This window comes from Nicotiana sylvestris, chromosome 3, assembly GCF_000393655.2.
Source record: "Nicotiana sylvestris chromosome 3, ASM39365v2, whole genome shotgun sequence".
In the NCBI taxonomy this organism is placed as follows: domain Eukaryota; kingdom Viridiplantae; phylum Streptophyta; class Magnoliopsida; order Solanales; family Solanaceae; genus Nicotiana; species Nicotiana sylvestris.
Window position 1 is genome coordinate 99730341 of NC_091059.1, and position 72089 is coordinate 99802429.

At 38.1% G+C, this 72089-nt stretch overlaps 4 protein-coding genes and 1 long non-coding RNA gene across 6 annotated transcripts; 3 read left to right on the forward strand and 2 right to left on the reverse strand.

Moving 5' to 3' along the window:
* The first annotated feature begins 5978 nt into the window (after positions 1 to 5978).
* On the forward strand, positions 5979 to 6758 carry LOC138887740 (uncharacterized). Its single transcript, XM_070169520.1, has 2 exons — positions 5979 to 6044; positions 6138 to 6758. The coding sequence occupies exons 1-2, from the start codon at positions 5979 to 5981 to the stop codon at positions 6756 to 6758; spliced, it is 687 nt and encodes a 228-aa protein (XP_070025621.1).
* A 9026-nt stretch (positions 6759 to 15784) lies between these two features.
* LOC104220039 (peptide-N4-(N-acetyl-beta-glucosaminyl)asparagine amidase A-like) lies at positions 15785 to 17994 on the forward strand. The gene has a single exon (XM_009770837.2). It carries the CDS (start codon positions 16045 to 16047, stop codon positions 17782 to 17784), a length of 1740 nt encoding a protein of 579 aa, XP_009769139.1. The 5' UTR covers positions 15785 to 16044; the 3' UTR covers positions 17785 to 17994.
* Positions 17995 to 18223: 229 nt separating this feature from the next.
* On the reverse strand, positions 18224 to 22436 carry LOC104220040 (probable methyltransferase PMT23). Its single transcript, XM_009770838.2, has 8 exons — positions 21737 to 22436; positions 21109 to 21258; positions 20041 to 20311; positions 19854 to 19964; positions 19486 to 19660; positions 19153 to 19392; positions 18875 to 19069; positions 18224 to 18735 (listed from the first exon to the last, which is right to left on the reverse strand). The coding sequence occupies exons 1-8, from the start codon at positions 22286 to 22288 to the stop codon at positions 18534 to 18536; spliced, it is 1896 nt and encodes a 631-aa protein (XP_009769140.1). The 5' UTR covers positions 22289 to 22436; the 3' UTR covers positions 18224 to 18533.
* A 374-nt stretch (positions 22437 to 22810) lies between these two features.
* On the forward strand, positions 22811 to 30903 carry LOC104220036 (uncharacterized). The gene is made up of 2 exons (XR_011406120.1): positions 22811 to 23147; positions 30637 to 30903. It is a non-coding gene; the product is annotated as an uncharacterized lncRNA (long non-coding RNA).
* LOC104220038 (eukaryotic translation initiation factor 2 subunit alpha homolog) lies at positions 24390 to 35456 on the reverse strand. 2 transcript variants are annotated; one of them, XM_009770836.2, is made up of 7 exons: positions 34977 to 35455; positions 31968 to 32024; positions 31790 to 31876; positions 31562 to 31708; positions 31325 to 31429; positions 25357 to 25455; positions 24390 to 24802 (listed from the first exon to the last, which is right to left on the reverse strand). In XM_009770836.2, exons 1-7 carry the CDS (start codon positions 35358 to 35360, stop codon positions 24647 to 24649), a joined length of 1035 nt encoding a protein of 344 aa, XP_009769138.1. In that variant the 5' UTR covers positions 35361 to 35455; the 3' UTR covers positions 24390 to 24646. The 2 variants fall into 2 exon arrangements, with proteins under 2 accessions (XP_009769138.1, XP_070027005.1); XM_070170904.1 differs by lacking the exon at positions 24390 to 24802 and adding an exon at positions 29454 to 29515 and having other exon boundaries at positions 25354 to 25455; positions 34977 to 35456.
* Positions 35457 to 72089: the final 36633 nt, after the last annotated feature.

The window sequence follows — 72089 nt, forward strand, 5'->3', positions numbered from 1 at the left end:
TCTGGCCAATCAAATGCGGCAATATCATACTTCAATTTGATTTGTCGGAAAGAGTTTGTTCTTATCACAACTCCTCCCTTCCATAACTAAATAGGGGTCTTCATAACTCAGAAAAGACATTAGAAGTTATAACAATAAGCAAGAGAGAGCTCGTGGATCAAACGCTGCAGATTTCTCTAAAAGCTACAAGAATTCAAGTGTTCTAAGGATTAAAAGATCAAGACAAAGATTCAAGAACAAGCTGCAAGCCCTTGGATTAAAAATACGTCAATATCAAGATCAGGCCTCAAGCACTTGGATTAAAATAAAATAAAATTCAAAATCAAGCTCAAAAGCTCTTTTATTTACTGTGGAAAAGTAGAATCAAAGGATTCATAGATATTGTAACACTCAAATATTCGAAATAAAATACTATGATTGTTGCGATATTTTTCGGTTTTGATTTTATTTTCTCGATGCAAATTTATTGTCTACAAATTCTGGCATGCCCAGTGGGACAATGTCTACCTCTTATCTCAACTTTTCAATCACCAAAGTCCAAGATCATTGAAATGGATTCAAAGAAAATCAACTCCTGTTCAACTTCCACCAAGGCTGCTAACTCCAGGTTCTACGCTGATGTGGAAAGCATCCTCGATGTTACCTTTGGAAGCTTCGGACCAGTTACGAGGAGCAAAGCAAGCTCTTTAGGACAACAAGCACCCCAAGTGTTGTCCGCATCAACCCCTGTTTTCAGATCTTCGTCCCCAAAAGGAGCAAGATCTTCCACAAACGCATCTGAAGGAGGAAGCGATGTTGCTGAAAAGATCAAGAAAACTCTTGCTCTACTTGACCTCTCCGGATCCAAGCACTTTGTTGTGAAGGAAAATGATGAAGCTTCAAGTGATGGATCCTCCCCACTTACACCATATAGCGTGAGCCAATCAATGATCAATCTGTGTGAAAATCCATGCTACTTTTCGTCGTCCACGACAATCATGCAAGCCATGGTGACAAACGCTTCATCTATGGAGGAGCAGTTAGCAAACTTGACGGAAGCAATCGCTGGCTTGACCAAATACATGAAAAATCAAGAGGCTAGAATTGACAAGCTAACAGACAGGGTGGGAATCTTGATGGAAGAAGAATCCTCCCATGCACCCGGCAAGCTCTCAGAAGTTCTAGAGAGTGACTCTCCTCCAAGACAAGTAACATCTACTAAGGCTATCCCTGTGTTATCTGAATGGATGATTCCAATCGATCAACTGAAGAGTTCATTGAAGGAACCATTAAGAACAAATATGAAGTTGTTGCCAAATCTTCCCTTACATATGCAAAGTCATACACTGTAAGGGTCGATATGTTGAAGATGCATGCTGGCTATCAACCTCCAAAGCTTCAACAGTTTGATAGTAAAGGTAACCCAAAGCAACATGTTGCGGACTTCGTGGAGACGTGCAACAATGCTGGGACTTATGGAGATTACCTCATCAAGTAGTTTGTCTGCTCGCTAAAAGGAAATGCTTTTGACTGGTACACGGACCTCGAGGCTGGATCTATCGATAGCTAGGATCAACTAGAGCAAGAGTTCCTCAATCGCTTTTATAGTACGAGATGTACTGTGAGTATGATAGAACTTACAAATACTTGTCAACGAAAGGGGGAACCAATTATCAACTTTATCAATCATTGGAGGAATGCAAGCCTCACTGCAAAGACAGGCTTAGTGAAGCTTCAGGCATAGAGATGTGCATCCAAGGCATGCATTGGGGATTGCGCTACATCTTGCAAGGTATCAAGCCTGGCACATTTGAAGAACTTGCAACTCGTGCCCATGATATGGAATTGAGCATGGCCTCCGCTGGAAATAAAAGGATGCCCATCTATGAACCTCACAAAGCGAATGACAAGCAAGAAGTCAGGAAGTGGGGAAGGTTTGTACCGAAGGCTGAAAGCAAAGAAGCTATGAATGTCAACACGTTACCTATGAAGCTCACGACGAAGGTGAGAAAGAAGCAGAGTATGAAATCCACTTCTTTTCAAGATAAGCCAAGTGAAAAGTTGACTCTAAAAGAAATGTAGGAGAAAGAGTACCCATTCATGTATTATGATGTGCTGGCCATTTTCGAAGAACTCCTCGAGTTAAATCACATTGATCTTTCGGAGATGAAGCGACCAAATTAAGTTGGAAAAACAAATGACCCAAATTACTACAAATATCACCGACTTGTAAGCCACCCTCTGAGAAGTGCTTTGTCTTCAAGGACAAAGTCATGGACTTGGCTCACGAAAAGAAGACTGTGATTGAAGATGAGAAAGCAAGCGCAAACCAAGTCTCTATCACCTTTGGCGCATTCAGTCCGGATGAATTATGTGGTTTTAAAGAAAGTAAAGATGAAGAATTACTGGAGAGCGACAAAGCTGAAGTCAATCAACCTGATGATGATGAAGGTTGGACATTGGTGACTTGTCGTAGGCGCCACAAAAGGAGCCCACGAAAAGAACCAATAGAACAACCAACAAGGAAAATGATGGTGAAAAGACCAAGGAGATGGAATCCATTTAAATATTTTAAGAAAGCAAAAGTGGAGGTGCACCATCCTCAAAAGCCACGACATCCAGTGACCTTGGAGGAGTTCTTTCCAAGTTGGTTCCGCACGAAGATTTCCCATGAGGGTATTGAGGCCTCTTGTTACAATGCTGATAAAGGGGAAGAAAAGAGTGATGTCCTACCATTGGCACCATCTTTGGAAAAGCTCATCGAGTCCACTCCTCAAGAAGTTAATGTTTGTGGGGAAAAAATCACGTTCATAAATGACGATCTTCTGCTAGGTGACACTCTTCATAACCGCCCATTGTACCTGATTGGCTATATGCATGATGAAAAGGTAAATCGAATTTTGGTTGATGGAGGACCTCAGTGAACATTTTGCCAATTCGCATTGTGAAAGAACTTGGTATTCCCATGAACAAACTCTCAGACAGTCATGTGATGATCCAAGGATTCAACCAAGGGGGCCAAAGAGCCATAGGCACGATCAGGCTGGAAATCACCATTGAAGATATGCAATCAAGTGCATGGCTACATGTGATCGATGCAAAGACTTCATACAACGTCTTTCTTGGAAGGCCTTGGATACATGAGAACAAAGTGGTTCCATCTACCTACCATCAATGTTTGAAATACTATGAGGGTGAAGTCGAGAAGAAGATAGTTGCTGATGATGAGCCATTCACCGAGGCTGACTCACACTTCGCTGATGCAAAGTTCTACTTGAAAAACCGCATTGTGAAGGGGATAAAAGTTGATGGTGGCATGAAAAGCAAGAATGACGAGCCCATAGCTAAAAGAGCTGAGGTGACTATTGGTAAAGCCAAAGCTGTTACTGAGAAGGTACACGCCAACGTGAATAAATCTCATAAAGGGCGTATTGCATCTTATGGCAAGAAAGTAAGTCATGTGCTCCAATATGTCCCTAAAAGGAAGAAAGACGAGGGCAAATCATCTAATCTCCTAACCACGCTAAAGGAGTTAACTCTTCCGGTAAAATGAATTGAGGCAGTAAAGTTGTCCTCGAAGCCGCTTGCAGGGTTTGTAGCCCAAAATCATTGGCAGAATGTGTCACTCCCTACAAAGCGAACAGATGAAGGTTTTGATCCTAACACTTACAAGCTATTTGCAAAAGCTGGATACAGTCCTAATGAGCTGTCAAAGTTGGGGAAGCTCCAATCAGAAGCTGCAACGAGGAAACCATGTGAAGGTTTGGGATACAAGTAACCATCACCAGTGCGCATCTCAATAAGAAGGGCGAGCAACAATTATATCACTATAGAAGATGAATCGGCCGCTTCTAACAAGTCTTCTATCTTTGATCGACTTGGAAAATCACCTGCGAGGACCTCCGTGTTTGAAATATTGGGTCCATTAAATAAGGGGAACAAGTTCCGAAGAAATTATCAAAGCATAAGAACACCTGCTTCACCCAAAATTCAGGAGATCTCTAAGGATTTCCAAAGTTTGGTTCCTTCTAGAATGAGGCTACAAGCAAAACTTGTGGTTTCATGTGAAGAAGTACTGAAGGTAAAGCCATATACTGTGGTCTACACTAAGGAACGTGACGAGGATGAAGAAAGTGTGGGTTCTTCGTATCATGTTACTGTACAAATCAAGATGGCGTTCTATATTCAATAGAGGATAATGCGGAATTGGAGGATATTTCACCGTGTTATCACATATCCTTCAACGATAGGGACCCTCAAGAAGATGAAAATGTGAAGGATGCTCCACCTGAACTTGAAGAAGGAGTGAAAACGACAGTGATGCCTTAAAAGAAGTTAACCTTGGTACCGATGAAGAACCAAGACCCACCTACCTAAGTGATTTACTAGAAGCTGATAAAGAGAGCACTTATATTCAGTTACTCAAGGAGTTCAGGGATGTCTTTTCTTGGAGTTACAAAGAGATGCCTAGCTTGGACCCGAAAGTAGCAGTCCATCACCTTGCAGTCAAAAATGGTGCTCGCCCTATTAAACAAGCTCAAAGTCACTTTAGGCCGGACTTGGTTCCCTTGATTAAAACCAAAGTTAACAAACTCATCGAAGCTGGCTTTATTCGTAAAGTTAAATACCCAACATGGGTTTCAAGTATTGTCCTTGTAAGGAAGAAGAATGGCCATATTCGAGTGTGCGTTGACTTTAGAGATCTCAACAATGCATGTTTGAAAGATGAATTTCTGCTTCCTATTCTAGAGCTGATGATCGATGCTACTACTGGTTATGAGGCAATGTCTTTCATGGACGGTTCGTCGGGCTATAACCAAATACTTATGGCACCAAAAGATAAAGAGCTTACTGCATTTCGTACCCCAAAGGGTATTTATTGCTACAAGGTAATGCCTTTTGGCTTGAAGAACGCTGGTGTTACTTACTAAAGGGCTATGCAGAATATTTTCGACGATCTTCTCCACAAGAATGTCGAATGTTATGTTGACGACTTGGTGGTAAAATCAAGAGAGAAGGTGATCACTTGAAGGACTTGAGGATGGTATTTGAATTGCTCCGAAGGTACCAACTTAGGATGAATCCATTGAAATGTGCCTTTGGAGTTACTTCTGGAAAGTTCCTTGGTTTCATTGTCCAACATCGAGGGATTGAAATTGATCAAGCCAAAGTGGATGCCATTTTGAAAATGCCTGAGCCTCGGGATATCTATGAACTGAAAAGTCTGCAAGAAAAATTAGCGTACCTTAGGAGATTCATCTCGAACCTAGCTAGGAGGTGTCAACCATTCAGTCACCTTATGAAGAAAGGTGTCCCTTTCAAATGGGACCAAGCATGCAGTAATGCCTTTGAGAGCATTAAATCCTACTTGATGAAGCCTCCAGTTTTAGCAGCCCCTATACCTGGAAAGCCGTTGATACCATACGTTTCAGCACAAGAAAGGTTTGTTGGAGTGTTGTTAGCCCAAGAAAATGGTGAAGGGAAAGAAAACTCCCTTTACTACTTGAGTAGGATGATGACACCAAATGAACTGAATTATTCGCCAATTGAAAAGTTATGTTTGGCGCTAGTCTTCTCAATCCAAAAGTTGAAGCACTAATTTCAAGCTCATATCGTTCGTTTGGTTTCTAGAGCAAATCTCATCAAGTTCGTGATGTCAAAACCTGTCCTTAGTGATCCACTAGCAAGGTGGTACCTCCAGTTTCAACAATTTGAAATCGTGTACATCCCTCAAAAGGCTAAAAAGGACAAGCATTAGCGGACTTCTTGGTAGATCACCCTATACCTGATGATTGGGAGCTAACCGACGAACTACCTGATGAGGACGCCATGGTCATCGAAGTTCAGCCTCTATGGAAGATGTACTTTGATGGTGCTGCACATCGCGGAGGAGCTGGTGCTAGTGTAGTATTTGTCACTTCTCAAGGTGAAGTTCTGTCATACTCTTTTACGTTGACGTAACTCTGCTCTAACAACGTTGTTGAGTATCAAGCACTAAAATGGTTGTTGAAATGAAGCGGTTGCAATTGCAAGTCTTTGGTGACTCTCAGTTAGTGGTCAATCAGGTTTTAGGTAAACGAGGTCAAGAAGCCTGAACTACGCCCATATCATGATTACGCTAAAAAGTTATGAGGTGGCTCAGTGGTGTGTCTATTCAGTATGTGCTAAGGAAAGAAAATAAGAAGGTGGATGCTTTATCTTCCCTGGCTTCATCTTTAACCCTGCCCGATCAAGCGCAAGTTACTATCTGCCAAAAATGGGTAGTACCGCTTCCAAATGAGGCTGAAGGAAAAGAAAATGAACTTAAGCATCTTGTAGTTGTTTCTGAAGTTGAGAAAGAGGAATGGAGACAACCCATTATCGACTACTTGTGCTATGGGATACTTCCAGAAAATCCGCGGAGAAGAACTGAAATCCGTCGACGTGAACCTTGCTTCTTTTACTATAAAGATACCCTATACAGAAGATCATTCGAGGGAGTACTCTTGCGATGCTTAGGGGAAGATGAAGCACTCCAAGCTTTGCAAGAAGCACATTCTGGGATATGTGGGTCACACCAGTCTGGACCAAAGCTCCACTTCCATATAAAAAGGATTGGATACTATTGGCCAATGATGGTAAAAGATTGCTTGGACTGTGCTCGAAGATGCAAGGCTTGTCAACTCCATGAAAATTTTAATCATCAACCTCCTGAAGTGTTGCACCCGGATGTTGCATCCTGGCCGTTTGATTCTTGGGGATTGGATGTTGTTGGACCACTGCCAAAAGTCCTCTGGTGAGCACCTATACATCTTGGCTACAATTGGCTACTTCTCAAATGGGCTGAAGCTGTTGCTCTTAAGGAGGTAAAGAAGGAAAATGTTGCAAGTTTCATCCGAGTAAACATCATCTATCGCTTTGGCATTCCTCGTTACATAATAACGGATAATGGAAAGCCATTCGATAATAGGTTGATGAACAAGATTTGTGATCTCTTTGGCTTCAAGCAACGTAATTCTTCGATGTACAATGCTGCCGCCAATGGTCTAGCTGAGGCATTCAACAAAACTCTATGCAACTTGTTAAAGAAAGTCATCTCCAAATCCAAACGAGATTGGAATGACCGTATAGAAGAAGATCTATGGGCATATAGGATGACTCACCGCACGCTAACACATGCGACTCCTTATTCACTCGTTTATGGAGTCGAAGTCGTCTTGCCACTTGAGCGCCAAATACCTTCGTTACGACTGGCTATTCAAGAAGGGATCACTAATGAAGAAAATGCTCGACTTCAATTAGCAGAGTTGGAGGCTCTTGATGAGAAGAGGTTGGAAGCTAAACAGAGTCTTGAATGTTATCAAGCTCGATTGTCTCGCGCCTTCGATAAAAGAGTTCTCCTGAGATCCTTTCAAGTAGGAGATCAAGTCCTTGTCGTGCGAAGACCCATAATTACTTCCCATAAACCTGTAGGGAAGTTCACTTCAAAATGGGATGGGTCATATGTCGTACAAGAAGCTTACTCAAGTGGGCCTTACAAGTTGGTTGATGCAGATGGCATGAGAATCGGCCATATCAATGGCAAGTTTTTAAAGAAGTATTATCCTTGAAGTTGCTACGCTCCTTGACGCATGAGCCTAAACTGCATGTTGCTACACTCCTGACCTGCATGAGTCTAATTTGTATGGGCTAACCAAAAAAATAAGAGTCTGCTAGGTTGAAAACTTCGAAAGAGGCGACCTAGGCAAAAGTTAGGACATGAAAAAAATCACTCAGTCTGAACTACGGTATGACTTGATCCTCTTCACCGAGGTACGTAGGAAGCTTAGAGTTCCATTCTAAGTTCAGTCACATAAGTTCAAAAGATACATATTGCCCCAATTGTTGTTCGAATGAAGTATGAAGGAATGTAAGATCAAGCTGAAATGCCATCCTCCTATTGAACTTTGATCTCATTTGATTTAAAGGGGGTAACCCTCCATGATTCGTCAAACCTTCAAGTTTTTTAGTCTCCAAGTTTGCCCTCTGCCTTAAAAAAATGGGAAGAGAAGAGAGGCGTCAAAGGGAAACACAAGGATAAGGAAAAGATTGCTTGGTACAATGTTTCAAATTCAATGTGACTTGAACCCAAGATATTTGTGAGAATATAGCTCTTAAATTTCAATTGATGGCAAGTAAGACATCTTCCAATCTCAGGCTCCCATACCAAGATACTAAAGTTTTGGTGAAGTCGCGCAAATTGAAATCGTCAGCGTGCCAAATATAAAATTAATTTTAAAATATTATCTGGAACGATTCTGAAGTTGTTTGATTGCGAATTTTGGATATCTTCTAGTTCTTGAAGTCTAGTTTCAAAAAATCAAACGGTTTGTAATTTCAACGTTCCCACACCAAGATATGAATTTTTTGGTGAGACTGCACAAATCTAGAATTGATAGCGTGGTGCAATATAAAGTTGAATTCAAAATATTATCTAGGATGATTCTGAAGTTTTTTGATTGAAAATTTTAGATATGTTGTATATCTTGAAGTATAGTTTTCAAGAAATCAAACGGTTTGTAATTTCGTCGTTCCTACACCAAGATATGAATTTTTTGGTGAGACTGCGCAAATCTGGAATTGATAGTGTGGTGCAATATAAAGTTGATTTCAAAATATTATCTGGGACGATTCTGAAGTTGTTTGATTGTGAATTTGGGATATGTTCTAGATCTTGAAGTCTAATTTTCAAGAAATCAAACGGTTCGTAATTTCGACGTGCCTACACCAAGATATGAACTTTTTGGTGAGACCGTGCAAATCTGGAATTGACAACATGGTGCAATATAAAGTTGGTTTCAAAATATTGTTTCAAAGAAAGACAACTTTTGTTACGTAAACGTCAACGCATCATGCTAAGCAAGCAACTACTGATTAAAAAAAGAAGGGGAAACATCAATAAAAACGTGCAATGTAAAGTAAAACAGGTGGAGTTTTCAGTTTCAAGGATAGTCGCTAGTTAACTAAATGCAAGGGAAAAAAAGAGGCAAATAAAATACTCTATATAGGCTAATCTAAACACAACTTGCAATTGACTAAGTCCTTAAGGGTGGCCTCTAAGTGTTGTTTCTTCATCTCCACATCGGCCAAGTCATCAGCAGTTGCCAAGGAAACATCAGAACATCTACGATACTCCTCTTCAGTAGATGAGACTTTAGATTCAATCTCTTCAACCTCTTTCTTGGCAATAACTCGAAGAGCTCTTAACTGTTTCACCTTCTCCTTGGCCTCATTGAGAGACTGACTGGTGGCAGACAATTTCTTGACCTTCTCCCCTTTCTTTCAAGACAAGATCAAGATGTTCCTTGGCGTTTAAAAATGATTCGGATTTTTCAACATCTACAACCTTGCCAGAAAGAGCTGATCGTGCCTGCTCATATGAAGTGGAAAGCTCGAACAAAGACGTCAATAGGTCTTTTAGAGGGGAAATATCCACACCATATCCGTCCATCTCCTTGAGAATCACTTGGATTGCGAATTGAAGAGAAGAAGCATTGTATGTGGTAGCATCCTCGAGTTTGGCCTAAATTTTAGCCCAGACATTCAAAATGTAATCCTTGCGAAGAATCAAGACAATCTTTCTTCCATCAAAGATAGACATTACTGGTGCTGATTGTTGATGAAAATTAGGCCCCGATTTTGCTCCAATACTAGGAATGGAAGTCGCCTCTAGGTCTGGTTTAGGTATTGGAAGTGATTTCCTCGAATTTGGCTACGCCATGGATTCACTACTACCTTGCGGCTTGCTCTAGTGTGACGCTATTGAAATAGAACACCATTTGGCTGCATGAAAAAGAATATATGGTTAGTAAAATTACTTGGATATTATAAGATAATATGAAAGTTTTAATCGTTACCTATTTGGTAGTCGTCAAAGTCCTTGAAGCACTGCTGATACTGTCAGTAATCTCGACTACACCCAAATTAGCATCTCCCTGTTTGTTTGAATATGGCTTCACCCGCTTAAAGTTTTGATCTCCATGAATACTATCACTCTCGTTTTGGGGTGGCGTTTGTTGGAGATAGGGACAACGGTGCCCAATAGAGAGGAACCCCCATGGACTTGGTGAGCCTGAGAAGGTCCCTTCTTTTTACAAACGTCTTTATATGGAGGTCCCTTGACGTCTCATGGTGCAACCACTTTGGATTTTAAAGTAGGAGGCTTGCCCTCCCTGTTATGCTCTTGAGGCGTGATCTCTGAAGGCGTAGCAGTAACTGGCCCAATGGTATTCACCAAAGATTGCAAGTGGTTTTCAAGGAAGTTTCCATGCACTCTTTCCTACCAAGACTTATAATCGGACGAGACATACTTCTTCATCTTGGGCATAATAGGGGGAAATGTGGCCTTTGACCTACTTTTAGACAAAACACAAATTCGTAAAAGTTCCAATCCTTTGTTTAAAGAGCACTCACGAAAATCTTGATCTAAGAAACCAGGTATGTCTTGATAAAAACCAAATTGACGACTAAAGCGATGAGGGCTATAAGGCTCCACGATGAAGGTCGACCCATTTCTCAAAGGAAGGTAATTCGAGCGAATACTCATAAAATAATTTGACTCGGACTCTTCCTCGTTGCCATCATCACGATAATAATACGGTTGAGAATTACTTGGCATTGTGGAAGTCCATATGGCACTTTCTCCTCCATGAATATGTTTTCTCGCGTCTTCATTCCCAAATTATCTCGATGTTCCCTCACCTGAATATATGGCCATCATAGGAGTATCTGGCCTGTTTGTTAGAGAAAAATGAGTCTTGAAGTAACAGGCCAACCAACCATACACATAATGAATTGGGAAGTGAACTCTAGAAGGATCGAGTGGTGAGCCATTTGAGATTGTGTTTAATCCCCTGTAAATGCTAGCTAAGACTGGAACATCGAGGTTAATTCTTTGCCCACACGCAAGAAGGCCTGCAATTTTGAAAGTCTCAAGCCGAATAAAGTCGCCTTCTTTTGTAGGGAGTGCAAAGACACATAACCAGCATGATAAAAAGTCAGCCAGGTATACTTTGTCTTTCTTGTCACTTCCAACACCAAGTTTAACAAATATTGCATCTTCAACTTCCGACCAATTGACCATTTTACCTATGGATCCAATAGGGTTGTGTGTTGATCTGGGACGAGCTGACTTCTTTTCTTTTGTCGTTGGAGGTTGTTTATACTTCACAACTTTTTTGCTCCAAAACTCTATCCATCTTCTCACAGGGACATTATGATTTTTAGTGTTTCCCTCTCGGAGTTGGTGATATGCATCAAACAATTGCTGACAGGCTTGTGGAAGGAACATTTTATCCTTGTCGTAAGCACCTGTAAATTCTCGAGTATTTGGAATAACCTCTTCATAAGGAGACCCAATTAAAGGCAGACCCCCAATAGTGCACAAGTCCCAAAGGGATATGGATTACTCTCCAACTGAGGGAAGCAACGTATTTGTAAGAGGACACCAAGCCTCACAAAAGGCTTGCATGATACTTATAGAATGATCATAAGTAAATAATGAGGCATAGACAACATCGTAAATATTGGTGGCTCGCAATGCTCGATGGTTTCTACTAAGGATATCTTCGGTCCACTCCCAATAGCCGGGAATATAATGAAATTTGCCATCAAAAGTTAAGGAATCACTCCAGTATACTTCTCCTTTGAGGATTCGTCGTCCTAAGCATGAGAGGGAACTTGTCACATTCTTAACTTTGTGATTATGGGAACAAAGAGTCCATGTCTTGAATTTACATTTGGTGTTCTCAAAGGTCCAATCTACCAAACGAAAGGGATTTTGCAAGGATGGCCACGAAGCTGCATATAAGCCAGTTAGTGGTGTGGCAACTAGTAATCCGGTCTCCGTTTTACTATCCTTGTGCTCTGAAATTACAAGATACTTGGACGTGGAGGAAGAGGATGTTGAATCTCTGAAGTAAACCATGTTCAAGCTGCATAAAAAAAATTGTTAGCACCTAAGTTAAAAGGGAAGAATAGCAATCACAATCTTGAAAGAGAGCATGGATAAAAGAAGAAAAAAATTCGCTTCAGACATTAAAAAGAAAAAGGATGTCTGTATCGGACTATTTTTAAAGGTTTTCGTTGCGAACTTTTAAAGGTGTTCGCCTCGAACTTTTAAAGGCATTCGAATTTTTAAAGGTTTTTCGTTGCGAACTTTTAAAGGTGTTCGCCTCAAACTTTTAAAGGCATTCGGATTTTTAAGGTTTTCGTTCCAAACTTTTAAAAGGCGTATATTTCGAACTTTTAAAGGTGCTTGTGAAGGTGCTCGTGACGAACTTAAAGAGTCCCCATTGCCGACTTTTAAAGATTTCTGCCACGAATTTTTAAGAGTCTTCATTGCGTGCTTTTAAGTCTTCAGCGTGAATTTTTAGAGATCTTGACCACGAGCTTTTAAGGATCTTTACGCGAAATTTTATGGGTCTTCGCCCCAAATTTTAAGGATCTTTACGCGAACTTTTATGGGTCTTCGCCACAAATTTTTAAGGTCTTCATAGGTAAAGTAAAAAAAAAGCACAAGAAAAGAAAAAGAAGAAAAAATTACCTTCGCATCAATGCCTTCAAATCGTCAAAAGTAGACTCAAAGCAATTTGCAAACGTTAAAATTGGTATTAAAATTGGTACTAATGCAATGAAGAGTATAAGGTATTTATAGATGTCAAAAGGCGACTATAGGAAAATAAATACCGATGTGGGATGGCCGTAATCGAACTCAAAAAGGATTCAGATTGCAAGAATTATTCTCCAATTTGGAAAAGGTCACTGTGAGGCGGTGATTTACCTATTCCATGCCAAGCAAAAGCTACCAAAGCTATTAGACTTCCAGTAGGATTCTACTATATTGATCCGAGGTGCGCATAACTCATGTAAAAAGTAGGCGCATATAACTCAAAGTGTGATTGGTTTAACTTGGCATGCAATATCAATTGGAAAGAAAGTGATCGATTAAAGGACACACATGTCCACTTCATTGGGCAAATGGAACTATTTTGTTGTATCCATAAATTAAAATGCTATTTTAAAAACAATATTTGATGAATTACATGGTCCAGTAGTGGTGCTTTGAGATAATTCAAGTGTATAAAAGTTGATGCTTCTTATCTAAGCTATCGCCCAAAGAAATATGTCTGAATTAATCCGTGCATCAAGACCAGAATTTCGACGAGCCTACACCTCAGCAAATTTTGAAGTAGGGGTATTCGTACGCATATAAATTTTATTGAAATTAAATTCATAAATTAATTTGAATTATATTTTAAATTCAAGATATATTAGTTCAAACAAATTTATTAGGCTAATATAATTGGATTAGTTATATAAGTCCAATATATATGGATTAAATAAATAAGTCTTAAGCCAATGGGCTAGCCCATTTAATTGGGCTAAAGTGATGAGCCCACTTCATTAAGCCCAAGATATCATCTTTCTAGAGGCCCAGTTTGGTGCCACGTGTCAAATGACGTGGCGCGTCAAGTCAAACGGAAGAGCCAATAGTACCATGCCACGTGTCAAAATAACAAGGCATGCCAAGTCACACGAAAAGGCTAATGAAATCGCGCCACATGTGCAAGTGACATGTTCTGGCCAATCAAATGTGGTCATGTCACACTTCAATTTGGTTGGTTAGAAAGAGTTTGTTCTTATCACAACTCCTCCCTTCCACAACTATAAATAGTGGTTTTCATAAGGGGCATTTGCATCTATACCCGCTTTTTGTGTCACGTTTTAACTTGTGCGCGGTTTGCAAAAAAAATTGCAAGCATACCCGCTTTTTCGCATAACTTCAGCATACGGGGCTGAAGTAGCAAAGGCAATCACGCAAAACTTCAGCATTCTAGTAGTCGGGCCTGAAGTTCAGCTCTAGAGCTGAAGTTTTTGTTTTTGTAACTGGCGAACTTCAGCTCTAGAGCTGAAGTTTTTGTTTTGTAACTGACGAACTTCTGCTCTAGAGCTGAAGCACCACAATTAGCAGTGATTTTTTAAGAAAAATAGTATACATCTTCTCAGCTCAAACACGAATAAACATACAAAAACTCCAAAATTTTACAGCTCATCCTACTAGTAACTTAAACTTTTTTCTAAGACTAATTTGCTGTAAATTTGGAGCAAAAGTACCAACTGTCGAACTGTTCAATTAAAAAAAATTACCTTATAACTAAAGTATCGTTGCTTCTGGAGATAAATACCAGTTTGTTTTAGGGGTGTGCATTCGAATCGGTTTATCGATAAATCGAATCTATTATTTGTTATCGGTTTATCGATTTCGATTTATCGATTTATCGATTTCGATTTCGATTTCAAAATTTTCCTTATCGATTTCGATTTTGTCCTCTTCGATTATCGGTTTATCGATAAACCGATAAGCTACAGTAAATTTTTTTTAATTTTTTTTAATTTTTTTTTACTCTTATTCTATAATACCCTTTCCTTTACCCTAAGTCCCTAACCCTATTATTTCCTCTACCACATTTAAGGAATGATCATATTTAAAGCTCAAGGGAATGAAGTTCAAATTAATGGAAAACAGAATTAGCCGTGATGATGTATTTTGATTTTTTGTTTGTTTATACCGTTGGAGTGTTGGTGGCATACATTTGATCCCTTACTTTAGTTTCGTTGCATGTGCTTGTTGACACAATTTTTATGTTATAAACGGTGCTCTTCTTATTTTAGCTTCCTTTTGTCCATATTAGTTAGGTGTGTTTGTAGCGATATACTTTCCGTGGAATCCCGTAAATTTTTTTATTGGTGTAATCGATAACCGAATCGATAAGCCCCAAAAATCGATAAATCGAAATCGAAAAAATCGAAACCTTATTGAAACGATAACGATAAGCATATGTACAAATCGATAATCGATAAGTAATTATCGATAAGGGTCAAAATCGAATCGATAAATCGAATGCACACCCCTAAGTTTGTTTTGTAACTTGAAGAAGAAAACGAAGGAGGAGAAAGGGGGCTGAAGTTATATAAAAAGTTGATACAAGTTAAAAGTTTTTTAAAAAAGGGTATAGGTTAAATGGGGGCCACCAAATAGGGCGCCCCGTGCAATTTTTACTCTTCGTAACTCAGAAAAGACACCAGAAGTTATAACAAGAAGCAAGAGAGGGCTCGTAGATCAAACGCTGCAGATTTCTCTAAAAGCTACAAGCATTCAAGTGTTCTAAGTATTAAAAGATCAAGACGAAGATTCAAGAACAAGCTGCAAACCCTTGGATTAAAAATACGTCAAGATCAAGATCAGGCCTCAAGCACTTGGATTAAAATAAAATAAAATTCAAAATCAAGCTCAAAAGCTCTTTTATTTATTGTGGAAAAATAGAATCAGAGGATTCATAGAGATTGTAACACTCAAATATTCGAAATAAAATACTACGATTGTTGCAATATTTTTCGGTCTTGATTTTATTTTCTCGACGCAAATTTATTGTCTACAGTACTTTTAAGCAGTAATTAGTGTTTGGTCAAGTTTTAAAAATTGCTTCTCAAAAGTGCTTTTGGAGAGAAAGTATTTTTTTCAGATTCTCCAAAACTGATTTTGATTCTCTTCAAAAGCACTTTTTTCTTCCAAAAGCTTGGCCAAACACCTCAATTTTTTTAAAAATTATTTTTAACCCAAAAAAAACTTGGTTAAACAAGCTGTAACTATCATCTTGTTTTCGTTTTTATTTTTTATTCGGATAAATTGAATTTGTGCCGCGTAAAATTTATTAAAGAAGGAAGTGTCATTTTCATTTAAAAAGACTAGAACCTCCCACCACTATCTTTGATGTTGTATTAGTCATATCTCTGCTATTATTATACTATTCCATCAATTTATGTTCTGTAAAGTCGACATGAAAGGAGAAAGATTGCAATCTCAAATTTTCACACGCAAAATTTAGCACGCGTATTTACACCAAACTTGAATCAGCATTTACATCTTCCCAGCATACAACTGCTTTCCTAAAGATCAGTCAAAACCACAAATTGGATCTCAAGATTGCTCTGTAAAACCCCCCAAAATCCTTCCCAAAAAAATTGAATACTCCATTTTCCTCTCTCATGGCGATTCTCATCTTCTTCTGTATCATCAGTTTTATAGCTCCATTTGCTTCTTCCCTTGAACACCATTCCCACTTAACCAAAAATGGTCTTCGCCAGAATAACACTTCTTCACAGCAATACTTAGAAATCAGTTGTCCATTGCCATTCGGTAATCTCACTCCTTCATGCACTTTTCATATCCTCACCCACAACTTCAGCAATACGATAGGTCTTCCACCGGTCTCTGTATTATACTCTCCTCCGGCCAATTGCTCTTGGACCCACGTGGCTCTTCAGTTCAGTGCTTCTTCCAAAGGTTTCCAATACGACCGTATCGCCGCCGTTTGGCTTGACGGCGCCGAGCTCCTCCGTACTAGCACCCCCGAGCCTACTGATAACGGCGTCTTCTGGTCCGTTACAAAAGACGTTACCAGGTACTCCTCCATCCTGGTCAACGCGAATAAATCTCTTTCTGTCATGTTAGAAAATCTGGTCAACGACATTTATACAGGCGTTTATCATGTTAATGTTAGTTTCCTGTACTATGATGTTAAGCCCGTGGATAATCCAATAGAAATGGGAGCGAACAATTTGAAAAGTTCCTATGAAAAACCGGCAGATTTGATAATACCAATAAAATCGGGAAATGGGAGTGAAGGATTTTGGTTCCGAATTCTAAACGAATCGGAGTTGCATGGACAGAAAGTTATTATTCCGAATAATACATATAAAGCTGTGATTGAAATTTACGTATCGTCTCACGGGTATGATGAATTTTGGTACTCAAATCCTCCTGATTCGTACATACAAAATAATAGTTTGACTACCCGAAGAGGCCACGGATCGTACAGGGAAGTTTTGTTGAATATAGATGAGAATTTGGCAGGATCTGTGGTTCCATTCCCAGTCATTTTCACAGGTGGAATTAATCCTCTGTATTGGGAACCACTTGTTTCAATTGGGGCATTTGATCTTCCTTCTTATGACATTGACTTAACATCATTTTTGGGGCTTTTACTTGATGGTCAAGATCACTTTTTTGGGCTAGGGGTTGCGGATAGTATCCCATTCTGGCTTGTGGACGCGAACTTGCACCTTTGGTTGGATTGCAATGAAGTGCTGGCTAAAGCTTTTGATTTGGGCACTCCTAAGTTCAAGATTGAGCGGTCTTCAAGTTTCATAGGGTTGGATGGGTCATTTGAGGTTGAGTTGAAGAGGAAGAGCGAGATTTCTTCTTGGGTGAATTCATCAGCAGGCAATTTGACTACTATAGTTTCGCGAGAATTGAAGTTCAAGAACAAGATAAACTTTTATCTGAACGGAACTGAGAAGCACATTAAGCAAAAAGTGGAAGAAGAGATTGAAGTTAGAGTACTGTCTATTAGTGGAAGCACGATCTCTAAGACCAAAGTAAAGAGGAAATATCCGCTTACCATAACCAGTAAGACTTTGCCATCAACGGAAAATGGTACAAGCTTGATGCTTTCTGATTTGGACCACGAATGGAAGGAGAAGAAGAAGTTGGATGGAGGTTCTTCAAGCACTTTGACAAACCGGCAGCAATGCAATGGGTGGATGGTTGTTCAAGATCACAATGTTTTATATGGTGGAGCAACCACTCAACAGAGTTATTCTTATGAGGGTGAAGCTGGTTGCTATTCTCGAAGCCTTACAGCTGCCAATGGCAAGCTTATGAATGACACTGCAAACAGTCTTTGTGCAGCTCCTTTGGTGTTTGATTCGTTTTCTGCTTTGTGACACCCTGTTTGAAGAATCCTCTCTTGCTCTACGAGCATCCCGTGTGTAGCACTAGAGTAGATTTTGGTTCCAACTTTCCTGTCTAATTAGTTTGCCTGTACGATTTATGTTTTTGTGTGAAAGGTGCAGGCTTCAATAAGGATGTGTGAAGCATTAGGAAATGAATTTTGTTTGATGGTTTGCTTGATATAGTGATTTTTCTTGCTTTCACGTGTGATATGAACCTTTGAGTCTGCTGAGTGTTTCTTGTCTTCTGGATATGCAGGAGGAGTAATTGAAGATAATCTCCTCTTGCAACTCTGTTCATATTTTGCTCCCAAAAGAAACAACAATAACAACAATGATAATAAAACAAATATTAAGTACTCCATGGAATTATCTTGATATCTAAGTGGAGGCTTTGCAAGCATGAGCATAACTGAGAAAAGGAAGCAGTGGATCCATAACATAGTTAAACCTGGCATTTATATCTTTTTAATCTTGTACATGGGCTAGGCTGCAGCCTGAAGTGCCATCAAGTGTTCATTTTACCCACTGTAGATAACTGTGCGAAAAAGCGAACATCTTTCCATCTTCAGAGACAAAATTACTTTCCTTTTGGAAGTATGTATTTGTATAAATTTGAATACTTCAGAGGAAATGAATGAATCAACATTTAGTAGTAAATTTGCTATAATTTCTTTTCTCCCTTTCTCTCTACAGATAAACTGGAGATATAACTGTAAAATATACAAAACCGCTTAGGAATTTCATATTTTTGCAGCGTCTTTGGGGCGCCAAAAATCTTTCTTACCAACAAGAAACTGCTCTTGATGCAGAGTTACTGACCAATGAAGTGAACGCAGAATTGAGCCAAGTTGTTTAATCATCTGCAAAGTGTCTTGAACTAAAATATATCCACCTGGTCTGAGCATTCTGTCCATCTCCACAGCTACATCCACTAGGTCACATCTGCAAAAAAAGACAAAAAACTAAAAGTTCATCCCAAAAGAAAAAGTTTGCTTACACCTGTTATGTAACCGACTGTTCTTGCTAAAGCAAATCATGCAAAAATTAGTTCAAAGTAGTAACCAGGAAGTAGTGACTGAACCTTTGACTTAAATTTCCAAAGAGGGAGCTGGAATGCAGAAGATCATAAGTCCGCGGATAGGTATTGAAGGACTCGCACCAGTCATGGTATGTGCCAATCAATCCCCTATCAAAAATAATGGGTAAAGTATCCGGTCCAATGATAGGAACAACGTTCATTACCCACAGGGGTCGATCAATCAGGGCTGTAGCAAATCTGTATTAACAATAGGAGTATCAGTAAGACAATGAGGAAGCAGCACAAGTTAATATGCTTCCAACAAAATAAATTTGTCTTACCCTCCATAGCCTGCATTCATGTCCATCACATTCCTCACATTTGACCAATTTATACCAAGGCTCCCTAAGTACACATCTGTAACCAGTGCCCAGTGTTTTGTATCCGCATTGAATATTTCTTCAGTGTCTGTTTCAAGGGATAGACTTAGAGGTTTGTTGTTGAGCCTTTGGGGCCAGGGTGCAGGCCACTCGTAGCTACTTGTGGCGAGTGGTAGAAGGCAGCTGTCCAGTGGCGTGTACCTGTATATTGGATGTGAAATACAAGATTAAGGAAATAATGTGATTAGAACAAGGATATAGATGACAATCTTCATCAGATTGTTTCAAGCGTACCATGAACTATTCAGCCTATGGTTCTGGTTGCACATAGGGGGATTATTTTCTTTACGATTCTCATAGCAGGAAGATGAATCTGGCTTTTGATATATAACTAGCCCGACTCTAGCTCTTTTAAAGTAGGTCTTCGTCACCATCTTCCAGCACATTGCTTCGGTCAGATTAACCATAACTGCAAAGAACAAGACAGAAAATCATGCTACCAAGCATAAAAAATACAGAGTAACTCAGTTCCAGATTAAATTCACCATTACAACTTCTGTATTTCTTTTCTTTAAGCTTTCCTCTTGCAGTCATTTTCTAGATAATTCACCGACAACAAACAGAAAGAACATAGAAAAAACTAAGTATCAATGAGCGAGAACCTTTCCAGACATTCTTATGTCCTTCATCTTTCTTATAAACTGGAGTTGCAGACCATATGAAGTACCCTCCTGGCCTAAGAATCCTGTTGAGCTCCATCAATGGTTTTCCTCCTGCAGTTCTCAATTAGTTACCATGTCGACAACGTAGATGGTAGAAGGACCTTAAATTTTGAGAATAGTCATTTACCATCTGCATGCCAGTGAACCCTGCATCTTGCACAATGAATCATATCATATGCATTATCTGGAAATGCAAGCTTTTTAGTTGCAATGACTGAGAGAGTAGCAGGGATTCCACGCTCGAGTGCAAACTGTATCTGAGCCTCATGTTCATCCTTTGGAGCAAATGACATGGTAATGACATTTTTATCCAGCAAATAACCGCCAAAGCTAGCAACACCACATCCAACATCTAAAACGACCCTTATATTCTTTCCCCATTCAATTGTTGGAAAAGTCTGAATAAAAAGCAAGAAGGAACTCAGATTAAAGAGACACCATGAGAACATTAGCAATAGGAAAGCTAAAATGAACACTAACTACTCGTTCTTCCACATCTTCCTGAATGATCAGAACTCAAATTAATCACACAAAGAATTCAATTTCATATTCCTGCCTTTTCAGCACAACATCCCTCATTAAAGACACAAAAATTCTAGGAAACAATGAAATAAATAGGTATTAGAGCGTGTATAAATCCATTAACAAAGCAAATTAGAGACTGCACCAGATAGCTAGTATCAGTGTAATTAGCATTTTAGTTTTTTATGGTTACCAACTGCATGAAGTGTATTCATTAATAATTAGTAGAAACTGTTAAAACTATACTCAATCTCATGAATCAGTAAGGAACAATGATGTAATAGAGATCGATTTGAAGAGCAAAGGAAACTATAATCTACCAAGGTACAGTCATTCACCTGCATGTACATATAACAAATATTATGATCAGGGGAAAGGAATTTGCTTTGCTTTGACACGTCTAGGAGTTCTTTTTTGAAACTGCAGGATATGAAGTGTCTCTTCCTCAAGGGTGAAGCCCTCCTAACTTAATATCACGAAATATCGCTTCTACTGATTAACTAGAATTTGAAAGACATCAATGTACAGATATTAACAATGAATATTACATTCATTAGATGATTGCTTTAGATGAAAATTAAAAGCAACACAATTGAACAGAAACAAACATATATTGTAGAAGATTGTTGCTTGGGGTGTTGAAGGACAAGAATGCAACAAATAAACAGAGTACCTTTTCAATGAATTCGATGTAGTGATTTACTCCATCCTTGAACTGTGTTCCACCTCCAGGAAAAACAAAATAATCACCAGATTGTTTTACCCAATTTTGCTCTTTCTTATATTCCACAAGCTTAGGATGAGGAACATTGCCATACCATATCTATCGCGCAAAAAAAGAGAGAAAGAAATGAGGAATAGAACATAAATAGTATGACGAGTAGAAAGTGATGCTCTAAGTAAACAAAATTAAGCTTTAGCAAATTTAGAAGTTGCTCCATTTACATAAACAGAAAAACAGTTATTTGGAACTATAATTAGTAACTTCCAAAAACCAACTCAAACCATATCTAGCTCCATGTAAGATTCAAATGTCAGTTGAGACAAAAATACTGGTAATTTCGTTTCATCTACCTAAAGAAATTTGATGGACAGAGTTAGCAATCGAGTTACATTAATTGTTAGTATTAAAGAATAAAGGTTAAGGCAAATAAAAAATCATATCTACAACGCTTTAAGTTCCAACCTACAGCGATCATAAAACCATTGGTTTACAAAATCCCATTAATTATCATTTAAGCAAAGCACCAAAGGGAAGAAAGAAAACAAAAATCTTACCACCAAAGAAGTGAAAATCTCACCATGTCCCTGCTCTTAGGCCACGAAACCGGCAACTTATAACCAACCGGCAAAGGAATCAAACACCTGGGACTAGGTACAGGGCAATGCCTTTCCCTATGCTCCATATGCCTTCTTGACCTTATTGCCTTTATTGCTTTCCAATTATCAAGGCACGGTATGTAATCAACCGCCACGGGACCCGGACACAGCTTCCAATCATAAGAGAACGTTTCCAATTCATTGTTGATTAATGTATCAGAATCAGTATTGATCGTATAATTATTATCCAGCGGGACGTTAGACTCAAGGTTGATCGTAATATTATTACCCAGCGGGATGTTTTCGTTTGAAATAGTGTTAGGATTCAAGTCCGGATTATCAGCAGGGATTGATGATTTGGATCGAGAGGTACGTTGAGCAAAGTCGATGGCAACGAATATGGGAGATTTCTGGGAGTTTGAAATAAGGAGGAAAGTGACGAAGATGAGTAAAAGGAAAAAAGAGAAGATGAATGGGTATTTGCGTTGCTTTAAGATATCTTGCATGGACGATGAAGATGATGATATAGCCATTTTTTTTGGATTGAAAATTCTGTGTCTGTTCTTTTCTCTGGCCAGAGAGATGAGTAAAAAAACGATGACGTGAAAAAACGTAATGCTAATTCAGCATATGCGAGAGAGAGCGTCAAAAGTCCAAAGGCGGAAAAAACGAAAATGATGATTTTGAAATATGGTTAGAGATTACAAGGATCTGGGGTGTGAGGAGGCCACACAAAGGAGGCAAATCTGTTATCATTATTGTTTTTAGGGGAAATGACGTCACGGCCACTTAAACTTGTACCCGTTTGCAAAGCCGATTCATCAACTTGCACTTTTTCCATTTGAACACTCCAATTTAACGGAATGGTACTAATAAACATCTTTGACCGTTGACTATGCCTATTTAGAATCAGCGCAACTAGCATGGCTAAATTGCAAATCACGCTGCCAATGTGTGTGGATAGTATTGTTTTTATTAATATATATATATATATATATATATATATATATGAGAATCAGATTAAAATATTAATGAAACAGAAAAAAAAAAAAAACATTCCCCTTTCCCCTTCTCTTTTCCCCTCCCTCCCACCTCTCTCGTCTTTGCTACCAAACTCCCACCTCCCCTTTCCCCTCCCCCCTCTATTCTACCACATTAATGAAGTCAAGCATTTTAATTTTTTTTCTTCACCATTTCTTTTTCTTGTATATGCTCCTTCTAATTTTAACGAAGTGAATAAAATTGTCAACAATCAAGCTCGAAATATATCACATCAAAGTGTAAATTTGGGTATCATTTTCGCCGGCCAAACACAAAAAAGGCAGAAGGGATAGCGGTTTTCGTTGCATTAATGGGGTCAAGTCATACCCATTGTTTCTGCTTTTACAAAAGGTTAGCAAATGCATTGAATAGGATAAGAGTAATTTTTCTTGAAGTTGTACTGATTTTTCTTTTATTTTGATATTGGGTTTCAAAATTGGACTCTGATTTTTTTCTTTCTTCTTGGTATTTTTCCGATTCTGATTTTGTCGACATTGTGAAGTCCCACTTTGAATGGATCAGATTTGGAGTTTTACCATTGGAAATGGTGGCTGGTCGGGGGGGGGGGGGGGGGGGGGAAGATTCTTCTGACAGAGCTATGGTAAAGAATAAAAGAAGGGAAAGAGAAGAAAAAATAAAAATTTAATAAATTGATTTTTGAAAAAATTAGGGCCCACAAATTACAGCTGTTAAATAATAAATGGTCTGAGAATTTGGCGAGGTATTCGAGCGATTGAGAGACACGCTCTAAGAGAGTTTTAACAGTGACTTTAAAATCTGATGCAAGTTTATGGCAGCAAAGGAGTTGTGTAAACAGTGCCACCGACCCCCCAGGCCACGGGGTTTGAGCTTACCCTTCTTTATTTAGCTTTTTTATTTCTTAATATCCGAGTTTTTCATTAACAAAGTCCTAGTCAGAGTGCAATTTTTGCTGTGAATAACAAACTAAGGTTTTAATAAGCACATGGTTTTTTGGACTACCATTTGTCACCGAGTCCCTTGATTTTTTATTCATGCAAGTGGATATATTGTAACTTAGAATCTTAAACGGAGAATTGACTGCTTACAGTCGAATCAGACAATTGCTTGATGACGCCTTTACATAGTAGTTTGAGATTATGACTGAAATGCTAAATATCCTACTACTCTTACTCTATATGTTTCCATTTTAACATTATAAACCATAACTCACTAAAATATGAGCCCTCCATCTACTGTTTGGTGAAAAAGAATTCCAAGAGCATAATTAAAATACAACAACAACCCAGTAAAATTCCACCAGTGGGATTTGGGGAGGAGCATAATTAAAATAAAATATAAAAAAAGGATAGGTAAGAGAGGTGGCTCAACAGCAAGGAACGACTAGGCAGAGGCATCTGTCTATTTACAAAAGATCAATATGATTTCAGAAAGTAGTTGATGGCCGGCTATCTTATTGACGTTGTCACGCACTTAGCTCAGACACGTACTTTTGATAGGTCAAATATATTATTTTAACATGCTTCGTGGACATTGTGCCATCAACAATCCCCTTTGTAGCTTGCCCAACGGCGTTGTCATTTGCACTTCTGAAGTGACAGTAAACCCATATCATTGCTCAATGCATTGCTAAATTTGTATTTTACCAATAGCCGTAAGGATAACATCAAGGTTGATTCAGTATACCATCTCAAATACTTAAAAAGAGAAAGGCCAAAAATAAGCAAAGGGTTGATTTTGTATACCATCTCAAATACTTAAAAAGAGAAAGGCCAAAAATAAGCAAAGGGCTTAACAAAGGACACAGAAAAGAGCAGACAGTTAGGTACGAAAATGCGGACTGTTGTTCAAGTCCACAACAAGCTTCAGTTTCAATCTGTTATTCCAGTTCCTGACTTTTCAAGATCAATTTCTCCCATTCCTGTATCTTCTTCCTCTTCACTATCTTCATCACCACTTCTCTCCTCGTTTTCACGTCCAAGTTTAGCCATTTGTTCAGCAAATAATTTATCTTCCCGTTCACTCACCTGAAAAGATTTTTTATCACATCAGAGCCGCAAGACGAGAAATATTAGTCACGAGACAAAAACAAAGAAAAGTAGTGACGAAACTATACAATTGTAGGGTTATTTTTATATGTCGGAACTATACAATTGTACAGTTAATCTCGGTGCTCAATTCCAGTCAATCAAATACTCTAGAGAAGCATCAACCGAGTTTTTAAATCTAAATCTTAAGATCCAACTTGATTCAACAGGAAAATAGTTCAAAAAAGTAATCAGAGCGCTATATCTGTTGAGCTCCTAATAACAAACCCCCTGAAGTGTCAGTTTTACTTATCAAGGGGGAAAAGGGAGGTCTCAGGTCTTCCCCAGCATCAAATAACTATCAAGAGATTTACAAGCTTTATTAATTATTGTTTGTTTGTGCTAAATCTTGCAATTCTAAGTCTACGCTTGATCCATATCTTTATGTGTCAACCATCCCAATGTCAAAGTAAAGGTCTCTCAGAGTTAGGAAGAAGAAAATGCATGACTATAATTGGAATACAAAACAGGTTTAATAAACAAAAATCTCTCACCGCTCGAGGGGCCTCCTTGACTGTAAGTTTTCCTTTATGACGTTCTATTTCCTGGGTGCAAGCCGCAATTGCTTTGCTGAGGACAGCTATACCTTGCTCCTGCTCCAAGAAATAAAGCACATATTGTCATCAGAAATTTTGATTCTATTTGAAATTTGACATAAATTTAAGAGGCAAGAAAATTATAGGGCATGACATAATTACAGATTAAATGCTTCATAAATCAAACACATAAACTCTGTGAATCCTCAATACTGTAGAAATAGCAAATCACAATCCAAGTGCCGCACCAAAGAGAGTGACACTCTTTAGCATTTGCAAAGTTCTTCTGAACAATGCAATGCACAACCACTAGACTGTTTTAACTTTTTGCTGCAGCATTTGGAGTGTGCTTTATGGAGAGCACCACTCTTAAGAGGGAGTGTGATTCTTCCAAACAATTCAATAGCACGAGCCTAGACTGTCTGACGCTATTACAAAGCAAAATTTTTGCAATCAATCCGTCACAATCTATGTTGCACGGACTCTCTGAAACACTGCAGCATCCGTATCGCATTCTCCAAAAATACACTGCTTTTGAGAGCCTGAGCAACATAGGTCACAATCTATTAATTTCCTTTTGTCCCTGTTTTCCCCCTTTCTGTGACTAATTTTCAATGGTACCAGTCAACGTTCATGCTCTGAAGTATGCTTTGCAACAAAAGAATATTAAAGAAACTAATGAGTAAAAAGGAAGGCAAAATGAACATAAATTTTCTGAATTTCAAGTCTAAGTTATGTATTTAAAAGTATTTATAAGGGAGTTCAAGGGACCCACTTAATCATATATACTAAACTGCAACAACAGAGAAGAAACTGGACATCTAGAAAGCATATAAAACAGCCAATAAAAAGAGAAATAATTAATTTATAAGACAATGGCTAGATTGGATGAGAGTTTTGTGGCAAAATGAAACATTATACAAGCCTGTAATTTGTTTTTTTTCCCCAGGGTTGGTCCTTAGTTATTCTGCTTAGTACATTGGTTTATTCCGATCCTACTGTTACTCCACAAGTACAACCTTGAATCAAATTCAATTCAATTATAGGTACGACCTTGGTCCAATTATCAATCAAAGTAGGCTGAGGATAATTGGTATTAAGGATAATTTTGGTATTAAGAGAAATAATCATAGCTGGATCTCTCATTCTTCTATTAGCTAGGGCTTAAGGAAGAAGACATTGGCGATATCTTGCAGCGTATATCAAATTACGTTTAATCTTCAATGTTTTCTTCACAATTTGGTGAAAACCAAGTATAGCCCCACTCTTTCGTCCGCTAAAGATGCCAAAAGGAGTTAATCTAGAAACCAAAACCAGTGGAGTAATCATGACTATGAGAGACATCTACTTCTACACCCCAAAAGCCCCTAATGAAATCGATAAAATATTTTGCTTGGAAAAAGAGGAAGAAGAAAACAATAAAACAATCAAAGCAGCCTTAACAGAGCAGAAAAATCTGAAGAAAAGCAAGGATAAATGTAAGTAGAATTCCTCTATCAACCGAGGAAGAAGACTGCAGATGGGGTATAGGGAAGTTGAATTTTGAAGTATGCCGTTCTGCATTTTGGTTGTGACTTTTGTTTGACTTTTAGGGAACTCTATGGCTTCTATAGCAAAGTAGATTCCTTTTTCTCAATTTATTTTGCTTATACTGAAATCTGAATTGGATTTTGGTTCATTGACTTTGTATGATTTGGTATTACTCTTGCTTTCAGTTAAAGAGTTAGCTGTTGGAGTGCTTCATGCCTTTTTGAGTTTTTTCCCCCTTCTTTGACTAGTCCCATTTTCTCCATTTAACTGGTCAAAAGTGCAAAAGATTTGAATCACTGACAAAATTGTAAACAATGTCTTACTCAAGCAGCAGCATCAACTCCTCCACCTTGATGCGCTCCTCCACAAGCTTCTCTAGTAAGGCGATCCATGATCTTAACTTCCATTAGTTTGAGCAATCAACTATCAAGGTTTCTCCCTTCTACTTCCCACCCTTTGGGCTCCAATACCTTGGTCCTCTTCTTCAATAATTAAGAAAAAGCTTTTCTATTTTGTCTGTAGCTGTAATTTTTCTCATAATTCACGAATTGCACAAGGTAGAAATTAACATTTGTCTATTACTGTTCATAATTGGACCAAACTGCAATTATGGTGTAATTGAAGGTCAGATGTGCTCAGCAAAGTTATACAACAACAAACAACAACAATAACATAATAGAATCTCACTAGAGGGGTCTGGGGAGGGTAGGATGTACGCAGACCTTGCCCCTACCCCGAAGGGATAGAGAGGTTGTTTCCGGAAAACCCTCGACTCAGATACAATAGATCCATACCACAACAGAAACCAGAAAAATAGTATCAGCATCATAAAATACAACAAATAAATGTAAGGCTAAAATGTGAAAAACAACAAAAAATGTGAAACACAACAAAAACTGCTAGCAGTCAGTCCTAGACAAAACACTATCAGACTAGCCGGCGCAGCGAGGAGAAAGGCTCGATTACCCCCTAACCTACAACCCTAATGCTCGACCTCCACACCTTCCTATCAAAGGTCATGTCCTCGGAAATCTGAAGCCGCGCCATGTCCTGTCTGATCACCTCACCCCAGTACTTCTTAGGCCGCCCTCTACCTCTTCTCGTAACTGCCAGAGCCAAACGCTCACACCTCCTAACCGGAGCATTTAGGCTCCTCCGCACGTGCCCGAACTACCTAAACCTAGCTTCCCGCATCTTGTCATCCACGGGAGCCACACCCACCCTCTCCCGAATATCCTCATTCCTAATCTTATTCATCCTAGTGTGCCCGCACATCCATCTCAACATCCTCATTTCTGCTACTTTCATCTTCTGGATATGTGAAATCTTGGAAATCTGAAGTCGTGACATGTCCTGTCTGATCACCTCACCCCAGTACTTCTTAGGCCGCCCTCTACCTCTTCTCGTAACTGCCAGATCCAAACGCTCACACCTCCTAACCGGACCATTTAGGCTCCTCCGCACGTGCCCGAACCACCTAAACCTCGCTTCCCGCATCTTGTCATCCACGGGAGCCACACCCACCCTCTCCCGAATATCCTCATTCCTAATCTTATTCATCCTAGTGTGCCTGCACATCCATCTCAACATCCTCATTTCTGCTACTTTCATCTTCTGGATATGTGAAATCTTGACTAGCCAACACTCAGCCCCATACAACATGGCTGGTCTAACCACCGCTCTGTAGAACTTACCTTTAATTTTCAATGGCACATTCTTGTCATATAGGACTTCAGACGCTAACCTCCATTTCATCCACCCCATCCAGATACGGTGCGTGACATCTCCGTCGATCTCCCCATCTCCCTGGATAATAGACCCTAGGTACTTGAAACTCTCTCTTAGGGATGACTAGTGAGTCAAGCCTCACTTCCACATCCGCTTCTCCCGACACGTCGCTAAACTTACACTCCAAATATTTTGTCCTGGTCCTACTCAACTTGAAACTTTTAAACTCCAGGACCTGCCTCCATTCCTCCAGTCTCTCGTTAACGCCGCATCGCGTCTCATCAATCAGAACTATATCATCAGCTAACAGTATACACCAAGACACCTCCCCTTGAATATAGTGTGTCAGTGCGTCCATCGCTAGAGCAAATAAGAACGGGCTGAGCGCAGATCTTTGGTGTAACCCAATAACCACCGGAAAAGGCTCTGAGTCACCTCACACTGTCCTAACCCGAGTCTTAGCTCCATCATACATACCTTTTATCGCCCTAATATAAGCTACCGGTACACCTTTCACCTCCAGGCATTTCCAAAGAACGTCCCTAGGGACCTTGTCATACGCCTTCCTAGGTCAATAAACACAATGTGCAAATCTCTCTTCCTATCTCTGTACTGTTCCACTAACCTCCTAATAAGATGGATAGCTTCCGTAGTAGAACGACCCGGCATGAAACCTAACTGGTTCTTTGATATAGACACCGCCCTCCTTACCCTCACTTCCATCACCCTCTCCCAAACTTTCATGGAATGATTCAGTAACTTGATACCCCTATAGTTGTTACAATTCTGGATATTACCTTTGTTTTTGTACAGCAGAATCATCGTACTCCACCTCCACTCATCTGGCATCCTCTTCGTCCTGAAAATAACATTAAACAGCTCAGTCAGCTATTCCAAGCCTGCTCTACCCCATACCTCCAAAATTCTACTGGGATCTCGTTTGGTCCGGTCGTTTTGCCCAAACTCATTTTACGCATCGCTCCCACGACCTCCTCAACGCTAATACGCCTACAGTACCTAAAGTCTCGGTGACTCTCAGAGTGCCCCAATTCCCCTAAAATTAATTAGAATAACCCAAAAATTAATGGACCCAAGCTGCTATTCTTAAATATAAATATAGCTGGCGAAGTGATATGTAGTTATTGGGGAAACGTTAAGAATAAATTTGTCAACAAATTAGAATAGAAAATAAGAATTTAATTGTAGTACAAGATATCCGGTCACTAAATTTGAGTTAGAAACTTAAAATTGTATATTTGCATCTAAATAATAAATTGTAAATGATTTCTGAACTTGACTTACAAGATTAGTATTTACATGATTAGTATTCCGTTTTCTCATGCATACTTCATATATTCCACTTAATGGTAATCTTTTAAATCCACTCTTCCATATAATTATTGTTATTATTTTAGTTTTTTTTTTTTTACAAAGATGGTGCCCACTGCCCGGCTAGCTTGTGTGCACCTTGACTATCCACAGGGTACCTTCTACATCTCACCAACACATACCAGGTGACCTTGCCCGCCAGCGCTTAGTCAGATGGGAAGAAATCACCTAATTTTTTTGAAACTGATGGAATTTGAACTCTGGTCTCCAAGGTTTGTACACACTTCATTGACCACTAGGCCACATCCTTATGTGCTTTTTTGTTTAGTTAGTTCTTCTTGCATCACATGTCCATTTCAATTTTTTCCTCATTTACGCATTTTTCCTTCGATAAAGTGGAAACTTTAAGTGCTTCATACTTAAAGCCCTAACAGGTGTTAGAGCTTTTTACCCTTTAGCCTTTGACAATCTGATTAACCAGAGTTAGCAGCATATGGAAAGTGATAAATGGTGGAAGCGGCTGAGCAGATTAAGCTGCTTATTTTTCCCTTGTGATTGATTTCCTTCTTATTCCGTCCTACTCTAGAGATTCTGGACAGGTTCACTATCCTGAAACCCATTATCATTTTAACATTTTTTCTTTTAAAACAGGACAAAAGGATAGTTGGCAAAGTCCCTGTAAAGGAGAGATATAACAATATATAAGAGGTGGTCTTTGCAGAATCCTAGCAAGTAAAAGAAGTCCAGCTGTAGAGCTTCACAAAGAAAAGTACACCGAGCAGATCACTAAGAGAGACATCCTTGTTTGTTGTCAACAGAACTACTAGGGATGAGAGGGAGCATTGAGGAGGCTAGAGATCTTCCCAAGCTTCTTTTTTTTTAATAAGGTCCTTTTTTTTTGAGAAATTTCTTCCTTTTTTTGTGAAAAGGTCTTCCCAAGCTATTTTGGTGAAGCAGTAATAACATATGAAATATAGACTCAATAAATTTCTCCTAGAAACTCATTAAGGGATGGCAACAAGTATGCTTTAGCTACTTCTCACTGAAGGCAAGTAGATAGAGTCTTAACTCAAACATCTAGTAGAAACTCAAAGCCCTTGAAGCGACCATCCTTAATTTCCTTAAAATCTTACTTTTTCTTTATCAAGTTTTCCTTAAAAAATCACTTGTAAGCAGCAACAAAGAAATGCCGCAATGCCGCACACGCTCAGTAGAAAACAAAGAACATATACAGTACTCATGCACAATATAACACCATTCAGTCATTCTCTGGTAAAACACACAACATTTCATCAGGCAACAAACAAGATGCCAACAATTACATACAGCAGTCTGTCACCTTGTCAAGAGTCTGAGCGTTCAGCACATATACTGGAGGCGCAACAAGTTTAATTTTAACTGGGCAATCCTGATTACCGGCAGCTTCAGCTTTACGCATTGCTTCCTGAATCAGATGGTTAATAAACCATCAGTGCAAATTTAAGTAGTGTTCAAAAAAACTATGTCCTCTACAAGTGTTGACAATAGGTTGAAGAAATAAATAATCACATAAAAAAATGATTCCAACTTTAATAACCTTAATGTGAATAACACCATCAAACTGAAAACATTTCATCTCAATATCTGCTCGGATCTTCAACGGTTGTGGGGTCATCCTCCTCCTAATGTTCTTGACCAATACATCTTTAACTTCCTCTGATAGAGCAGGAACCACCTTAGTAACCTTTGGAAGAATAAGATAGTATACATCATTTTAACACCAATGAAAGAAACTAACCTAGAAAATGATATGACAAAAGACTACCTCCTGCCCGTCGGGGCCAGTTTCTTTAATTTCACGGGTGAGGGAATTAAGGATTGGATCGGGATCATTGACAATTAGTTTGAATGCCTGGGAACCAAAACCAAGAAATCTACAAATGACAAATCTTGATAGTCGTTAGAGAAAAAAAAGGGCATTGGAAACAGATACCAATTCTCACCTCAATAGCATGACCATATTTTTTGTATAAAGGCCAACCAACATGGACATAAAGGTCCTGCAACAAACAGATCAGATGATTAATAGAAATTCGAGAGAAGAAATTCTAAAGATCTGGGCGGCTGCAAGAAAAAAGAATTGATCTGAACATAATAGCACAGAGCAGAAAGTAGATCATGCACAAATAATGCTTGTGTTCAGAAAAGAAAGCAAATAGAACAGTTTAATCTGTACCACCTCTCTGACCAGTAAATTACGATGATACTTTGAACAATGCTCCCAGTAACTAATCCAGCAGAAAGAAAAGAAACCAGTCAAGATGCTTCTCTATTAATTTAAATTTTTTTCCATCAGGTATCCCCACTTGTGGGAATATACTGGGTTTGTTGTCGTTGTATCTCTGTTATTTTAATTTTGAAGCACGGTGCTAGGAATAAGCCTCATGCTTAGAAATGGACATTGCTGTTAAAACAAAAGCAGCAAAAAGTGCTTAGTAAAAACAAGGGGCATATAAATAAACAGTTTCCACATTGCACTCCCTCTGATCCAGCATCAATTCGCTTCATCAAACAAATGAAAACTGTCATGATGTTTCTCTGTTATTTTAATTTTGAAGCAGGGGACTTGGAATGAGCCCAAGTAAATGCCAGCTAGTGTCCTAAAGCATGCTCCTTTTCTTTTGGTATCTCTCACTTGGAACCTGATTCGCAAAACGGATACCAAAAAAATGCCAAGTTTTTTCCCAGTCAAGAATCATTTCCCTCGGTGACTGTAGAAGGGGACCAACCAGGTCTTTATGTTGTTCCAGCGAAGGTCGTATCATAAGTTCTAGTTAAATATTAGGAAAGATATGATAAGGCACAATGCCTCAGAGATCTAGGTAGACCACAGTACCATAACTCAAAAATATAACAAAACCGCGGACAAACAGGAAGTAGAAATAAAGCAGCAGAGCACGACATATGGTATTATGTCAACCCATTACAGAGTAGTAGGGGCAGGGTAATTGCTAAATTCTCATATGTAGATAGCAAAATGATATGTGGTGGTAGTCAAAATATTCCCTCTCACTTGCCCTACTCAAACAATTGATTTCTTCCTCTGAACGATAATAACTTATTTGAAATTTTGTCAATGCTCTCCCCACCACCCAGCCTGTGCCAAACATACACCCAATAGAACAGTTTCATCCTCCAATATATGTTCTTTAAATTGCACTGTGCAACATTAGGCACAGCAAATTGCAGTAGCAACACAATTTTTGTTTTACTCCTCATCGACTCCCCAAAAGAAATGAAATTACATCACAGTTTCAACTTGTCACTAACGCAAAAATACCCCCAGGAGCTAACAAATTTAGAGCTATTGTGGAAATAAACTTCTGCAAAATGCACAACAATAAATTTTGCATCCTATGATTCTTTAACAACATGGAGCCTTAACATAGGATCCATAAGCAGTATCCAGCAAACAAAATGAGAACCTGAATGCTTAATGTGACAATTAACTCAAATTTTCACTAAAATGTAGGTAATAAATAAAGTAAACTCCTCTGAGTGATTACTCTGTGAGTACACATGCACCTTCAAGACCCTTCACAAGGAGCCAAGCAAAGGAGCTTCAAGTGCTCGGGTTGTTGATCTCCAAGAGGGACGCCTCCAAGGATGTCATGGAGAGGTCTTTGACTTATTACACATTGCTAGAATACAAGGAAGGACCTCAAACAGAGATGGGAGCTGAAGAAGAAGACATGGAGGAGCTGTGGCAGATTGCTGGAACTGGAGCTGAAGCTCATTTACTGCGATCGCGGAAGCATATAACAATCGCACAAGAGGGTCTGAAGGATTTTCAGCGCGATCGGCAACTGTGGACACAATTGCCCAGAAGGATGACTGAAGCTCAGACTGGGAGGACATTCCAGAGCGCGATTGTGCAGGAGGACCACATTGAAGCGCGTTCACGCACCTCTAAGCGCTCTGAAGACGGGCCAGATTCTGATTTTTCACAAAGTGGTTAAATTACACCTTAAGCCACTCCTTAGGGCTATTTAGGAATTACTTATACCTAATTAGCTATAGTATAAATTGTCAATTCTTGGTACTTCATAGGTTTAGATTTCGATGAACAAAGACAATGATATCATTTATCCTTTCCATTTATGCATTTATGAGTTTAAGCTTTTAATTCCTTTATTGCTTTCTTCAATTGCTTTGATTAGTAAGCACTTAGCGTTACTTGGTAAGTGATTTGGTTGTGAATTGCTTAATTGCATATTAACCTTTGCCCGGAATTTGCAAGAGTAATCAATCTCTTGAGGATCTCATAGTTTAGGTGCATTCTTAATTGGGTTCAATGGTTATTAGGGTTTCATTATCCTAAATTTTATTAGATTCAAATTAACTTTGTGTCTAACCTCTATCTTCCATTTCCTTGTTATTCTACACTATCCAGGTTTTTGCTTCTGTTTGTGATCACTTAGTGCCATGACCATGGTACGAATACAAGACTTGGCACAAAATGTGCCAAGTTCCCTCTAAATTCTTGCTAGAAGACAAATATTTTTCATCATATGCTTGACCAGTGGCGGAGCTAAAAGTAAGGATAGTCCGAAATTATATGGTCCAAGTATAAAAAAATATTGTATATATATATACTATTGAATCCTCTTAATCTAAGGGAAGCTTCTAGGTATTTCCTGGCTACACTATGTGCTTGACTATTTAGTGTATTGAGAAATTGAAAGGAAAGGTGATTTTAGTCATTCGGCCTTTATGCTCAAAACTCAATTTCAGATATAATTGGCATAACACCTGCAAACACTTCATTTTCCATAATTTGGACAGCATGCCAAATGGTGATTTGGATGAGTGTTGAAATAATGCCGAATAACAAAACAGTCAATTTCTACTTACATTACACTTCAACAACATATCCATATTCACAAGTAATTTCTCCATGATCAAATAAATTCAACACGAACCGAAGAAACTTAACATAACAAGTAGCTAACCTCCAAATCGATGTTCATAGTTTCAGCAACGTGGCGCATAATGGAATGAATAAGCTTGCTCTTATTGTACCTTTCCTCACAACCCTGAATATCTTCCTCAGAAACCCTTCGCTTACTAAGATCAATATAACCTCTCTCGTGGTCAACCCTAAGAACCATAACGGGCTCGATTCGGCCAACTTTAATGAGACTACTGATACTCCTAATTCGACGGCGAGAGAGCTCGGAGAAAAGGATCATTCCTTCAATGTTATTGTACTCAAGAAGGGAAACATAGGCGCCACTATCAGCCATGCTCTTGACCTGTATCATTACAGCTTGGTCCACTTCAGGATACTTGGCCTCGTACATTCGGCACTCTAGGTTCGGACTGTTCGTCGCCATGATTGGGCGAGCGCCGAACACTACGAGGGTTTAGGGTTTTGGCGAAGAAGAATCTGTGATGTATGAATTGTCTCGTGATTCTAGCTTTTTTTGGTTTGTGGTGAGATGGTGAATATCGGTATTTAACGGGTGGGCCGGGCCGGGCTGGGTATGGGAATTTAGTATTCGGTTATGGTCCGGGCCGCCGATTATGGATTGGGGCATATCGAATTTAACGGATTCCCGGGCAAAAATTGAACCGTAAGGGTATGGGTTTATGGGGCCGGGCCGGGTTATTGTTATTTTTAATTTATTTATTTTTTGTATTTTGAATTTTTGTATAACTATTGGAAGTTATATTAATATAAATTAAAAATATAAAAAATACAACGAAGATGGGAAAAAATTGCACTTATAAATTGTAAGTGCTACATTTATTTTAAAATTACAAAATTGAAGTTTGCATTTAACAAGTAAATTAACAAAAAAATAGTAAAACTAAATTTTCATGCATAATAGTACTTCAAATTAATCTGACAAACTAAAACATTAAGCATAAATACGTTTAATAATTTTAAAATAACACAAATTGTCTCAAATCAACTTAAATACGAATTTTCGGAGGACGCTCAAGACAATTCTTTATATGCCTCCTTAAACTGTCAGTGCCAGACTTTGAACGAAGATTTAAGACTTGACCACAATCTTGCACTTTACTTTCTGAACTTCTTCATTTTCTTCTACCGCCTCATAGTGTTCCCAAACATATGAGCGCACTCTAAAAGTACGAGGCATGATTTAACTTGAATTGAGAACTGAGAGATGAATGAAGAAATGAGGAAGAGGGGGGTGTATTTATAGTTTTTCAAAGGGAGTTAATTTAAAAAAAAAAAAAAAATTGGGCTAAATGTCAATTTCAGTCGTTGGGCAACGGCCATATTGTGAAATGGACCGTTGCCAACGGTCAGAATCTGAGGCCCAAGCTTAAAAAAAAATTGTTATCGTTAAACCGGTCCGGGCCGGTTAACCGGATGAATAGTATTGTTCGTTGACCGGATTTGACCGGTCCGGTTAACCGGTGGTTCAAAAGTGAACGGTACAAATCGCCCTATCCCTATAACCCAGTCCTACCCGGCCCCCTTCTACCGGTCCGATCCGGTTTTAACCGGTCTGGGCCGGTCCGTAAACGGGCTGACCCAGCCCGTTAGACACCTTTAAGTGAAATGTTCTGCTGGTTGGACAGTGGACTTGTTTTTACCAAGATTTATCTATTGAACTCCTTGAAGTTTCAATATAGGGCAAGTTAACTCATTGAAATTTGAGAATTAGATTCTAGTCCTTAAAGTTTCAATTATTGATTTGGTTGGGTCCTAAAATTTCAATGGTTCCACAGGTAATTAGGAATCCTCTTACATACTTGAAAATGGTAAATTATGTCCAAAGCATATTGTCGGTACAACTTATTCTTATTGATAGATTAAATGTTTGTTATTATCTACAACCAAACTTCTACGGCCAATCTTAAGTACTTTTCCTATTATAGCACCCCTTATATTTGATGGTATAGAAAGATAAAGCTTTTAGTTTAACATATTACAAGTTTAACAACTATTTTAAGATAAATGGCAAAGGATATACTTGATGCAATCAAACTTTCTTTAATCAAACAGAAGCAAAATCAAGCATTAAAGATCAAACATATATTGTACAGGCAAACCTCTCTATAACAGTATCATTTATTTCAAAAAAAAAGATTGTTATAGTTATATACAGTAAAATTGGTTAGTGACAGTTGGACGAATGAAGAACAGCAAGTAGTCGATATCGGTTGCAAGCATATGACCGGTGCTGGATGAATCCCGAAGACAGAGTAGCCGATGACAAAGATTCAAAGAATTGACATCGGGTAGCATTCAATGAGCAGCCGTTACAGAGAATATCTGCATTTATAGCCAACCATTATGCAACCATCAATGACATGTATTTTCATTCAAGAGGAGATTGATTTGGGAATCTTGTCTCCCTAGATAAGAGCTATAAATAGGAGAATTAGTATCCACTGTAGACACGAAATATTTTGTACACAAAAGCTTAAGTCAGCTCTCATCCTATAATAGTATTCTTTGTTTTTATTCTTGGATATTATTCTCGCTTCTATTACCGGGGAGGCTAAGTTCATAGCCAAGCTTGTATTTTCTTTAGATTTATTTTATAATCTTATATTTGTTCTTGCTTATTTCATATTTCTGGATCAAATTAATTTACGTGTCTATAAATCACGTTACAAATTCAATTGTACTATTTTACGGGTAAACAGTTTGGCACCCACCGTGGGGCATAGATAACTTACTAACAAATTTTGATTCCTTTCTTAGCAAAAGAAAAATCAGATATGGCAGCTAACGATGTCAAAAATGTCTACAATGTTGGAGCAAACAGTGAACGTGAAGATGTGTTTCAGCGTGATGATTCAACCAGCGAAACCCGCAATGAAGGAGATGAAACAACTCCAGTTCGCGAAGGTCAGAATCCTCAACATATGAGAAGTCCAACTCCCGATGATGTGGATGATGAACGCTTGAAAGAGCAACAAAGAGCGATTATGGATCACTTCTCAATACAAGATCAGGTGATGATAGAGTTGAAGCAGTCTGATAAAATAAAAATACCATGCAAAATATGAGTTGTTATTGAATTATTAATATTAATATTGTTACTTTTATGTAGGTAATATCAAAATATAAACAATAAAAATAAATAAATAAATAAATAAATAAGAAAGAAGAAGAAAGTTGAAAATGGAAAAGATTGGAAATAAGATGGCAGAAGCATCAACAAATTGGAGAAAAAGCTAGTGTGTGCATATGATTAGGGGTGAGCATCAGTCGGTTCGGTCGGTTATTATAAAAGTACGGTTCAGTTTATCGGTTTTCGATTTTGTAATATTAATAACCAAATCAAACCAAAGTATTTACGGTTCGGTGCGATTTTTCAAAGTCCGGTTCGGTTATTTTCGGTTTATATTTTCGGTTTCAAACGGTTGTAGGAACAACAAAGTATTTACAGTTTGTAGGCACATCTATGATCTAACTATCCAAAACATAATTAAAAAACAAAGAAGTTCGAGTTTTAACTTCAATCATCACCTGATTTGAATTTTCTGTTACTCTACATCGAGCTTTAACATGCATTCACCTGCCGCTAGCAATCAAATTTATTCTGCCTGTCGACATGGAAGCATAAATTCAACCTGCTTGGGATTGAGGTTCGAGCTGGATATCAGCTTAGGGACGTTTATGCCCATCTCTATGCATAGAGGCGGGTTTATAAAATTTGACTGAGTTTAACCATAGATCCTTAATACTAAACCTATCACACTTTTGAAATTATTAATTCAAATTTGCTATATGTTAAAGTTATAGTAAAATTTCACGTATATACTAATGCTCTTATTTTAATTTTTGGGGTTCAGTTCTACCCATTGAACTTATGCATCCGTCTTTGTGTGTGTGGTGTTTAGATGCAATTTATTTATTCGGCTAAATTGATGTAGATTTTTCTTTTAAATGTTTCTCTACGGAGCTTACACTAACTCCTCGGATGCAATGTCACACTTTTAGACGATTTACTGGTCCCAAATTATCTTCCTTTAAGAGAATTTCGAAATCCCAAACGTGAAGTTGTTTCTTTCATCAGTTAAAGAGGGATTTGGAGATTAAATTAATGTTCTAATCGTTTATGGGCACTTGGGAAGTAACGTAAGTGACAGTAGGTTTGGGTAAATTGGGTGGGGTGGGCTTCAAATGTATTGGATTATTGGGCATTTGGGCTTCAGCCTAAGATGGGTATTAATTAAGTTTTGAACTAATACCCAAATTTCGATTTTTCGGTTTAACCGAAAACCGAAATACAAAAACCGTTAACTCCACCGAAAAATTGAAAATTAATAATTTTAAAACCGTACACCGACCAAAAAACCGATTAAACCAAAACTGAAAAATTAAAATTCACGATTCGGCCGATTTTTTCGGTTCGGTCGGTATTATGTCCACCACTACGTGTGATTGTACATCATTTCTATCAATGGTCATTTACTTGTTAGCAAGTTGAAAGACGAAGTTTGCTGAAACTTTGTTGTACACTGGCAAAAGCAATGGAAAGAAAATCTATAAATATCGTCATTCTTAAGCTGCTGGACGCGGATTTTGTGGGAGAAAGGAAGCAAATAAGTTGTTTCTATTTTTAGAAGTCTTCAGTTATCAGCTTCTTCAGTTATCAATATTGAAAATTATTTGGTTCCTCCTTTTAATTAAATAGCAGAAATTATTCTTCTTGAATATTTTTTTCTGTTTTCTTATTTAATGGACAAGAATATTTCTATTAGTAGTACTAACTCCAATATGGAGTAACTTTGTTTTGTATTGAGAGAATGGCGGATCTTAATATTTATATATAATTAGTAGATATTATTTCTCGATTTAACATGCTTGAGTTGAAGTTTTTTATTTAAATTTTATCTATTTTATAGTTAGGTGTTATTTAATTTGTTAACATCTATCTATTCCATACATATTAACTTCTTACTAATTCTGTAATCGAGAGAGGCAGAAGAAGTAATATAGTTAATTTTGGTATTGATAGATGTTAACTTTTATTTAGTGACATCTAGCTCTTACATGTTAGAATTGATTCTACACTTATTTGTAATCAAAAGAGGCATTATAGTAATCACTTACAACAAGTAGGTTAACCGAAAGAGACTTACCAAAAGAACATATTTTAGTCTAAGTATATATTTCTGGTTCTTTAATATACGATTAATTTATATAACCGAGAAGAGTGCAATTAATTATTCAACTATAGTAATAACATATACATGTAATCGTGAGAGGCATTTATATTTATAAGAAATAAAAATTGAAGAATAAATATATCTACTGTCGCACCTCCTTTTTACCGTGCACGCGGGGCGCGTGGGGAGTTTTCTCCAATTAAAGGACAGTCGAAACGAGATTTAATTATTTCAGAGTCGCCACCTGGGAATTTTAAGGCGTCCCAAGTCACCAATTTTTAATCCCTGAATCGAGGAGAATATGACTCTGTTTATTATTCTGCGAACCAGAAATCCTGAGTAAGGAATTCTGTTAATCCGGAAGAAGGTGTTAGGCATTTCCGAATTCCGTGGTTCTAGCACGGTCGCTCAACTGCTTTCATTTTTGGCTTAATTATCTTGATTTTTACTAAATACGTTTTTATTGCATGATTTTTACTACCGCTTTTTACTTATTGTTTACAATTATATGGACGAATTACGCGTACGTATATTCGTATTATATATTTTTTATAAGTACCAGGGATTGTGCCACGCGTACGTGTACACAATAAAATTGTCCATGTTATATAAAAAATATATATTCGAAAATTAAAAAAAATCCGGAACATCATCATCCTTTTATTTGGACAATGAAATACACATCTTGGGTTATATGAAATTATTTTGACATCCGCGGAGAAATCCTTTAAAATATTCGCTCGAAATTGCGCGTACGCATAATCCGAATTTGCTTTTAAATATAATCAGGGTACGCGAACGTATCCCTAATTGCGCAAAATATTGTAATGGTATTATGAAATTTCCACAAATTGTTTATTATATCACGAGAAATCTCCATTTAAGATACCCTTTAATTTTTGAAAAAGAATCCACAATTTATTAAATGCTGCCCGTCGATTAGAATTTCCGCGTATAATTTATGTTCATCCAAGGCTATTCAAATTCAAAATAAAGAATAAGAATATGATTAATACTATTCTTCACAAATACAACATATATACATATACCAAAGAATGAGGGACATATGAAACTCACAAAATGATTTATGAAGGGAAGAAATATTTTTGAACAATTTTTATTTATTTCTTATTTAGTGCAAATTCTATTTCTACTTACCATTGATATAAGTATTGCAATTTATGCTTGTACACCTCATTTTATTCTCATATACTTGCTTTTGATCTAATTGGCCTAATTGTTTGGTTAATTTATTTATGAGGGTGAATAGGCATCAAGTTGATAAGAAAAGAATTATTATACAAATTGATTGACAACATTGCCTTACATGCAACGTATTTGTATGTCTTGAAACATTCATAGCATTTTAACATCATAATGAGCCATAACAACTCAACTCACCATCCACTAATGGTTCTATAGATACCTGTTATCATACCACATAAGAACGTACAACTTATATCATTCCATCCATAACTAAATCAAGTATCAGAATAAACTAGCAATATGGTTTTGACATTTTCACTCTATTCTAACAACGCCACAAGGCCTAGTTAATGGCCAATCTTTATGTCATGTTTCCTACCTTGACAGTTCAAATATGACTAAACTAATGAGATGAAGGGCTAACATTATTACAAAGCTTTATACGAACTTTCAAAGTAAGACAATTAGCTCATAGCTATCAAATTGAATTCACTACTAATTAACTAACATGAAACAAAAATGAAATTTAAACTGATGAACTTGGACAAATGGAAAACAGAATTTCAATTCAAGCTTCATTGATTAGTCATGTTGAATCTCTTTCCAACTTAAAATTTAAAAGACATGTACCTGAAAATGAAGGTAGAATGAGTAAATTTCAGCAGTAGCAGCAGTAACAAAATCAGCAGAATAACAGTCTTTCCACAGACTTGAGTAATAATGAGACCCGAGAAACCCAGATACACAGTAACGGTATTTTTTAAAAGAAAAACTTCAGATTTTAACTGAACTATGGATTCAAATAAATCCGAACAGATTCAATAAAGGGACAATATTTCAGACTTCAATTTCTTTTCTGTTTCAAATTCCTGTTTTTTTGATTTTTCTGTTTCTGATTTTTTCTGTTTCTTCTTTCTCTTCAAATCTGATTTTTTTCTTCTCAGATTTCTGTTTCTCTCAAATGTATATGTATTTCTATGTGTATTTTCTATGCTTTGGAAATCAGCCTCTCCTTTCTTTCTTTTTCTTTCTTCTCTTTTCTTTCTTTTTCTCTGATCCTTTTTCTGTATGAAAAGCTCTAAATCAGATTTTTTCTCCTCTTCTCCTAAATCAGATTTTTCTTCTTCCAAAATCTCCCCTCTAAAGTCTGTCCAGCTCCCTGTATTTATACAGGGCTGGTCCTATACAATTTAGTGCTGGATGGACCCTTTTCTCCTTTAAAAATCAGAAAGTTTTTCCATTAAAACTAATTTTGAATAATTTAAAACTAAGTGCTAATTATCCTATTTTTTTCAGCAGCCCCATTACTCTTTGTTTCCCATTATCACTTTAAATAATAGCCACTAACTTTTCACTTTCAGCACATTGCTATTAACATATTATCCTCATTGTTTTGTCTCAAAAATGTCCCAGAAATCCTACTGTGATCACTATTATTACTGCCTTAAATGCAAAATCATAACAGAATTTACAAAACAGATTTAAGAATCTGTTCAAACTTAATTATCAACCTGATTTAAAACAGCTATAACCAATTCTCTTAAGTTTGGATTGAATCCTAAGAATGTAAACCTTCTATCACAATTACATCTAACCAACATTTGTAAACTTGAATTCAAACTTGACAATATTACACTGAGTTCAGCATAATAATTCAAACTGAACTTCAAATTGAACTAAGATCAAACATACACAGGAGCATTGTCAATATACTGACAATGCCCTGTTCAGAAAACAACATATACAACATACATTTGAATTCACTGATTCACAAACAAACATGATTTAATTGACGAGTATTAATCAGTTGACTATTTACAACATTTGTCAATAATTAGTCTAAAACAATAGAAGCAGACTGTTTCAGTCAGCATTTTCAGAAATGAAAATTCGTAATATAACTAATCGACGAACTTAATCGAGTCGATTACACACATTGTAAACAATCACAATTAACAGAAACAATTCACATTTGGAATCAAGTAGACGGGTAGGGGACAGTATAACAAAATTGACTAGAAAATTATATAAAAAATCAAACAAACTAATGAACGAACATAGAATACACATAAGCAACAGAAAATTACCTCTGAACCTTCAATTCATCCGGACTCAACTCAACTTGGATTCGGACATTTTTGAGGCTGAACAGACTTTACTCGAAGTATTCTCAGTTGAGAATACCTCGATTAAAGTCTCTTAGACCTCAGTCCTTCACTCGAATCGGAAAAATTCCAAGATTGGAAAATTTTTAGGGTTTCAAATTCCTGGATCTTAAATCCGAACATTTTTGGGCAGATTCGAAGGGAACCAAAGATGACACAAGGGTGAGGGAGGCCTAGGGGTCATTTGGTGTTAGTTTGAGGTAGGTTGGGATAGGTTCAGGTTTTACTCGAATCTTCAAATGAAGATTCGAGCAGTTCTAGTAGGATTCGAGCCATGCAACTAACAGATCCGTGATGAGGGTATCTAGGGGAAGTTGTGGTGTTATTTTGGGAGCCATCGGAGAAGGTAAGGTTTTCAGGCCAACCTTCGATTTAAGATTCGAAGAGTTGGGACCTGATTCGAAGGAAACCAATGTTAGATTTGTGTAGAAGATGTTCAGGGGATTCTAGGGTGTTATTTTGGTGACCGGCGGCGTTGATGCCGCCGGGTTTCAGGCGGTGGGATCTTAGGGCGGCTAGGGTTAGGGGAAGGGTCTGAGGAAGATGATGAACAGTGAGAGGAGGGGGGTGTTCAGTTAGGGGTCGGGGTAAGGGCTTGGGACTTATATAGGGGTGGGGTGGATTGATACTATCCGTTAGATTAGATAGAATGAAGGGCTAGGATCAATTCATTAAACCAAACGATGTCGTTTGGTTTAATGCCAGGGTCGACTGAGTCGGGTCACTGGATCGGGTTACGGGTTACGGGTAAAGGGGGTGAGATCTTGACCGTTGGTTGGATTTGATCCAACGGTCCCTGATACACCACAATCAAACGATGTCGTTTTGACTCGTTTGATTTGGACCGGATGCCTGGGTTGTTTGGATTGGGCTGTGGGGGGGGGGTAAATTGATTTGGGCCTGGATTTTAATCCAGGTCCAATTTTTACAACTTGTATGTATTTTTATTTTCTAATTTCATTATTAATTAATAAAATCCTAATCAAAAATTATAAAAACAAAATTATCATTACAATAATATTAACTATCTTTTAATAACCATTAACGCGTAGATGAAACATTAATCACACAGTGGAATAGAACAAAAATGCATATTTTGGTGATTTTATTTAAATTATCTTTCAAATACATAATTAAATCCTATATGCATGCAACATGTATTTTATTTTAATTTTCATTTTATTATGACAAAGTAAACACTTACGGACATAACACAAATATTTAACACCACGCAAATTCAAAAATTATACAGTAAAAGAAATTTATTTTATTTTTTGATTTATTTTGGAGTAATTTTTCGTAAGGCAAAAATCACGTGCTCACATCTACTATATAATAAAAATATTAAGTGAAGTCAGGATCCCAATACCTTTTAATTTTGTGAAAATAAAATATTTTCTGTTGCTCTATTTCATGCATTTTTAGTTAGTTATTTCACAACTCAACTCTTTCTGATTTTCTTAAATAGTAATTAAAATAAGAAATGTCTGTAGAATAGATAAACCAATTTCTGTAGGTTCGACATCTTTCTATACTATTATTTGACAGAGTACGAGTTAAAATTTTTACATACACCAGACGCTCGTCACAGCTCCAATTCCTCCCAGCGTTACAAATCAAACGGTTCAAAGAGTAGATAACGACGCTCCAAGGGAAGAGTTCAGTATTAACGAGGCAGGAGGTACCGGTAGTGGATCTGGGAACAACAACTCAAATGACCCTTTCAAAACCGAGCTCATGTGATTCATGAGGGAAATGAATGAATGAATGGAACAAAACGCTACAGAGTTCCATGCTCGGATGGATCAGATCCCGGTAGCGTCGCCGGTGTTACAAGGATCGGATATCAAGAAGTATACGCAGTTTCTGTTTAAATCAAGTGAGGCTCCGGAGTTGATCCCAAAGAGGTTTAAGATGCTAGATATATCAAATATGATAGGACTTCGGATCCTCAGGACCTACACTACGGCAGTACATGGAAACGACCTGGACTAGTACGAGACCGAATCTATTTTGTTGAAGAAGTTTGGCGAAACCCTGGAGAAGGGTGCTTTAACTTGGTATTCTCTCTTGCCTAATCATTCCATTGATTCTTTTGAAGATCACGCTGGAGCACGAAAGGTCCAGGCAAGGAAGGCAGATATATTCAGCATATCCCAAGGAGAATCCGAACTGTTGTGAGAGTTTATGATCCCGTTTCAAAAGGAAAGGATGTTGTTACCGGCGGTACCAGATGAGTGGGCAACGAAAGCATTTACAAAGGGTCTCAACCCGTTGAGTTTCGATACCTCCCGAAAATTGAAGGAAAGTTTGCTAGAATTTCAAGCAACCGCATGGGTAGATGTTCACAATCGCTACAAGTCAAAGATCATAATAGAAGTGATCAATTGGGTCCTTTGGTGTCTTCCAAAGGACGGAATCATGATCAAAATCAAGATAAGTTCAAAAATAATTTTGATGCAAATCGGAGGTCCTCTAGAAGTCGTTTTCAACCTTACGAGAGGGTCGATGGGCATGGAAATAAAGGTTTACAGTCATTGAATATGTTCGCTTCCAAAAGAGGGTGGATCGTGGTCGAAGTAGCAGATCGTTGTAGGAGAAAGTGACGTCGTGGTCCCGAGATTCAACATATCCCAGATTATCTTACTATAATTTTAACATCAACTTGGTATAATTAGTGTCAGCTATGAGGAATATTAAAGAAGTTAGCTTCCCGTAACATATTCGATTGAATCCTAGCCAAAGGGATCCTAATCTATGGTAAGAATTCCATAGAACTCACGACCATAGGACTAGGGTCTGCCGACATCTTCGGGAAGAGGTAGAAAGATTTTTGAAGAATGGTAATCTCAGAGAGTTTTTGAGTGACCATGCCAAGAACAACTATGGAAGAAGCCGGGATGTTGCAGAACCATCAAAACCGGATGCAAGATCACCTTGTGTGACGATAAACATGATTTTTGGTGGAGACAAAGTAAATGGGGTGACATTTTCGGCATCAAAGAAGATGAAGATATCGGTGACTCATGGCAAGAGGATTTGAGAGGTCTCAGAAGATGATATCACCTTCATAGAAGAAGATGCTGATGGACTTCTTCTACCGCACAATGATGCTTTGGTAATTTCTCTTAATGCTTTAGATTTTAAAATTAAACATGTGTTGGTTGATCCAGGAAGTTCATCCAACATCATACAATGGAGAGTTTTGGAGAAAGCAAAGCTGACCGAAAACATAGTTTCGACAATAAAGCTTTTGGTTGGATTTAACTTAACAAGTGTGACAACCCGAGGAGAAATTTTGCTACCCATACATGCCGAATGAGTAACGAAGACCACCACATTCGAAGTGGTAGATAGCGACACGGTCTATAATTTAATCCTTGGAAGGCCATGGATACATGAAATGAAGGTTGTACCTTCAACATCCCATCAACTGTTAAAATTTCCAACACATAAGGGATCAAACAAATCAGAGGAGATCAACCGACTGTAATGGAGATGAACATAGTAACCGTTTCCATTAGCAATGGCAATGAAACAAGCAAATAAAAATTACATGAACCAGTGCCTTCTTTCACCTCGATTGAAGACGAGCAGTCATCGGAATTACATGAAGCACATTAGTCAATTCTAAGTCATGTCCTATGCGTGCACTACCCATCCCATGCCTATGGTCCAGGAGGTATTTGGACCTCTATTTCAGGGTGGTTCTAGACTTTAACTTAGGCTGCTCAAAATGTCAAAAGATAGGCGATACAAAACACATTGGACTTTCACTTGTAAGCAAGTAAAGGGCTCAAGTTGGCCTCCGCAACTAGACAACAAATGCAAGCCAGTCAGATTAACAAAGACAGATGTTGATTTTAAATAGTTAAGAGTGCAAAAACCTATGGACAGGATCTCTATATGAATCTGGATTTAATGTCCGGATAGTTATACGCAAAAGCCATTATACTTTCCAAAAACCTATATGATTTTCCTACTGAACATAAGGATTAAACCTATAGGCATGATGTCTAGGCGTTGTACGCGATAATAAATGGTGGTAATTATAGAAGCACATTCAGAATCACTCATTTGACCTTACAGGCAGGTTTTCTAGTGAGAGCAACAACATAGTGTTTGGAAACTCGTGAACAAACGGGCAAAAATTATAATTAAACTGATTCGTTCCAATTTTAAATCCTATAGACATGATTTCTATAATTTTGTATACAGAACAGCATGTGAATGAGGTTTTGCATACACATTGAATATACAATTCCCAATAGGCATGGTTTCTAACGCAATTAAACCAAGCATTGAACCTATAAGCAGGATTGCTAACATATAGTGGTTGAACACAATAGGATACCTATAGGCATAATTACTAACACACGATAACTGAACATGTAATAGCATATCGTTGAACCTATAGACAAGATTTCTACCCAATTTGTTGCAAGTATACAAAAATTCCCTTCCCAATTTCACTAACACCCCAAAATGTTATTACAATAATTATTACTGACCATAATCGAATATGGTAAATTGCATCATAAGTATAACTATAGGGAGCCTATTACAGGCCCAAATACACCTAAACAGGCCAGACCTTCAAATCACAATAGCTCCAGAAGCCCATGTTCATAGATACAACATGACCAACGGTGAGTGTTCACCCATGTTTCAAGGATGAGCATACAGAACCCAAATCTCTAGTGTGTCAGATTTCCCAAGGGCTTCAAGAACCCAGGGCAGTACTCACACTAGAGAAATTGATCAAAAATAGTTCAAGGAAGACTAGGGACCAAATCCTAGTGTGTCAGAGTTCACAAGGGTCTCACATGGACCCCGAGCAGTGCTCACACTAGGGAGGTCAAGGACAAAACCTAAATAGCCTTGGCTTTCAGCCGGCTAAGAATGAGGATTCAGAAAGGCGAGATAATAGAGGAGTAGAATGAAATTAGGGGATCCACTGAAGGACAAAACACATGTAGAACATGTACAAAATAGCAAACACATTTGAACCTAAGCATACTTAATCCAATTTTAGGAATTAACAATCAATCACATGCTAGTAAGGCTAGTTCATATGCAGATTCATAATGATAATAGAGATTTTAGATTAGACTAAGTCATAGAAAGGGAATACATTGATTAACAGTAAGTCAGGAACTGATTAAGATAGTTTAAGGGAGGTATCATAACATAGTGAGAACAGAACCAAACATACCATATTATAACAGGTTCAATAAACAAACTTATAAATCTGTTAAGGCACACATCTATATATGCTAACCAGTCTTTAGGGAAAGGTATGAAAGCATGCTTATAACAAACTTAACTCTAAAAGATGGTCCTCAATAACACAGAGTTAGGCAGATTTCATTAATCAATTCAAACTAAGTTCAACATGTCTTAACTACAAGTAATAGCATCTAGGATAACATGGTCTAATAGCAGTAACACATTGAACAAATAGTCATAATGAAATGACAGGTATTCAATAACTCACCAGTTAAGATGAAACAAGGAAGAAAGGAATCCAATAGTATAGCAAGTATCATCAAACGGAAACAAAGACTGGAAGATTTCTGGCTTTGGCTTTCAGCCAACCAGGAATCAAAACACAGAATAAGATTGCTCAAGAGAGTAAGAGTACACGACTTTTGTTTAGAGTAGTGAAAAAACTTTCGAACTCTGAACTTCTTTTTTTTCAAAGGGGAGTGGGGAGGGGTTTAAATAGTGCAGAAACTAAAACATAACAAGGAAAATATTTATTCAGACACAAAAAGGGTAAGCACTTAAATAGATCTGAAACCCTAATTTAGGGTAAGTAAAAGAAATCGACAAAAATAGGCATATTCTCACATAATGGGGTGAATAGAGATAGAATAATGCCAAAAATCAAGGTTTGAACCAGCTTAGGTTCAAATCAAAATAGAATCTGAAACCTTAACCTTTAGTGTTAAGTACGAATCAACGAGATACGAGAGAATCAACACAAAATAACACGTTTGGACTCAAAGTTGTCCAAATCCAGTCAAATAGGACAGAATCAGAGTAAGAATACTTGCCATGTTTAGGCAAGTACTAGGTAATACCATAGAGAATCACCCAATAATGGAAACGTATCGAAATGGTAAGGGAATGGGGAGAAAATCCTATTAGAGTCGGGATTAGGAGAGAATTTTGGTGAGGTGGCGGGATAGGGTTCTTGAGAGATGAGAGATGAGAGTGTTCTGGGGCGGCGGGGGTTATAAAATGATTAGGGTTAGGGGTTTGGTTAGGTTTAAAGGGGCAGATGTAACGTGGGTCGTTGATCTTAAAGATCAACGGTCCTGATTTAAAGGGTCCTGGGTCAGGTATAAAAAATTGGTATGGGACTGGGCTAATGGGTTTTGGGCTGGTGTATTGGGTAGTTTTATGTCCGAATTTGGGTAGGAATTTAGGCTAGTTTTTAAATACCCAATTTTAACAAATAAATAATCTACAAAAATAATAAATAAATAACAAAAATATTATTTATGCACTAAAATAATTTAAAATAGTTACATAACATTTAAAAAATATAAAAAATTATTTTTTGCATAAATAATATAATTACACCTTAATATGGGCTATTATTGCAAAAATATGCAATTTAGCCTTCAAAAATGCAAATATAATTATAAAAATGCACTAAAAAATATTTAAACACTATGTTGGCATAAATTATTAATTTAAATTATTAAATTCATCGTAAAAATAATATGAAGAATAGTTATTGGATATTTATATAATAAAATGCAAAAATAAATTGATTTAAAGCTTTTAAAAATTATGAAAAATTATAAAAAAAATACTTGTGCATGCTTGTAAATCAAATGATGATGCATGTGCACTATTTTGAATATATATATATATATATATGTGTGTGTGTGTGTGTATATATATATATATATATTTGAAAAACATGAGGGAAAAATTAGGTATCGACAGCTGCCCCTCTTTACCCGGGAAGGATGAAAGAGTTGTCGAGTAAAGAAGTGATGACCGATTTTGACCGAATGGGGTGTTTTGAAAAAATATAGGCCACACCTTGGTCTTTGAACTGCCTACATATCCCGGGTTTTATAGGAATCAGGCCATGTGTAGTTCTGGACCCAACAATGAACGAAACTGATGGAATTGTTATAGGAATTGTCGTGCGTTTCAGAAATGTTTCTTTTGAGTAGGATAGTATCAGATGAATTTATGTGAAGTCATGAATGTGAGTTTGAGGTGTTATGGATGCATCACAGGGCATACATCTGAACAGTCATAGAGTAACGACGAGTAATTGATGGGAGTCAGTTATGTTTGAAATACCAACAGGGTGTGAATGATGTGAGCGGAATTTCAGCGAAGGTTGCTCCTGTTTGAAGAACGATTATTTCCTGGATTACCTGCAAAAACTTAAAACATGATGCACGAAAATATATGTAGGTTATTACGGGAATTTAAATATGATGCAAATTCCCTTTGGACCATGAAGATTGTCTTCGGACGGTGAGGATGATGTCCCTAGACCATGACGTCATGGGCCATAAATCGTGAGATAAGGTATTCGCAGGCCATGAAATGATGTTCTCAGGCCATGAGAATGGTGCCTCTGAACCATGACGACTTTGAATAATGATGTGCAATATGAGATCCTTAGGCCATGACATGGTGTCTTTCGACTATGAGGATGATGCCTTCGGAAAATTTGGCTGTGCCTCAGCCCATGAGATGAAAAGACATGATGCTTGAGATGAAACAAGACAGAGCTTAGTCTTGTGTAAGGGCGGGGGGCTGAGCTTAGCCCCAAGAGAAAAGAATAATGCAAGGTTTTGATCAGCGCAACATTTGTGGTTATGCAAGGAGAGACAATTCTTAGTCTCGTGCAAGGAAAAACAGAGCTTAGCCTTATGCAATTAGGGAAGCAGGGCTTAGCCTCATGCAAGAAGAGGAGACAATTCTTAGTCTCATGCAAGGGAAGGTAGTGCTTAGCCTTATGCAATTAGGGAGGCATGGCTCAACCTCATGCAAGAAGAGGAGACAATGCTTAGTCTCATGCAATGGAAGGCAATGCTTAGCCTTATGCAATTAGGAAGGCATGGCTTAGCCTCATGCAAGAAGAGAGACAATGCTTAGTCTCATGCAATGGAAGGCAGTGCTTAGCTTATGCAATTAGGGAGGCAGGGCTTAGCCTCATGCAAGAAGAGGAGACAATGCTTAGTCTCATGCAATGGAAGACAATGCTTAGCCTTATGCAATTAGGAAGGCAGGGTTTAGCCTCATGCAAGAAGAGGAGACAATGCTTATTCTCATGCAAGGGAAGGCAGTGCTTAGCCTTATGCAATTAGGGAGGTAGGGCTTAGCCTCATGCAAGAAGAGGAGACAATGCTTAGTCTCATGCAATGGAAGGTAGCGCTTAGCCTTATGCAATTAGGGAGGCAGGTCTTAGTCTCATGCAATAAGATGAGACAATGTTTAGTATCATGCAATGGAAGCCAGTGCTTAGCCTTATGCAATTGAGGAGGTAGGGCTTAGCCTCATGCAAGAAGAGGAGACAAGGTTTAGTATCATGTAAGGGAAGGCAGTGCTTAGCCTTATGCAATTAGGGAGGCAGGGCTTAGCCTCATGCAAGAAGAGGAGACAATGCTTAGTCTCATGCAATGCAGGGATAACGAGTGATAGCAGAGTATTTTCTTATCTGGAGACATGTTTGCGTTTGGCAGCCTTGTCGTTATGAAGATAGTGATTTTGATATGTGTATACTTGTGAATACTCATGTTATGTTCATTTTGCCTACATCCAAAGAAAAATCGTGAGTTTTTGCGGGGAAGGTTGGTTCATGCCTTCGCCTGCTTGCTTTGCTTTGCTTTGCTCTGAATCGAGATCCTGTTCCAGTTACCATGGGTAGCATCTGACTGTCATAGAAATAATTTTTTTGAAAAGTATGCATGTATTTTATAAACATAGTTATTTTAAAATATAGTAGTAAATTAAATGAACCGATGACTGCGACACTATAGAAACATTGCGACTTCTTTTAGAATTTTGAGGGCCAGTTTAGTAAGCAGTTCTTCGGTCGTTCTGCATGTGACAACATTTGTTGGATTTACTCCAGAATTTTGAGAATCCTTCTCAAAATTCTGCCCCAGTTACTTAACCGATTCTTTGACTGTCTTGCATATGATGACTTCAGCTAGACTTGCTCCGAAATTTGAGGGTCCTCCTCAAAATTCTGCCCCAGTTTCTGGTTGTGGGAAAAATGAAAATTTTATTGAGATGTGACCAAACCCACAGGGCTGCCTATGTATCCCCTATTAAATGGGAATTAGGTCAAGTGTAGTTCAGTTACAACGAAAGAAATGTAAATGATTTAAATATAGTATCTCTTGACTGCGTCCGAATTGATAGGCTTTGGCCAAACTTCTCCATCTATTTCTGCAAGTATGAGCGCTCCTCCTGTTAGTACCCTATGAACCATGTAGGGCCCTTGCCAATTGGATGAAAACTTTCCTTTGGCTTCATCTTGGTGTGGGAAGATTCATTTCAATACCAACTGCCCCGGTATGAACTATTTAGGTTTGACCCTTTTGTTGAAAGTCTGGACATTCTGTTCTGATAAAGTTGACCATGACATACTGCATTCATTATTTTTTCGTCGATAAGAGCCAATTGTTCATAGCAACTCCTTATCCATTCTACATCACTAAGTTCTGATTTCTGTATAATTCTTAAAGAAGGAATCTCGACCTCAGCAGGAATGACAGCTTCAGTACCGTAAGACAGCATGTAGGAGTTGCTCCGGTTGATGTGCAAACTGTGGTACGATATCCCAATAAGGTAAATGGTAATTTCTCGTGCCATTGCTTGTGGTTGTCTACCATTTTTCTCAGAATTTTCTTGATGTTTTTGTTGGTGGCTTCCACGACTCCATTCATTTGAGGTCTGTATGCTGTGGAATTCGTATGCTTGATTTTGAAGGTTTCACACATAGCTTTCATTAATCGCTATTGAGGTTGGCGGCATTGTCGGTAATAATGGATTTTGGTACCCCGAATCGACAAACAATACGATCCCTAACAAAATTTGCGACGACTTTCTTGGTTACAGCCTTGTAAGATTCACCCTCAACCCATTTTGTGAAGTAGTCTATGGCCACTAAAATAAATCTGTGCCCGTTTGAAATGGCGGGCTCGATCGTACCGATGACATCCATTCCCCAAGCGGCGAAAGGCCAAGGTGCACTTATTGCATTAAGTTCATTTGGTGGTACCCGTATCATATCTGCATGTACCTGACACTGGTGACACTTTTGGACATACCTAATGCAGTCTGTTTCTATAGTCATCCAAAAGTATCCTGCTCTTAATATCTTCTTGGCTAGAACGAAACCATTCATGTGTGGCATGCAGGTTCCAGCGTGTATTTCCTCGAGCAGTCTGGAAGATTCTTTGGCGCCAACACATCGTAATAACCCTAGGTCTGGAGTCCTTCTGTATAGAATTCCTCACTTTGGAAGAAATGATTGGACAATCTCTGGAGCGTGCATTTCTGAGTATGATTTGCATGCTCCAGGTATTCTCCTTTTGCCAAGTATTCATTGATATCATGTTACCATGTATTATAGTATGTTTCTTCTTCAACATGAGCGCAATAACCTGGATGATTATGGATTCTCACTGGAATAAGATTGATGAAATTCTTGTCCGGATGCTGTATCATGGAGGACAAAGTGGCTAGTGCATCTGCGAACTCATTCTGGATTCTCGGAACATGTTTGAATTCTATCTTTGTGAATCTTTTCATCAACTCTTGTACGTGATACAAATATGGAAATATCTTGGTATTCTTGGCAGCCCACTCTCCTAGAACCTGATGTACCCGAAGATCTGAATCACCAATTGTAGACATGTGATTTTTGACCCTCCCCAAATGTTTTTATATTTTAGCATGTAAATATTTAGTTTAGGCCTAATATCTTTATTTTAACTAATTTTGACTCTTTTACTTTATTTCGTCACAAAAATAAAAATTACAAAAGAATTACATATTTTTAGAGTATTAGTTTTATTTTTCATTTACAAAGAAGCAAAAGTTTCCAAAAATATAGTTTTATCTAGTTTTAGTGCAATTTTTAAGTTAGAGACTTTCAACAAATAAATGTTGAATATAGCAATTTTACCTTGTTACTTTTAGGAGTAGATTTTATTTTTATTTACCTATTTTCAAAAAAAAAAAAATAATACAAAGAGAGCCAATAATAAAGAGGCACATGGAAGATTCCTTGGAATCTCCTCTAACCAATTTAGACCTCCCTCTCTCCAACGTCACATGGCATGAGTGCACCTAAAAATATTCCATGACACAATGCCAAAACGGTTCTTCTTTTCTCCCCAAAATATTCTTTCTTAAGTTTTCATACTATATAATAGAGACACACACACACATTAGAGAAAAAAGGGAGGGGGAGGACAGAAAATACAAAAAAGAAGAAGAAAACGAAAAAGAGAGGAGAGAAAATCTGGGGGAAACGGAAAGAAAAGAAGAACGGGGAGGGATCTGGGGAAAAGCAGATTTGCACAAAAGAAAAAACAAACGGGGAAAGGGGATTCGCACAATAGGGGAACGAAAATACAGGGAGTTGGGGGAATCCTTTTGTTGGTTGGTCTCTTCTTCTTTCAACCTAGCAAATCCCTTCACAAAAATCAGCGTTAAAACAAAAACCAAATTCAGCAAAAATCAGTTGAAATACCGTCACAAAATCCAGGAGAAAGTCCGCCCAAAATACTCCAAAAATGTTGCAAAAAACCAGCTAAAACAACACCCAAAACACCATTCAAGTAGTCGAGTCGTGTCAAGGTTTTCAAGTTTAATGTCGAGGTCGCTTGTGCACTTTTGCGTTTGAGTCGACAAGGTCAGTCGAGTTTTCCGTTCGAGCTCCGGCGAAAGTTCATTGTTCCTTTCAAGTTTTGGATGTCGCTCTCATTCGAACAATACAATTGTTGTACAACTTTACGCGGAAATTATATTATTCAATCAAAATCTTTGGCTCTGTTTTGAGGTTCGTCTGTTACCTCATCCCTGATTTCTCATTATCAGTCTTATGTGTCTTATTAATTTTGTTTGGTTATATTTTAAAACTGATCTCTATCGATTTTTACAACCTGTTATTAAGTTTATTTTTCAAATGGACATTTAAATAGATATGTGTGATATCTATGCTCTATTTAATCACTTTCATAATCTCATGTTTTAGTTGTAGCGTTACTTTGTATTTATGAAATTTTGGATAATTTTGATGATGGAAGGAAAAATGGGAAAAGTTTTGTCCGTTCATTCTTGCTGCGTCAGCTACATTTCCATATGTAATTTTGTTTGTTTCTTGTTAATTGAAAAGCATGATATCCCTTTTAGTTTCCTTTTCATTATTGTGGTCTTCATTCCTTTTTAGCTTTTTTTTTCTTTCCTTTATAGTTAGCCTTTCATTTAGTTAGATATGATTTAGATCATAAAGAGTGCCATCGAATCATATAAGTGCCCCTGTTACGGTCATATGCATAGTAGGCGGTGACCCTTTTACTTAATTGTTATACTAGCCTACTAGTGAAGAACTCAATCATGTGTAGCTTGCTTTAGGCGCGTTATTTTAAAAGTTACCTTCCTAAACTCGGGTGTGCATTGATGTGACCCAAATCCAAATCTCAACAACGTTAAATAAAATGTGTCGTGGATCGTGAGTGCATTTATGTGACGTGGTTCAAGACGTGTTTTAGATGATGTTGAATATTTTCTAAAAATAATAAATAAAAGCAGTTTTAAAATTAAAATTGCATCATAGGCTAAAATATGTACTAAAATCAAGTAAATAGTCCAATTATAACAGTCGAGCGACCGTGCTAGAATCACAGAACTCGGGAATGCCTAATACCTTCTCCCGGGTTAACAGAATTCCTTACCCGGATTTCTGTGTTCGTGGACTGTAATACAGAGTCAATCTTTTCCTCGATTCGGGATTTGAACCGGTGACTTGGGACATCATAAATTATCCTAAGTGGCGACTCTGAATTTTACATAAAAATAATTACGTTTCGATTGTCATTTTAAGTTGGAAAAAACTCCCCTTATATCCTTACGAGGGTAGTAAAAGAGGAGGTGTGACAGCTCTGGCGATTCTGCTGGGGATAAGAACCCAGAACTTCTGGTTCAGGGTTCAAGAATTCGAGCTTAGAATAATTGTTATAATTGGCTTTATTTATTATCTGATTTTATTGCATGTTTGAGCCTAATGTGCTAAATGCCATTTTTTACCGTTTTGATATTATTTGAACTGTATATAAACTGTTATGAAACCCTTCTCTTCTCATCTTCGGGGATGTGCACGCTGGCATGACTCCTCCTTCTGTTAGTGTCATACCTTGAAATAAGAAAGAGGCTCGGACAAGTTACAAAGCCGGATGACCTTTTGGTTCCCGGTACGTAGCCCCCTCCTCGGCTCGAGTTGTCCGCTCGGGTACACAAGTCTAGAACAATATACCCAGGTTTTTAGCTTAGAATAACTCAGCCTCATGCCGGATCTCTAGTAGGAACATTTGTTTGTATCATGTGCATTTGACTTTGGGGACTCAACACAGGGGTTGGGTCCGTCTAGGACGGGCGCACCTAAATTAAAAGACCATCCTGATACATCTTACGTGTTACTTGTGTATCTGTCTATTTCAGCTTGCATGCTGACTAGCTTCTAGAATAGGGAAAGAAAATGAAAAAAAAAATGAAAATCGAAAGAAAGAGAAAAGAAAAGAGAGTGAGAGGTAGGTATTTGAATTACCCTGAAATTCTGTTGAAATTTTGAAAAAAAAAGAAAAGTCATTTGAAAATAAGTCATAGTTTCTTTTGTTTCATCAAACTGGGCGAACTACGCAGGTCTGATTCTCGCCGGATGTAAGATACGTAGGCAAACCTCATCGGTTCCGGCCCATAATTTTTAAAAAATCCAAAAATATTTTCCTTTACTTCTTCTCTAGAAAAGTCTTTTTTTTAGACCCCAATTTTCAAAAAAATCTAAAAATATTTTCCATTACTTGCTTCTTTAGAAAACCTTTCTTTTAGACCCTAATTGTTTTTAAAAAATAATATACAAAAATATTTTCTTTTAATTTCTTCCAAAAATCCAAAAATATTTTCAATCTTCTTTCAAAATTGAAAAGAAAATTCAAAATTCAAAATAAAATTCCAAAAATATTTTCTTTCTTCTTTAGAAGTTTTTCTTTCGAAATATTCAAAAAAAAAATCTTTCTTCTTTAGAAGTCTTTCTTTGCAAAAATGCTGAAGAAAAATCAAAATCCAAAAATATTCCCTTTCTTCTTTATAAGTCTTTCTTTCGAAAAAATAAAATAAAAATTCAAAATCTACTGTGATTGAGAAAAATAGAATACTGAAACAGCAAATGACCGAAATGTGTCAAGCATGGGCCAGTGGTCAAGGACAGCCTCGTCATGAGTCACAATTTGCTACACAGCAAGAGCAGTACCACTCTCCTGAGTACCACTCATACTCGTTTGATCTTCCTGCAAACATTGAGAAGCTTGTATGGTACAGGAAGAAATGACCCAAAGAGTGAAAAGCTTAGAACAACGGTTGAAAAACATGCAAGGGTTGGCAGGTCAAAAGAGTATTGCCTTCAAAGATCTATGTATGTTCCCCGATGTCTACTTGCCGCCTGGTTTCAAGACTCCCAAATTTGAAAAGTATGATGGACATGGAGATCCCATAGCTCACCTGAAAAGGTATTGCAATCAACTGAGAGGTGCGGGAAGAAATGAACAATTGTTGATGGATGATTTTGGGGAAAGCCTTACGGGAGTAGCCTCCGAATGGTTTATGGATCAAGACACGTCTCGCTGGTATGTCTGGGATGACATGGCACAAGCCTTTGTCAAACAGTTCCAATACAACATTGGCATTTCCCCATACCGCAATTCCCTTTCAAACTTGAAGAAGAAACCAACTGAAAGTTTCAGGGAATATGCCATTAAATGGAGAGAGCAATCGGCCAGAGTTAAGCCACTCATGGATGAGCACGAGTTAATCACTATCTTCCTTCAGGCTCAAGAGCCAGATTATTTTCAAAACATGATGTCCGCAGTGGGTAAATCTTTTTCGGAAGCAATAAATATAGGGGAAATGATTAAGAATGGTCTTAAGACAGACAAAATTATAAGTCAAGCAATTCTCAAAGCCGCAACTCAGGCTGTCCCTATTGAATCCGATAATTTTAGTAACACGAATGAGAAGCACGAAGAAATCATGATGACATCAGGGTCGAGAAGAGGTCCTAGGAGAGCATCTCGAAGGTATGAGCAACCTCATCAGGTTTCCCATGATTCCCCTGAATACTATTATCCACTTCAGAACCCTCAATACTCTGTTGCTGCACCTCAGTATGTTGCCCGGCCACCAAGACACCCCAGAAGGCGAGCACCAGCACCGCAAAATCTCCACCAGCCTCCATAAAATTTTCAGGTGTCCTATAACCCACATGCAAGCCAGGGGTATAATGGGAAATAAAGGTTGAAAGATAATTTTACACCAATATGAGAGTCCTATACAAGCTTATTTGAGAAGTTAAAGCATCATGACATGATCGCACCTATTCCTACAAATCATTTGGACCCACGTGTAAGAAGCTTTGACCCTTCTAAAAGGTGTGAATACCATTCTAATGCCTATGAGCACAATATTGAAAGCTGTCGGGATTTGAAAAGAGAAATAGAAAGGATGATCTAGGAAAAACTGATTGTGATCAAAGATAGTGACACCCAGAATATTGTGCAGAATCATTTACCTGCACATGATGATGCACACTTTGTGGGGATAATGCCTGGTGACATGGAGTATGAGAATCCTCACGTGAGCTTGCCGACTGAAATTGGAGAAGGCCATGGTGATTCTGATGAGCAAATTTGTGGCTAAATGTCAAGCTTAGAAATTGAAAAGTCATTCTCTCCTTACTAGGAAGGAATCTTGGTAGCTTGTTTTGATGTTTTTCCTACTATCTGGGTTATTTTAGGGTTGTCATCCAAATTTTATTTGTTTTATTGAGTCAAACCCTTTTATCCCTCCATTCTGTTTGTTCGAGTCTTATCTGTCTGTTATGTTGCTATTTTCATTATTCGAGTTATCTTAGGGTTGTAACTCGGATTTTAGGCTGTTTGTCTTATTGTCAAACCCTTTCATCCTTTACTCAATAAAATACAGCTTGTCTGTTTGTGTCATTATATTCCTAGTTCTTTTCTCGCTAGTTCTAATGACATGACATGCATGCGGAAATTTTGGCCAGATCTTAGAAACTAATTTAATCTGGAGTTGGATAACTGAAAAAATACTTTTGAGGATGAATAAAGAGTCGAAGTACTTTGTAAACTAAGGTCGAGTAAAATTCACCTTCAAATCATTGTGAAAATCGGGCTTGAGGATGTTTAATCAATAAAAGTTTGTTGGAAAGTTTGACATTAAGGGATGGAAAGTGTCTTGTGACCACGACACACTAAGAAGACAGACATGTTCATCAATACTGTGATCGCGAAAAGATACTATGTTTGGCATTTTCGAGGCTGGGAGGCTCTTTTTCTGCTATCCAAACACTTTATATCCTTCGCTACCCCTTTTAAGCCTGTGTTATTTTCATTGACTACCCTCTTTTGGAATCAAGTTTAGAGTCAAGAGTCAAAAAAAATGAAAAAAGAGAAAAAAAGTCCATGTCCCAAGAGTACAAACTGGGGCAATTTTCAAGTGAAAAAAAACTGAAGAAGAAAAGAACTGGCAAAGGTCCATGCCCCCAGAAAATAGAAGCTGGGGAAACCTGTTTTGAAAACAAAAAAAAAGACAAAAGGAAAAAAAAGACAAAGAAAAAAAATGAAAGATGAAAAAATAGTTAGGTCAGATGTTTTAACTACGTTCGACCTGATTCCTTAAAAAAAGGATATGTAGGTAGCCTCACGGTTCAGTCCAACCAAATAAGAATTCAAAAAAAAAGAAAAAAAATAAAAATCCCAAAATAATCCCCAATAGCTGAAACTGGGGCAGAGACTTTATTTCATTTTGAAAGAGTCGATTCCAAGAGTTGTAAGTATACAACCCCCATCATTTTGAATCTACTTTGAGCCTTCATGCAATCCTTTATTTCCAACCCTATCCAAAAACCTTCCAAATAAAGACCTCCTGATATGCCTTCAAGAATGCCAAGATAAGCATGTAATGAGCGACGGTTCTCACGCGACAAACACTGCCAAGTCGCTTACACAAGAAAACAAAAGAAAAAGAAAAGAAAAATGAGAGAGTCTTACTAGTGAAAACCTTCACGGGCACTGTAAGACGAATGTGAGCAGAGAAGAATAAATGAGAGAGACTTGTTGGTGAAAACTCCCCGGGGCACCACTAGTCGAAAGTGAGTCGCGAAGCTGATGCAAAGAATTGGCACAAACAAGCCCGACTTCAAAGCTCATAAGAATGGTAAAAGGAAAGATTACAGCAGTTGATAGATCATGCCGTTAAGTACAAAATGCATGTCATGATCATTAATGCTAGTTATTGAAAAGAAAGAAGAAGAAAAAAAGATAAAAAAACCTTCTTTCTATCCTTCCCAACAGAGACATTTCTTGTTAATATTATTTCTTTGCATCATTTGTGTCCTTCACTTTGAGTACATCCTTGTCAAAACAAGCAAGAAAAGATTTCAAAATCTGCTACCAGCTTTTCAATTGCACAAAGTAAAATTGGCCAGCACACTCAGTTGTCACTTTCAACATGTCCTGAGGATTCATGCAAAGTCTCCCCCCAAAAGACTCTTGTCAGCCTATTTGGCGCAAGCAAAGATAACTTGTGACTTTATCTGACAAACAAATTGCTCAAACAACAATAAGTCATTCATGATATCAGAAAGGGTCATCTAAGCAAAGATCTCCAGTTGTGATAAGGCTGATTGAGATGCAAATATAAATGGTACTGGGTGTGAAAAAATCAGAGTTGATGCAGAACAAAAGTCTCTTGAGACCGAGTCAGGCTGATCGAGCAAAAGCCAAGCTACTCAAGACTCAAGGCCACAAACCGACCACCATTTTCAAAACTAACAAATTTCTCTTTGTGTGAAACGGGAACAAAGCAATGCAAGAAAAGTGGTTCAAAAATAAAACCAAAAGAAAAAAAAAAGAGAAAAAAGAAAAGAAAAAAAAGAGAAAAAAGAAGAAGAAAAGAAAAACAAAAAAAGAAGAAGAGAAGAGCCGACAAAAGGAAGTTTCTCAAATCTTTGCCTTTATTTATCTTGCTATTGTGCATAAAATCTTGCCATTGATTTTTAAATTTTTCCTCCTAGGATAAAAAGTACAAGTCTGATGGATTTTCCTCCCAATAAAAATCTTAGTCTGATGAATTTTTCTCCTAAGATAAGAAAACCTAGTCTGATGAATCTTTCTCCTAGGATATAAATCTTAGTCTGATGAATCTTTCTCCTAAGATAACAAAAAAAAAAGAACCTAGTCTGATGAATTTTCTCCTAGGATCAAACATCTTAGTCTGGTGAATCTCTCTCCTAAAATACAAAAAAAATCTTAGTCTGATGAATTTTCCTCCTAAGATAGAAGACCTAGTCTGATGAACTTTATCCTAGGATAAAAATCTTAGTGTGATGAATCTTTCTCCTAAGATACCAAAAATAAGAGACCTAGTCTGATGAATTTTCTCCTAGGATCAAAATCTTAGTCTGATGAATTTTTCTTCTAAGATAGAAGACCTAGTCTGATGAACTTTCTCCTAGGATAAAAATCTTAGTCTGATGAATCTTTCTCCTAAGATACAAAAAAAAAGAGACCTAGTCTGATGAATTTTCTCTTAGGATCAAAATCTTAGTATGATGAATCTTTCTCCTAAGATAGAAAACCTAGTCCGATGAATTTTCTCCTAAGATAATAATTTTTAAAAAAAAAGGAAGTCTGAATTTGAAAAAAAAAGGGGAGTCATTTTTTTAGTTTTCTTAAGATTATCAATGTTTAGTTTTCCTGAAATCAGGGGGCCCCACCTGGAGAATAGGGTCAGTTTTTACTTTAGTCAAGCTTAGTTTATAGTTTTCCGCAAACTCAATCACTTTTAGGAGACACACATCCTAGTCGAGTCATTAATTTTACTCTCATCATTGCATCCTTCATCAGCAGCGTAGGTGATTTATAGTTTTGTTAACACTCACAGATGTTCCCAATATCAAACTGGGGCAGGAAAATTTCTTTTGTTTTGTCTGTTTTTTTGTAATCAGGCGCCCACCTGGAGAACAAGGGAAGACAACTCAAGTTTCAAGGGAAAGCAGTTTCGAAGGAAGACAACTCAAGTTTCAAGGGAAAGCAGTTTCGAAGGAAGACAATTCAAGTTTCAAGGAAAAATGGTTCAAGGTGCAAGGGAAAACAGTGTCAAGTAACAAGAGAAGACGGTTCAAGTTCAGCAATCAGGCGCCCACCTAGGAAAAAAAAGGGAATTCAATTCAGAATGCAATTCAGGTCAGCAACAAAACAAGCTCGCGTCAAGAATGCGAGTCAACAGTCCAAGATGATCAACAAAAGTTAGTCACAATCCAGAATAAAAACAAAAAAGAAACAAAAAGAAAGACAAGAAGTGAATCCAAATGCAGAAGTTAATGAAAGATGTGAGCTGCTCAAGACAGGACTGAGGTCACAAGCTCTGCATGTCCCGTCTTGGTTTGAAAAGCTGAAGAAGATTGAACCAACACCTGCGGCTAACAAGCATCAAGATTCAGATCAGGGTCCGCATGAAGAACCAACTAAGACTCAAGATCAAGCTTCAGAAGACTCATAGATATGAATCTTGTAACTCGTAGCTATTAGGCTTAGTTAGTCTTTTTTTATTTTTGATTTTGATGTAATAACGGGACCGCGGACCTGAACCTCAGCGGAACGACACCTCGACCGGCTCTCCACCTCGGTACTCCATCACTTCATTCACTTCTGAACTACACGTGGCCTGATTCCTTTATAGCCAAGGATATGTAGGCATCTCAGATACCAGGGCTCGGTCACATTCCCCTTTTCTCTTAGTTTTGGTCTTCTTAAATAAGGGTCGGGTCAAAAAACCTGTCTAGTCGTTCTTTGTCCGAAAAATCTTCGCATTTCTAGTCAAAGAGGGGCAGCTGTAGACATGTGAGTTTTGACCCTCCCCAAGATTTTTTATATTTTAGCATGTAAGTATTTAGTTTAGTCCTAATATCTTTATTTCAACTAATTTTGACTCTTTTACTTTGTTTCGTCACAAAAATAAAAATTACAAAAGAATTACATATTTTTAGAGTATTAGTTTTATTTTTCATTTACAAAGAAGCAAAAGTTTCCAAAAATATAGTTTTATCTAGTTTTAGTGCAATTTTTAAGTTAGAGACTTTCAACAAATAAATGCTGAGTATAGCAATTTTACCTTGTTACTTTTAGGAGTAGATTTTATTTTTGTTTACTTATTTTCAAAAAAAAAAATTAATACAAAGAGAGCCAATAATAAAGAGGCACATGGAAGATTCCTTGAAATTTCCTCTAACCAATTCAGACCTCCCTCTCTCCAACACCACATGGCATGAGTGCACCTAAAAATATTCTCTGACAGAATGCCAAAACGGTTCTTCTTTTCTCCCCAAAATATTATTTCTTAAGTTTTCATACTATATAATAGAGACACACACACACATTAGAGAAAAAAGGGGAGGGGACGGACAGAAAATACAGAAAAAGAAGAAGAAAACGAAAAAGAGAGGAGAGAAAATCTGGGGGGAAACGGAAAGAACAAAAGAACAGGGAGGGATCTGGGGAAAAACAGATTTGCACAAAAGAAAAAACAAACGGGGAAAGGGGATTCGCACAACAGGGGAATGAAAATACAGGGAGCTGGAGGAATCCTTTTGCTGGTTGGTCTCTTCTTCTTTCAACCTAGCAAATCCCTTCACAAAAATCAGCTTTAAAACAAAAACAAAATTCAGAAAAAATCATCTGAAATACCGTCACAAATCCAGGAGAAAGTCCGCCCAAAATGCTCCAAAAACCAGCTGAAAAAAATCATCTAAAACAACACCCAAAACACCATTCAAGTTGCCAAGTCGTGTCAAGGTTTTCAAGTTTACTGTCGAGGTCGCTTGTGCACTTGTGCGTTTGAGTTGGCAAGGCCAGTTGAGTTTTCCATTCGAGCTCCGGCGAAAGTCCAATGTTCCTTTCAAGTTTTGGATGTCGCTCTCATTCGAACAATACAATTGTTGTACAACTTTACACGAAGATTATATTATTCAATCAAAATCTTTGGCTCTGTTTTGAGGTTCGTCTCTTACCTCATCCCTGATTTCTCATTATCAGTCTTGTATGTCTTATTAATTTTGTTTGGTTATATTTTAAAACTAATCTCTATCGATTTTTGCAACTTGTTATTAAGTTTATTTTTCAAATGGACATTTAAATAGATATGTGTGATATCTGTGCTCTATTTAATCACTTTCATAGTCTCATGTTTTAGTTGTAGCGTTACTTTGTATATATGAAAATTTGGATAATTTTGATGATGGAAGGAAAAATGGGAAAAGTTTTGCCCGTTCATTCTTGCTGCGTCAGCTACATTTCCATGTGTAATTTTGTTTGTTTCTTGTTAATTGAAAAACATGATATCCGTTTTAGTTTCCTTTTCATTATTGTTGTCTTCATTCCGTTTTAGATTTTTTTTCTTTCCTTTATAGTTATCTTTTCATTTAGTTAGATATGATTTAGATCATAAAGAGTGCCATCGAATCATATAGGTGGGCTGTTATGGTCATATGTATAGTAGGCGGTGACTCTTTTACTTAATTGTTATACTATCCTACTAGTGAAGAACTCAATCATGTGTAGCTTGGTTTAGGCGCGTTATTTTAAAATTTACTTTCCGAAACTCGGATGTGCATTGATGTGATCCAAATCCAAATCCCAACAACGTTAAATAAAATATTTCGTGGACCGCGGGTGCATTTATGTGATGTGGTTCAAGACGTATTTTAGATGACGTTGAATCTTTTCTAAAAATAATAAATAAAAGCGGTTTTAAAGTTAAAATTGCACCATAGGCTAAAACATGTACTAAAATCAAGTAAATAGTCCAATTATAACAGTCGAGCGACCGTGCTAGAACCACGGAACTCGGAAATGCCTAATACCTTCTCCTGGGTTAACAGAATTCCTTACCCGAATTTCTGTGTTCACGGACTGTAATACAGAGTCAATCTTTTCCTCGATTCAGGATTTGAATCGGTGACTTGGGACACCATAAATTATCCCAAGTGGTGACTCTGAATTTTACATAAAAATAATCCCGTTTCGATTGTCTCTTTAAGTTGGAAAAAACTCCCCTTATACCCTTACGGGGGTAGTAAAAGAGGAGGCGTGACACCAATTACCAGAAACTCTTGTATATTCAGGTCGATAGCCAAATTGAGCCCCATGATGCAAGCCTCATATTCTGCCATATTGTTGGTGCACGAAAACCTGAGCTTCACGAATACTGGATAATGTTGACCTGTCTCTGACACCAAAACTGCTCCAATACCTATTCCTTTGAAATTTGTAGCTCCGTCGAAGAACATTCTCCAACTATCGTAGGCTTCGATAATATATTCTCCTAAAAACAACACTTCTTCATCGGAAAAATACATTTTCAATGGTTCGTATTCCCCTCCCATAGGATTTTTCGCAAGATGATCTGTTGGTGCCTGTCCCTTGACCACCTTCTGAGTTACATAGACGATATCAAACTCACTCAACAATATCTTCCATTTGGCTAGTTTCCCTGGAGGCATTGGTTTCTGAAAGATGTATTTCAGAGGATCCATCCTTGATATGAGATATGTAGTGTAGGCACAAAAGTAGTGCCTCAATTTTTGAGCTATCCACGTCAGGGCACAATAGGTGCGTTCCAGCAAAGAATGTCGTGCCTCATAGGGTGTGAACTTCTTACTCAAATAGTAGACGGCCTGTTCCTTTCTTCCTGTCACGTCATGTTGTCCCAAGACACAACCGAAAGCTCCATCTAGTACAGACAAATAGAGTAGCAGAGGTCTACGGGGTTCTGGCGGGACCAAGACTAGTGGTGTGGATAGGTATTCCTTGATCCTGTCGAAGGCTTTCTAATATTCTTCAGTCTATTTTGTTGCAGCATCTTTCTTCAGCATTTTGAAAATTGGCTCATAGATCACGATCGATTGTGCTATGAATCAACTGATGTAATTGAGACGCCCCAAGAAACTCATCACATCTTTCTTGCTCTTCGGGAGATGGCAAGTCTTGTATTGCTTTGACCTTTGAAGGGTCTAATTCAATCCCCCAGCGACTGACGATGAAACCTAGCAATTTTCTAGCAGGGACTCCGAAGGCACACTTTGCAGGATTCAATTTCAGATTGTACCTTCGAAGCCGATTAAAGAATTTTCTTAAATCTGCTATATGATCTGCGCTTCTTCTGGATTTGATGATGGCGTCATCCATGTATACCTCTATTTCTTTCTGAATCATGTCATGGAAAATGGTCGTCATGGCTCTCATATAAGTGGCTCCAGCATTCTTCAGGTCAAACGACATCATTTTATAACAATACATCCCCTACGGAGTGATAAAGGCTATTTTCTCGGCATCTTCCTCGTCCATCCAGATCTGATGTATCCCGCGAAGCAATCCACAAAGGATTGGAGTTCATGCTTGGCACAATTGTCAATCAGTATGTGTATATTGGGTAACGAGAAATCATCTTTGGGACTTGCTTTGTTTAAATCTCGATAGTCGACATATACTCCGACCTTCCCATCCTTCTTCGGAACTGGCACTATGTTGGCCAACCAAGTAGGGTATTCAACCACTCTAAGAATCTTAGCTTTGATCTGCTTAGTGACTTCCTCTTTGATTTTCAGACTCATATCAGGTTTGAACTTTCTGAGTTTTTGTTTTACAGGCGGACACATCGGATCGGTAGGTAGTTTATGAGCCACTATAGATGTGCTCGAACCAGTCATATCATCATAAAACCATGCGAAAATCTCCTCATACTCCTTTAGGAAACGGGCGTATTCTTCTTTTTCTGATGGTGACAAATGGATACTTATGCGGGGTTTTTTGGTTGTTTCGGAATCTCCCAGGTTGACTATCTCAGATTCGTCCAGGTTGGACTTAGGCTTATTCTCAAAATTCTCAACTTCTATGACAATTTCCTCAGGTATCACATCCTATTCATCTATCTCTTCCGAGTCACTATCCTTATGTTGCGTTGTCTCATTACATGTCACAGTCGTTGGTTCATCAGGATAAGTAATAATAATGCTATAGAGAGAAAAATGTAAAGATAATAATAAATACTAAAATAGCAATGCATTTGAATAAATCTTGAGAACATTAAAACAAGTACGGCCCGATAACTCGAGCATTTATTTCAAAACAAAATACGTCTAAACAAAATACTGAAAATATCTTAAATGCAAAAAATTGCTTTTAAAAATAGATCATGCTAATTGCCAGGCTACCCAGGAACTCGACGGGCCCGGGATGGTGCAACAGTCCAATTCTTGAGAACGACTCCCTTTCCCACGGTCTGGATTGTAAGGTCTTCCTCCTCCTCCTCCTCCTCCTCAACTATTGCATTGTAGTCCATATATTCGTCATCCAGAAATAGATTTCTTAGGCCAGCCAAAGCCTCATCTTCTTCAGATCCCCATATTACGTCAGTCTGTTGAAATATCTAATGCAGATGCTGTATGGGCTGTTCAAGAGGATAATAGGGACCACACCATGGCGACGACCAATCATCATACTCCTGCCAAGTGTACTGATATCCAAGTCCAAAGGTTGTGCCGTGACGTTTTGGTTGTATTGGCTTAGTGATACCTTGTAGATTCTTGCCGAAACCTTTACCGGGTTCATACCTTATCCATAACAGTATGCTTTCAATCTTATTACTCCACCACTTGTCTTTCTCTATTGCATTGACACGTTCGATGCGATGGTACGTTTCTCCACCCAACTTCCTTCTATTCTCGACAACCGGAACGGTTTGATTAATGTAAATGGGATTACTTCCATCTCCATGAATGATCGCCTCTTGATGGTTCCATTCGAACTTCACGGCCTGGTGTAGCGTAGAAGCTACGGCTCCAACAGCATGTATCCAAAGTCGTCCTAACGGTAGATTGTACGTGGTGGATATGTCCAATACTTGAAACTCAACATCGAACCAAGTCGGGCCCATCTGCAAACAAAGGTTGATTTCTCTAATTGTGGCCCTTTGAGACCCATCAAATGCTTTCACATTCATACTCCCTGCTCGTATCTCATAGAAATCCTTACCCAACCTTTTCAAAGTAGTCAACGGACAAATGTTGAGGCTTGAACCCCCATCTATTAGGACTTTGGCTATGAATTTGTCCTCAAACTGTACTGTGATGTGCAGCGCCCTGTTATGACTCAATCCTTCAGGTGGCAGTTCGTCTTCGTGAAAAGTGATCTTGTGGATCTCCAATACTTGCCCTACCATGTTGGCCATCTCTCCACTAGTGATATTGTTGGGTACATAAGCCTCGTTCAATACTTTCATCAATGCATTCCTATACGCCTCAAAATTCTGTAGTAGTGATGGAATAGAAATCTGAGCAGGGGTTTTGTTCAGATGGTCCACTGCAGAGTATTCCCTTGCTTGCACCTTTCTCCAAAGATCATCTAGGCATGTTTCAATGATAGGCTGCTTGGGAGCAACTTTTTTACTTGTTCCTCCCAAATGCTTAGGCGTGTAAACCCTACCGGTCCTAGTCATGCCTTGTGCGGCACCTGTCTCTTCCATTTTCCCTTTTCCTTTCCTTCTCGCCTCTACAACATAGTCCCATGGTATAACATTAGAATTAAAGGACGGTGTGGGTACTACCGTCATAGTGAAGGGTGTGGTCACTTCCACCTCAAACGGAGTTGGTGCGACTGAGGGCGTTGTTGTTTTAACCTCAAACGGAGTTGGCGTGGCTATTTTAACCTCAATTAGTTACTGAATTTGCACTATAATAGGTGTGAGAGTGACTGGAGGTACTGTGGTTTCATCCCCTTCACGAATGAGTCCAATTGATCCTTCCGGATCCCATTCTTTATCAGTTTCGATCACATCTACCCCCTCGCCCCTGTGATCCAGTAGAGGGTTGTTGCGGACATTTGGTGCAGCCTCTTTTGCTTGTATAACTTTGGTGTCGATCAACGTCTGGATCTTATCCTTCAAAGTGCGGCATTCATCAATAGTGTTTCCCTTCATGCCCGAGTGATAGCACATGTCTTGTTCGAATTGACCCATTGGGAAGAGTTTTCCATAGCAACAGTAGGAATGAGGGTGACATAACCAGCAACCTTCAGCCTTTCATAAAGCTGATTAATGGGTTCGGCAATAGGAGTGTATTGTTTGGGTGGTCTGCGGTCGAAATTTGGTTTGGGTTTTTGGTAGTTTTAGCGGGATGATGGTGGTGAGTGGTAATATTTAGGTTGTGTGTTATAAGTATGGTAGGTGGCGATAGGTTGTTGGTATCTGGGAGGTGAAGGCTGATATGTGGGTGGTGGGGTCTGGTATGTGAGAGGAGATTTTGGTCCTTGGGCTACCATCACGGCTCCCACTTCTTTCTTTTTGGATATACCCCCTGACTGCAAAGCTTTGTTCGTAGCCTGTAATGCCTCAAAATTAGTTACCATTCCGCTCTTGATTCCTTCTTCAATCCTTTCCCCCAATTTGATGATGTCGGAGAATTTGTGATTCTCAATAACCATTAACCTTTCGTAGTATTGTGGATCCTAGGCCCGGACAAAGAACTTGTTCATCTACTTTTCTTTCAATGCCGACCTCACTTTTGCAGCTTCCGATCTCCACCGAGTTGCATACTCGCAGAAAGTCTATGTTGGCTTCTTCCTGAGATTTAGAAGTCATCTGGTGCATTTTCCATATTAAACCTGAACCGATCCATGAAATCTGATGCTATGCTTACCCAACTAACCCACTTCTTTGGGTTTTGACTGATGTACCAAGATAGGGCGTCTCCAGTGAGGCTCCTCATGAGTAATTTCATGCGAATCCTTTCATCCTTTCCAAGTCCTACAAACTTGTCACAGTATGTCCTTTGATGCACCTTTGGGTCACCTGTACCGTTGAACATCTCGAACTTAGGAGGTTTGTAGCCTTCCGACAGTTCTACGTTTGGTTGAATACACAAATCTTCATAATTCAAGACTTTGATGCCTTTACCACCTTGGACTCGACTAGTAAGCTTCTTGAGTTCCTCTGCCATGTTCTCGATGAGCAGGTCCTTTTTGGCGGATTCAGGTATGTATAGGGTTTGTTGTGGAGTGTGGGGTAAGTTTTCTATGTATATGGGTTTGCTTTGATGGACTCCCGGAATTTGGGTATAGTGGTGGTCATTGGTTGAGTTTTGAGGATCAGGGATATGTTGTGATGCGTTCTGAGGATTGTGATAGGTAGTGGTTTATGGATACTGGGTTGGCTGATGATGATGTTGTGGAGGAGTCAGTACTGGTGGAGGGTTGGGATTTTAAGGCGGTGTGGCATATTGGTGAGATGCGGGAGGATTTTGTGGATGCTGGTTTGGTGTATTTTGAGGAGGTGTTGAGTTTTTGGTGTTTTGTTGGTTGATGTCGGGGACGTTCAAGGTGAGGGAGAGGTTTTGCCAAGATATGGACCTGCTTAAGTTCCCCTTGTAACTCCAATATCTTCTATTCCAACAATAAAACTAAGTCATTTGGCGCTGGAGTGCTTCGACCATATGAGGTTTCAACATTCTCTTCATGTGTCTTTCCTGATATTGTTTGTATCATCCATTCTGGCCTTTCCTTTGCTTTTAGGATCGTTTGGAGGAGGAGGAGGAGGAACTCTTGATCTGGTATGATATGCTGACGATGCCAGTATGTACGAACCAACCTTAGGGGATGTGATTAAACAAATCAAGAAAAGAAGAAAACAAAAAGGTAAACAAGTCAGTGAAGAGTATTAAAAGATTGTTTGCGGTATTTAAACACATATTGCGGAATTATAAATTCGCGTCTTAATTTGGGGACCTCATTGTGCCCGAGGTAGGCCTAAGCGACATATAGATTTGGAAAATAATTGATGCCAATAACTGCATCATTTCATTAATATGAAAAATAAATCGAATCTATACTAAAATGACAATAATGATAAAGAGTCACTAATGGCATGTGCCTTATTACAACCAAAGCCTAAACGAGTCTAGAAAGCAAATAAAACATAATTTCTAATCTATTTGGTCTCATAAGGACCTTCTCCATGCTTGGCCTTCTTTGCTCCATCGATCAAGTTCCCCAGGTCGCGCATGTCCAACAGCAGATACGCCCTTGCTAGGAGAACTCCTTCGTTACTGTTGATACCCAATTTTTCTCTCATATATTTTTAAATATGCATAAATACTTTCAAATATTGTACATGCATTTACAAACATGCACAAGTATTTTTACAATTCTTCTATATTTTTTTAAAGGTTTTAAATCAATTTATTTC

Coding starts and splice junctions, on each gene's coding strand:
- LOC104220039 (XM_009770837.2), top strand. CDS start 16,045: ATGGCGATTCTCATCTTCTTCTGTATCATCAGTTTTATAGCTCCATTT.
- LOC138887740 (XM_070169520.1), top strand. CDS start 5,979: ATGGTTGTTGAAATGAAGCGGTTGCAATTGCAAGTCTTTGGTGACTCT. Junction 6,045..6,137: donor CTCAGTTAGTGGTCAATCAG/GTTTTAGGTAAA, acceptor GTGTCTATTCAG/TATGTGCTAAGGAAAGAAAA.
- LOC104220038 (XM_009770836.2), bottom strand. CDS start 35,360: ATGGCGACGAACAGTCCGAACCTAGAGTGCCGAATGTACGAGGCCAAG. Junction 32,025..34,976: donor CTATGAACATCGATTTGGAG/GTTAGCTACTTG, acceptor TGTTTGTTGCAG/GACCTTTATGTCCATGTTGG. Junction 24,803..25,356: donor TCAAGGAGGCCCCTCGAGCG/GTGAGAGATTTT, acceptor AAATCTTTTCAG/GTGAGTGAACGGGAAGATAA.
- LOC104220040 (XM_009770838.2), bottom strand. CDS start 22,288: ATGGCTATATCATCATCTTCATCGTCCATGCAAGATATCTTAAAGCAA. Junction 19,661..19,853: donor ACATAAGAATGTCTGGAAAG/GTTCTCGCTCAT, acceptor TGTTCTTTGCAG/TTATGGTTAATCTGACCGAA. Junction 18,736..18,874: donor TTTGGAAATTTAAGTCAAAG/GTTCAGTCACTA, acceptor CTTTTTTTGCAG/ATGTGACCTAGTGGATGTAG.